The 71534-nt window shown below is 47.5% G+C and overlaps 2 protein-coding genes across 2 annotated transcripts; one reads left to right on the forward strand and one right to left on the reverse strand.

Moving 5' to 3' along the window:
• Positions 1 to 3541: 3541 nt before the first annotated feature.
• On the reverse strand, positions 3542 to 14364 carry LOC128838736 (uncharacterized). The gene is made up of 6 exons (XM_054031175.1): positions 14288 to 14364; positions 9052 to 9472; positions 8200 to 8346; positions 5921 to 6050; positions 4639 to 4827; positions 3542 to 3626 (listed from the first exon to the last, which is right to left on the reverse strand). Exons 1-5 carry the CDS (start codon positions 14360 to 14362, stop codon positions 4659 to 4661), a joined length of 942 nt encoding a protein of 313 aa, XP_053887150.1. The 5' UTR covers positions 14363 to 14364; the 3' UTR covers positions 3542 to 3626; positions 4639 to 4658.
• A 31713-nt stretch (positions 14365 to 46077) lies between these two features.
• On the forward strand, positions 46078 to 50740 carry FOXI3 (forkhead box I3). Its single transcript, XM_054030429.1, has 2 exons — positions 46078 to 46699; positions 49236 to 50740. Exons 1-2 carry the CDS (start codon positions 46078 to 46080, stop codon positions 49814 to 49816), a joined length of 1203 nt encoding a protein of 400 aa, XP_053886404.1. The 3' UTR covers positions 49817 to 50740.
• The last annotated feature ends 20794 nt before the right edge of the window (positions 50741 to 71534 follow it).

Below are 71534 nucleotides of genomic sequence, written 5' to 3' on the forward strand. Positions count from 1 at the left end.
AGATCGATTTATCGCATCTAGACAAGATGCGATAAATCGATCCCAGAAGATCGATTGCTTACCGCCAAACCCGGAGGTAAGTATAGACGTACCCTTAGTTAGCAAACAGGGCCAGCACTAGCACCGGGACCCACTAGGGTTGCTTGACCCTAATTAGCACCTTTCATAATGAGAAGGCAGTTCTGGCTTCATGGCTTGTTGCTCTTGCTGACGAGCCTGTCATGTGAGATGCCTGGGTCAGTTGCGGTCATTCGGGGTAGTATGTCCATCTGTTTGCTGGAATTAGACTGAGATTCCAACACAAACCATAATAGCACAGGGAAAATAAATATCATTAAAGAAGTGATGAACCGGGATGGATTTAAACTCGTGACAATGAGGAGCAAAGATTTGTGTCCCATTAACAAGCTAGCTACTTACATGGTCCCATTGCCTGTGAAATGTAAATGCCTCATGTTCATTAACAGATGTAGCCTTACAGGACCCAGCAAAATGGGGATGTATTTTTTTTTTCCATTTTAATGATGGGGATCTGAGGTGCAGATTCACTGCATCTGTCCTCCAATTTCTACAGGGTTTGCCACCCGCTTGTCTTCAGATTATGTCCTCATTTGACACCTCTGTACCCCTCTTGTCTTCCCCATATGCTCACAGTGACTCCTATGTAAGCCCGCTGTTTTCAGCTGTGGTGAAAATATATCAAAACCCAAAAAATAGTTGGTAGCTAGAGTTATGTACTTGACCCCTGCACCGATTACCCTTTAGTAATGCCCCATGGGGGTGGGGGGGAAGCGAGAGGGGCTTCCTGAAATGCTTGCAGTGGCTTGAGTCAAGATCCTCTTATTTCCTAGTCTGACTCCTTTCTGCTAATAGCTGTTCCAACCTCTATTGCCTTTCCATGGGCCCTGCCATCAGGAATTTACAGATGTCCATTCCCCACAGCCACTGTGCAGCATGCATGGGGAGACTTAGCCCAGTTCTGCAGCTGAAGGAGCTGGAATTTGTGCCTCACCCAAGGTCACATAGCAAGTTAATATCAAATCTGTGTCTAGCTGCCAGACTTCCACAGTCCAGCTTTTGAGCTCTAACCAGTAGGCCCCACCACTTCCCAAGGTAAAACCGGGCAGACACACAATAGGGCTGAATAACGAGCGGCTGTATCCATTTCAGGAGGAGCGCTTTATGAATCCTTTTCACTTTAGTGATGAACAGGTAGAAAAGACACAGTAAAAGGGTCACGCTCTGTTTTCAAGCTGGAAGGAAACAGGAAAAGTAGCTGCCCTACTTATCTTGGCAGCTCTTTGGGGTAGGGATAATCTGGTTGTGCTGTGTTGGTATAGCAACTAGTACATTGGAGTCTTGGTCCACAACACAGGCTTCTGGGCACTACTGCAATACTAATCAATACCCTCTGTACATTTGTTAGTGCCCATTAAAAAGCCTTTGTTTACACCTGATGCCGCTAGAGGTGTTTCAGTGGGAGCTTTGTGGGTAATCTGTTTCACACACATGTCCTTTGACTCCATCTGCTTTGGAGGTACCATTTATTTGGCATCCTTTATAGTCTCATTGAGCAGTTTCTCTGAACTCCAACTCCACAGTTGGAAGGAATCAACAGCTATGCAGTGCCCTCTGGAGGCAGGAAGAAGTGTTGCTGTCTGATTCCCAAGAAATCCCTCTAAAAATAACTGCATCCTGAAATAGATACTGGCTTAGCAGCTATTAGCTGGACCCTTATGACCAAATACAAAGCATTAGATAGACGCACAAGTCCAGTGCTTGATTACCATGGTGAAGAATGCAGTCTAAATACCTAGATAGAGCCAACTGCAGAGAAACAGTATATTAAGATTCTTCTTATGGCTACTCTGTCCTTTGTTACACATGCTACAAAGCTATACAACTCCCAGAAAACACTCCGTTCATAATAAATAACATAATAGTAGACTATGGTGAGGTAGAGATGCTGGAGGGTAGGGATAGGGTCCAGCGTACCTAGACAAATTGGAGGATTGGGTCAAAAGAAATCTGATGAGGTTCAACAAGGACAAGTGCAGAGTCCTGCACTTAGGAGGGAAGAATCCCATGCAGTGCTACAGATTAGGGACCGACTGGCTAAGCAGCAGTTCTGTAGAAAAGTACCTGGGGATTACAGTGATTGAGAAACTGGATATGAGTCAGCAGTGTGCCCTTGTTGCCAAGAAGGCTAACGGCTTATTGGGCTGCATCAGTAGGAACGTTGCCAGCAGATCAAGGGAAGTGATTATTCCCCTCTATTCAGCACTGGTTGAGGCCACATCTGGAGTATTGCATCCAGTTTTGGGCCCCCCCACCTACAGAAAGGACGTGGCCAGATTGGAGAGAGTCCAGTGGAGGGCAACAAAACTGATTAGGGGGGTTAGGACACATGACTTACAAGGAGAGGCTGAGGGAACTGCGCTTATTTAGTCTGCAGAAGAGAAGAGTGAGGGGGGCTTTGATAGCAGCCTTCAACTACCTGAAGGGGGGTTCCAAAGAGGATGGAGCTTGGCTGTTCTCAGTGGTGGCAGATGACCAAACAAGGAGCAATGGTCTCAAGTTGCACTGAGGGAGGTCTAGGTTGGATATTAGGAAACACTCTTTCACTAGGAGGATGGTGAAGCACTGGAATGGGTTACCTAGGGAGGTGGTGGAATCTCCTTCCTTACAGGTTTTTGAGGCCAGGCTTGATGAAGCCCTGGCTGGGATAATTTAGTTGGTGTTGGTCCTGATTTGAGCAGGGGGTTGGACTAGATGACCTCCTGAGGTCTCTTCCAACCCTAATCTTCTATGATTCTATAATCCTGGCATCACTTTCTGTTTAAAGGTCGACTATTTGAAGTTCTCTAAAATCTGCATGCTTATTCTGAAATTTCCTTTGTCTCATGGGCATGTTGGGTAGTATCAGTGGCCCAAATCCGGAGTCATTTTAGCAAAGTGTTCCAGAGATACAGCCCGCCCCCACCAGAAAAACAGTACTATCAGTTTGAGCCTACCTTTGGCATTTTACAGATAATGTCCTTTACCTTCCATTGAGGCTCATTTTTGGAAGTTGTGGCTTGAGGCCAACATTTCTGTGTTAAGAGCAATAGTCTAAAGGGCTCTAAAATCCATATTTCAACAAACCTATTTCCTAGTTTTCAGAGGCGTGAGTGTAGCTGATCTTAATGTTCAGGAAGGACACCATGTATCACCCAGCAACCTAAACTATGAATAAACAAAGTCAGTGACTACAGGTGTAAATTTCACTGAATGAGAATACAAGCCATTTAAGAGACAGTAGGTTAAATCAACACAATTTAAACACCATCTACTGCTTGTTGGAAAATAAAAATTTATTACCAAATTTTATTTATAAACAACTAATTGAAGCATCTTGGATATTTCTTTAGCTAACATACTGCACTATACTAAAGAGCATTCTTCATATACAATGAAACCAGTGTTCTAGTTTTCTTTTAATAAAAATCTGTTAAAAAAAAAAACCCTTAATTACTTCAAAAATATTCTATAAACACACCAGAAAATATAGAACAGAAAGGGTCTTCCAGGTCTCTATGGTCTTGCTCAGATGTGATCATGGCTGGCATCTTGGAGAGATCCCAGAGCTGCAATCACAAAAAGAGAGGCATGGGTGACACATGCTAAAGAAATCGAGAACCTTAGATGTTAGGATGAAAGCTCTTAGTATAGAAAATTATAGACAAATTACTTAAGGCCCCATTTGAGAAAAGCATCCCCATTTGGGACAACATTTAAACAGTGGTCCCAGCTCCTGCAGTTTTATCACAAATCACATGCTATTTGGTGTCTTTTCTAAAGCTCCAGCTCCTGGAGTCAAGTGATTATATGGGAATCCCAGCTTTTGTTTGTTTGTTTTTTAAATGAAGATTTTAGTCCATGTTTGTGGATAAAAGCTTGAAAATGTGAATCCGAAAAGCTCAAAAACCCAAAGACAAATAGAACCAAAAGTTTATTATTTTTTAAATCTCATGATTTTATGGGGCCTGACTTGGGATTTTTGAATGCTTGGGGTTGGCTGTTTAAGTGCATGCTCCGCTTTAAGCACATGCTTTGGACCCAGTGCTTATATACTGTCCTGACTGAAGCTGGATTTACAGCACATGCTTAAGAACTTTTCTGAATACGGACCTCACTCAAGGCACAAGCCCCGTTCATTCACAACAGAGAGGCAGGGTCAAAAGTTTACAGATTCGGAGCAGAGTACCTGAAAAACGAAGAACAGCTCAGAAGCCACAGTAATAGCTATTCCTGATGATATTTGACCTCTCTGGCAGGTCTTTCCCATCTCTGTGGATTTCTATGATCCCAAATGCTTGTAAGACAGCCAGACACCTCTAATCTCTTCCCTTTTGTGCATCAAAGAGGAGCCCTAACCCAAACTCTAGGGACAAGTTGCATGAATTAAGAGACCAGGTCTTGGTTCTGCATGGACTATTTCATTATCATGGGAGAGGAGGGGAAACCCTATTAAATGTCAAGTTTGGGATTTTTTTTATTTTTATTTATTTATTTTTTAAAAGAAAGTCCATTTCTCATGACAATGTCAAAATGTGACCTGGCTTCAGTGATAATGTTGTGGGTGAACCTGGCACCTACCACGGTCTTTATGGCAACGCTCAGAAGACTGTATTCACTGGAATGGGCTTGTGAGAAGCCAGCCCATGGGACAGATGTGTGATGGGCTTTACGGCAGAGCATAGAGCTGACATGGCGCTGTGAGACGGCCAGTTCAGCTTCTGCAAGAAAATACTGTAGCTGTCCTTGTATTCTGAAACCCAGGGGCTCCTGTGGAGCACAAGAATAATGGGTGAGAAGGTAACATCAAAGCCAAGCTCTACCATATCAGACCACATGCATTAAGACCCTGTTTAGACCAGGGATTTGCCCCAATTTCAGCAGTGGCTGGCCAGCCACCTGTGCATTGGTGCAAACCCCAGGTGCAGAGGAGGAAAAATGCAATTTGTACCTGCTTGAAATTGGGATACATTCCGCTGGTGCAAATAGTGACTCTGCCTCTCTGTACTAGGAGTTGCACAGTTACTGCTACACCAAAGGCCATAAATCGGGGAAAATCCTCTGCTTTAGATAAGGCATTATGAGAATTTCTAATTCCAGTAGTAAGGGTCCCTGGCGGCCACATGACGGAGGTCATAGATCAAAATTAAGACTTCTGTGCAAATCTAATTGGGGGAGGGGGGGAGAGAGGGCAGGAAATCACCCTTCCACTAAGATAGAAATGGCAGATCATGTCATAAGAGCTCAGGAGTCATTTGTGCCTGGCTGTTTGGCCTGTACAAAGGAGTCATACATACAGCTCCAGGGCCCCAAACGCCTTTCTTGAGGGGATGTTTGGTAGGAAGCTCCAATGGGGGAACCCATTGGCATAGGCTCCATGGGTGCTCTGTGGCAGGAGCACCCACAGAAAAAAAAATTAGTGGGTGCTCAGCACCCACCTACAGCCAGCTCCTCCCCCTCCCCCCAGTGCCTCCTGCCCACTGATGGCCCCACCGATCAACTCCTCCCCCTCCCCTCCCTCCCAGTGCCTCCCACAATCAGCTGTTCAGCGGCATGCAAGAGGGCTGGGAGGGGCGGGGAGTGGGGATGTGGTATGCTCAGGGGAGGGGGCGGAACTGGGCATTAAGAGACAGAGCAGGGGTGGGGCAGAGTGGGGACAGGGTCTGGGACAGAGTGGGGGTTATTTTTATTTTTTCAGTTACTTGCACGGTGCATAATATGCGCAAGAAAAGAGAAAATATCACCACCTGAGAAAATATCATCATGTAATCTTACTCTATGGTTCTAAAAACATCAGATAACTATCCCCAGGCGTGTGCGCTCTCTCTCTCCGCCCCCCCCCGCATGCCCAAATATCACTTACTGGTTAAAGTGGCCATCTTCCAAGACAATTTTAGAGAAATTCCTCTGTGCTTTGCAACGTCCATTGTGGACTCCAGACCAGCATTTGTAATCTGTGCTGTAGGTGCTTGCCCCCTCTGTATTGCTGCAATCTGTTAAAAGATCAGAGAGATCAAATAACTAAAAGGTCTGTCCACACCGCCTCTCCTGTTACCATTAGGAGTCTCACCAGCCTTTTTTGGGGTACATGTACATAGCAGCTGGAAGGCCGATTTCTCGGCTCAAGCAGATGTAAAGCATCAGCTTGAATAGCAGAGTGGCCATGGTGGCATGGGCAGCGGCTCCAGGTGCAACCCCATCTGAGACCCTGGGTACATAGTCAGCAAGCCCATCCCGCCTCCGGCTGCAGCCACAGTGATATTTTTAGTGCACTAGCTTGAGCAGAGCGAGCACGTGTATGTTTGCCTGAGCTGGGAACCACACCTCCCAGCTGCTCCATAGACATGTCCTTTAGCTCTTTAGGGTCTCTGCATTAGGCTTTTATGCCAAAAATATCCCACCGCTATTGCCAGCGATGGCAGCCCTAGTATAGACAAGGCTTCTTGAGCACACTGTGGTGGATTCCTGCTTAGACACAAGACTTAAAACATCAGCAGCCACTAGGGCTTCCACTGCTGCAACCCACAAGTGGAGCGGAACCAGAGATAGCAACAGTGAGAACCATTTTAGCAACGTCTCCATAGGGTCGGCAAGGCCTTTAAGATTAAAGTTATTCACTCCACTCCGGATCTTATATGGACTTTAGGAGATCGGAGCTAAAAAGGCAAAGAAAGCAGACATAGAAATGATCTCTTTGGTCACCCAGTCCCTCTCCAGGCCCAGGCAGGATTATATTTCCCCCTCATATGATCTGTCCTACTCACTGAGCTTCTAATAAGCAACACAATGTGCACGGGGATATAGGACAGATATTGTTAGTAAGCTGACACCGATAAGAGGCCCAAAGGCTGACAAAGAAAAGCAGCGACTCAGTCCCAGTATTAGAAGTGTAGGGTGACCTCTCAACAGGCGGAGAGGACAAATACCTGGCAGATCCAGGCTAGGGGAGGGCATAGTGAGGATTGCCAGCCCTGCTGCACTGGTTCTTCTCCCGACCATCCCCACCCCAATAGAAGTGCTTCTGTTCTCGCTCTGTAGGAGACTGGATCTATAGAGCTGGAAGGAGCTGGTTTAGGGGAGTGGCCACTTTCTAGGCTGTCATCCCTTGCTCAATCCTGTAGGGATTCCTTAAATCAGTGTTTCTCAACCTTCAGCGCCTGCCCAGGTTGTGGGGCTTGGGTGGCTTCAGCCTTCTACCTTTTAAAGTCTTAATAGGGGGATCATTTTTTTTTTAGTCCAAAGGGGATCACCAGCACAAACAGGTTGAGAAACACTGCCCTAAAATAACGATGATTGGGTTAATGCTAAGTTAACACTAATGGTAAAAAGAGCTTTAGCAATTATTTTTGTGCTGTAACATGATTCAGGGTGGTACGGAACCATATTGTAACTAGCATTAAAGCAACATTTACAATGTTCAAAAATATTTTTTTAAATGCAGAACTATGTTGGTCAGAATGCAACGTGCTGCTTAAAGTTTGTGCCTTACTGCCCCCTGCTGGACAGAATCAAGGTTGTTCAAGCATCTGTGATTACGTGGCGCTCCAGCGGCTGGCTCCAAAAGAGAACATGGAGCCCAATCCAAACCCCAGCAAAGTCAATGGAAAATTGACTTCATTGGGCTTTGGATTAGGCCCATTTACCTTAATGCTACTGACAGTTACCTCAGACAATGGGGAATGTCTGTTAAGTAGAGACTGGTATATTTTCAGCCAAAGGTCTCATGCCAGATTCCACATGTGTGGTTAAGCAGATGGACCATGGGATCTATATGGATAGGGCCAATCACAGAGTTCTGTAGAAACTGGCAAAAGCAAATTTTCAAGGGACTGGGCCCCAGCCTCCTTTGACATGAGTGAAATTTACACCTGAAAAATGTTGCACCCACAAAAAATTAATTGTGGGTGAAAATCTGAGCACTTGCCCTTCTGACATGCCCCTGCACTTGAATTGTGGGTGCCAAATGAGAGCCCCCTTCCACTCTGCCCTGAAGTGCATCTAATGTTCTCACTCTTTATTCAATTCCCATTTTTCTCCCTAGTATCTTTTCATGGGCTTGAACGCCAAAACCCAACCTGGGCCAGCAGCTCCTCTGTAAGGACCTCACGGTTAGACTGTTGCCATGCAGCTAAATCAACCAACCTTTCCCAAACACAGAAGACCCCAAGACCATGCTCCTGTTCTGCTGAGCTTTTGTTTGCCTCGCTCTGCACGTCTCCAGGATAAATTGCTGGTAGCTGTCCCAGGTCTGACTTTGTCTTCGCTTGTAAAATACTGGCCCTTCCTGATCTAGGAGGAGAAGACGACACATTGTGATAGAAGGAAAGTCACCGTCATATTTAATTACTCTCTTGGCTTCCATCCTGCTAAAGACGATGGAACAGAGCCTCAGCCGGTATCAATTGGCATAGCCCCACTGACTTCAGTAGAGCTTCGCTGAGTCCTACCAGCTGGGATCCGGATCACAGTTCATGTCATGAGTGGAGTGAAGGAGAAAGAGGAAGGACGATGTTAAGCAAGCAGATATTAATGTCTTTGTGAAATGGTGCGGTCTACTATTTGTGAGGTACCACAGCACGTCAGGCTGCTGAAAGAAGAGATGGCTCCGAGGTTAACGGTGCCAGCCTGGGGATCAGAACAATGGGCTCAATTTTCTATTCCACCGCAGACTTCCTGTGTGACCTTGGGCAAGTCACTTCGGCTCAGAGCCAAAAGATATTTAGGCTCCTAACGTCCATTGATTTCCATGGACGTTAGGAGTCTAAATACCTTTGTGGATCTGGGCTTAGCCTCTCGGTGCCTCAGTTCCCAGTCTGTAAAATGGGGCTAATAGCACTGCCCGAGCTCACAGAGGTGCGGTGAGGAGAAATATGTTAAAGATTGTGAGGTGCTGAAACACTACGGTAATGGGGGCCACCCAAGTACCTTTGATAGAACCAGCTATTCAGCCCTGCATTTGCAAACAACCCTCAGCTGAAGTACAATGAGAATTACCGTCTTTTCCTGGACACTGCTCAGTGGTTGCAGAAGGCTGGGGATAAAATGGTGAAGGAGAAGAAGCCCCTCTTTCTGGCATGGCGGGCATTTGTGTGCTCTCCGTTTTGTCCTCCTGGGCTGCAGTTTGCTCAAGGCGGGGATAACATTTAGAGAGGTAGGATTCAGCATTTGGAAGGACTGTATTAAAATACTTCCTCTGCTCTTCCTGGACCTCTTGGAATGATTCAGGACCAAATGAGCAGCCTGTGTGACCCATCTCCAATTTGTCATCAGTGCTAACAGCTGCTGGACTGTGTGGTCCTTCAGCGGTTTCTTTTCTCTGGCTGACGGGATCTTCCCTATACATCACTGGAGGCTGGGACTTGGATGGCTGTGCAAACTCTTTGGCCTTCAGCTGGGCTTCTGCTAACGTAATCTTCTGCAGAAACAAGTCACAGGGGAATGGAGGTGAGGTGGGTACACTGGAAACATGGTTCAGTGACTTCCAAATGTGAGGTTACCTGCCTACTGCAAAGAATAGAGCCCTTTGGATCAGTGTCTCCAAATATATTAAAAGCAGCCATAAGATCACCTGTAATAAGATACTTTGTTAAACCAGAGCCACTGGGGGAACTGTAGCATTAGAAAATATGCTTTAGTCAAACATATTGGGCTCAATAAAGGGGGTGAAATTCCGTGGCTTGTTTGCAATGCAGGAAATCAGACTACTACATGGATCTATGAAACATACAATATTAAAAATGTACGGAAAGTCACAGGTCAGCCTCCTCCTCCTCCTGCCATTTTCATTGCTCTGGTTGTGGGGGTTATTTTGTGTGACACTAATAGGCTTCCACATGGACATTGGGGAAGACTGGACCCACACCAGACCTAATAGGACTCCATCGAGAAAGCATGTTGTTGAGAAATAAAACCAGCCCACCTCCCTTACATTGCTACAGAGCGCCCTGGAACCCAGTTCATCAGACTCTGAGCAAACAGCAACCTACTTATACCTGTCAAATAAAATAGAATAATAATTCACAGCATCAAAAGCTTTAGCCAAGCCAACAAAGGGGGATACCCAGCTTGCCGCTTACTGGCAGCATGGATAATCCCGTCAAGAAAAGCTGAAACAGAGCCATGGTGCCTGGAATCATGGCTGATGGACAGCAAGAAGAGCAGCCTAAGAAGCCATTGTGCCTGTTATTGACTAATCTTTCCAGAATACAGGAACAGGCGGATAGAACATATTGGAATCTGAAGCATTCCCACTTCAGCACAATGCTACATAATGCTGCAATAGCCTGGTTTCCACTCTAAAATGGCAAAGTAACCAATGAAGTGGAGCAAAAATCATGTATATGCTCCTCATTTTATAAAAAGCCTAAGGGTGGACAGTGGAAGGGGAAGGAGTAAGTTGAATCACATCCAGGTGATTTTCCTGAAGCCAAACAAAAAAACAATCAAGATGAAATTCAATAAAGACAACTGCAAAGTACTATACTTAGGAAGGAAAAAATCAAATGGGGTATAACTGGCTAGGCAGGAGTACTAATGAAAAGGATCTAGGGCTTACAGTGGATCCCAAACTGAATATAAAACACAACTGCATCATCTTGTTGACAAAAAAGCTGACAACATTCTGGGGTATATTAATGAAAGTGTATGTAAGACACGGGAGCTAACTGTCCTTCTCTACTCGGCACTGGTGAAGCCTCAGCTGGCGTACTGGGTCGCATCCCGGGCACCACACTTTAAGAAAGATGTGGACAAATTGGAGAGAGTCCAGAGGAGAGCAACAAAAAAGGGTTTAGAAAACCTGACGTATGAGGAAAGATTTAAAAGAAACAGGGTATTGTTAGTCTGGAGAAAAGAAGATGGGGGGGGGGGCCGGGGAGGAACCTGATGATAGTCTTCAAATATGTTAGGGCTTCAGAGAGAGGACAGTGATCAATTGTTCTCTGTGTTCACTGAAGAAGGACAAACAGTCATAGGTATAATCTGCAGCAAGGAAGATTTAGGTTAGATATAGTTAGAAAGTTTTTCCTAATAAGATAATTAAGGTCTGGAACAGGCTTCCAAAGGAGGTTCTGGAATCCCCATCACTGGAAGTTTTTTTTTTTTTTTTTTTTTTTTTAATTATTCATTTATTTAGGAAGTTTCAACAAGTTTACAAATCCTTGCCATGTAAATAACAGAAACAAAACAATCATTACAACAGTTCTTTTGTGTAAAGAGACATTAAACAGAAAGATCTGATGACTATATTTGTGTGTAACAGGGTGTTACCATATTATAGAGTGACTAGCATTACAATACATGTCATTTCTAGTGCTTTTATTAAAGTAAGTGACATCTCTATATACACATATTTAGCAGAGCCAGGCATGTCTATCAAATGTCCAAAATCATTGGACAAGTGTGCTGGTTTTATTGCAGGTTAATGCACTTTGAGTACTGAATAAAAGGTAACCAGATCCCCAAGTATCTGTCTGTTTTGATGTGTGGTGTGGGAAGAGTGGGATTCAGCTGCAAATACCAAGGAACTGTCGCATGCACATGCTATTTATTATAGGAGGCACAGGTTATGATGCCTATAGTTAAGGTCACCTGACACTTTCCATTAATAGACCCTGTTTTCACTTACTTACAACTTTGCCAAAATTTAACCATTTCAGCTGAAATTTTCCATGCTGGGTGGCTGTTAGAGGCTTATTTTATTTAACTGTTTTCCCTGAAATTTTAATTTGTTTTTTTTACAATGAGGGTGGGGAAAAGTATGAATTTCTTAAAATGGGCAAAGCAACATGTAACTGTTCTGTTGAGAAGCTCTAGTGCCTTCATGCTTGGAAGCAGCGGGTTGCCTTTTTATCAGCTTTATTATTAATTATAATAATATTATATAAACAATTACAATTGGTGTGTTTCCTTTTCCAAAACCACAACCTCCCATATTTTTTTGGAACCATTCTTCTGTGGTTAAGGAATTCCCTGGCTTCGCCACACACAACATGGATTGTGGCTCATTTAAACTTAACATTTCATCAAGGAAAATGACCAGGTAAACCCCTTCTTTTAAAAACCTCTGGAACCTAATACCCAAAGATAAATCTCTCTGGAGTTCTTTGAAATGGAAAGGAAATAGAATTAAACTGGGCAACTCTCTCTCTCTTCTCAGCCTTTGGACTTAATACAGGGACAAGAGGCAACAGCCAGCATGAGCTGTAACCTAACTTCCTTCTAAGCTGCATGGCCGTGCAGCAGCCTATCAAGGGCCACGCAGCCCAGGGAGAGGCGCCCTTTCCCGGCTCAGCCCCGTCAGAGCTGTCGCAGCCCGGGGAGAGACACCCTTCCACAGCCCCAAACTGCTGTGGCAAACCCTTCATCTCTGGCCCCACCAGAGAGCCTGTACCCCCATACAGAGCCCTCACCCCCCCCCACACACACACACCCCCAACCCTCTCCCACCTCCTGCACCCCAAACTCCTCATCCCCAACCCCATCACAGAGCCTTCATTCCTAGCTGGAGCCCTCACCCCCTTACACCCCAACCCTCTGCCCCAAACCTGAGCCATCTCCTGCACCCCAAACCCCTCATCCCTAGCCCCACCTCAGAGATTGCACCCCCAGCCAGAGCCCTCACCCCCCACCCCAACCTTCTGACCTAGCCCTCAGCCCTCTCCTGTACCCAATCCCCTTGGCCCCACCCCCGCCACACATCACCTCCATGTTGGTGCACGTAACAAAATGCATTCTGCACATGGGCGTAAAAAATTAGAGGGAACACTGGAGCCTGGAGCCCATTGAAGTTCCCCAGTTCTCAGACATTTCCTCCATTGTAATCATCCAAAGCAGCCCATCACATGTCAAGACATTCACACAGAGCACGTTGCCTTCTAAAGGCTCTTTACAGAATAAAAACTGCAGTGTTGGTTGGTGACACAGAAAACAACACTCCTCTCTCGGGGTGGATGAGCAGAGGGTTAAAGCTGGGATCTTGGAGGGGGAACAGCCACCTGAGACTTGGGCTTCCTGCAAAACCAGTAGCCAGCCTAAGACAACAGCGGGAGTTTAGTGCGGGGAATGTTAATGAGCCGAACTGGCAGCGAATAACTGTACCTGGTTCCCAGAGGGCAGGAGGAGCTAAGTTGGCAATGGGGGGGGGGGGAAGCAGGATGGGGAAGGGAGAAGAGGAGCGGAGTGTGGAACCTAATGTGAGCCTTTGTTTTCAGGCTGCTTTAGACAGAGAAAGCACTGGTGGCCGTGGCATGAGCCTTTGCTCTCAAACGCTGTCATGCCAGGTTAACACTGCATGTCAATGTCCCCCACCCCCTTGCCAGGTGGTGACACCGCTCAGAACCACCGAGCAACAGCAACACAAGCAATTTCTCTGTCTTTTCCCCCCCAAGCCTGGACTCTTTCTATTTTGGGCACAGGGCCGGGCGGAAAGAACAGCCCCCATGGGGCAGGCTCCTCTCCCACTGCAAATAAGCTGCTGTCCCGACCTGACTGTCACAGTCAATTAGGACAGGCCAGTCAAAAGGAGGCAAATCAGATTAAATAGTTCAGGGGTTCACTCCTACTGCAAGGCAACTTTAAAAGAAACACAAATTACTTCCCTTCAGAAATCTGCTGTGAGGCGCCACTCCCGGCTCCTTCCTCCTGCGATGGAGAGAGGTTTCGGGATGATTACGACCTCGTGACATTAGCAGGTCTGATGTCCTGACTCACCCGCTTACACCAATTGGGCTCGTCACATGCCATAACTCAGTAAGAAACCGGAGTGTCCTGATTAGGGGGGTTATGTATGACCACCCCCTGGTGACTGACCATATAGGGGGATTTAGAAGCGCAGTGAACGAACATGGGATCAGTGCTCTTAAATGATCCCTTTGGCACTTCTGAATTCCCCCGAACGGCCAGTCGTGAGGAGACAATTCCTATTGTAACAGGACCCCCCTTGATAGATCAGGATGCGAGGACTTCTGTATCTAAAAGCATTAATCTCACTGTTTACCTTTACTAGAAGGCCCACCTGTTAGCTCAAAGTCAGGAGCCAACTCACAAACTTCTCTACACAGGTCCAGCCACTAGACAGGAACAGAACCACACTGTGGGAGTGGGAGTTACGCTATGGGCTCATGGACTGTAGTTGACGATGTGATGCCTGGATAGAAGCCACGCTGTGCTGCAAGTGGCCTCTGTAGGTCATGGAGGATTGATGAACTAAACAAGGAAAAACCTGGTGTACCTGTGTATGATTCTCAATGGGTGGATTGTAGTCATTGTACGGTCTGTAGTCCATCATGTACGAGCTCTTGTACATGTCCAAAGACGCAGGTGGCTGAACAGAGAGAAGAAAACACAATCGGTTACTCACTCCAAGAGTATAGCATCATATCACCCAGTCACCCGGCTGAATTATGTGGAGGGGGAAGCGCTTTGGAAAGGATCAGCTGCCATTACACAAAAGTTGCTAAACGCTTTATCAAACCCAATTTCAGGCAACCACATAAGAGCGGAGCTCCTCTTCTAGGCCCTGTCTCCCTGGGTTGCTGTGTGTTCAGCCCACAAAAGGTAGCAGCTTTTGATGCTGGGAATATCCCTGAGATAGCTGGACAGTCCCCGAGCCTCTGTGCCAGCCTCGGTGTGGAGCAGTGTACATCAGGCCATTGACAATGGAGCTTCTTCCATTCTAATTCTGGGGGTTTCCTTTAAACAGCTTCCTCGTTGTGTCAAACCTGTTCTGAGTAGGGATGAAATTCACCCCAGTGCAGAGGGCCAGTACCAGGCCCATGCACCACAAGGTCCCACTTGAGCCTTCAAAATATAATGCAAGTGGTTCATCAGCCTTGGCTCTCTGAATTTCACTCTATGGGCAGATCTTCAGCCGGCAGTTCTACTGATTTCAACCGAGCTATGCCAATTACACCAGCTGAGGATCTGGGAGGTACTTAAAACATCATTCATATGGGTTTGACCAGTGTAGGATGACTGATTAAGATGGATTTAAACATGAAATCCATATCCAGTTGGAAACGTGGCTGCTCCTAGACACCAAAGCCGGTGGGAGTGACATTCTGCTGCAGAAGAAAGCAGCTGTTGGCCCCAGACTAGACCCGCTCTGGACAAGATGCTAGATTTTGTATGTCCGTTTTCCAGGATTATGTGACCAGGTGGCCTGCAATAACCAGGAACTGGACTTGATGACCCAGGAGTTACCTTCCAGGCCTATGTCCTATTTTTTAATGACAGTTTTTCCATTAGCAAAACACAAGGTGACCTTCCATTTAAAATTACCATTGTCAAGCAATGTGGATCTCAGATCAGATAGATTGTCACTTTCCCACTGCTTCGTCATTGAACCACTGTGGCCAGCTCCTGCAGACATTACTCATGCAAGCTTCCTGTGGGAGCCAGGAGGGCCTGTGTGTGAATAAGGTCAGTTTGTTCAGGCCCTATGTGGATATAGGCCCAGATTACGCAATGCACTTAGGCACATGCTAAAATCCATCCCTCCTCAGCAAAGCATTTAAACACATACTTAACTTCAAGCATTGCCAGTCCCACACTTCAATGAGATTTAACATGTGCTTAAAATTAAGCATGTGTGTACCTGGATTCATCAAAGTCCTTAAAATGTACATAAATGTAAGCATGTGCTTAAGTCTCTTTGAGGTCAGTGGGAGTTAAGCACATGCTTAAGTGCTTTTAATTATTCAACGGCATTTTAAGAAGAAATGGGTAGAGCTTAACTATTTCAAACTGTTTTGTTTTTCCTTAACAATTCCATTAAAAGAAGCCAGTAACTATATCATCACATAGGAACATACAAAACATTGCTTGTGGTACAAGGATAGTTTTTGTTATGGCAAGAATATATTTAATACATCTCATTGGCTTGTCCCAAGATTTCACTTATTTCCCTGACTGCCTTACAGAGGACTGGTTTAGACATGAAAGAAAACTAGGAATCTTGTTGTCCTTAGATGCGCGTTTTTTCTCAGTTTGACGACCAACAGAAGCTCATGATTCACTTTCACCGTCATGCAGTGGGCAAATGTCAATGAGATAAAGATCCCAGTATGTGCTTCACCTTGGAAATGGATAGTTTCCGTATCACATCCACCATGGTGCACCAAGAGCCTGGAATGAGGGAAGAGAGTAATGGGTTAGTAAAACAAACAAACCACAGCCCTTTGCTTTCTCCATGCCTGCTTACCCTACTCTGGATCAAGGGCTCTCATGGTCTTCAGTGGGGCTGTTCCTCCTGGTGAATAAGTGGGGCAGGATTGTGGGCCCGATCCTATGGGGTGCTTGGCACTGAGCATATTGGGTCATTCGCCCATTAGTTCCATCAGGCAGGAGGAGACTGCCCAGTCTTTTGAGGGCAACTGTACTAATATACCAGATTAAGTCCTCAGCTGTGCCAGCCCCCATCCGCTCCCTCCCACTGAATGACCCAAGCAAGTGTAGTGCTCTACACCCCATGGGATGGCAGCAGGTGGGATACAACGGTGCCCTGTGGCACAGCAGAGAGGCTCATTCATGTGGGATGTCTGGGTACCAAGAACAGCCCAAAGCTCTGTGGTGACATAGATGGGCCACTGTGCACCAAAGGTGGCCACAGGAGGCGGGACTGGGGCACAGGCAGGTGTGGGGTGTGTATGCCTTGGCATCCTGCTATTATCCCCGCACCCTGGTACCTGTTAGGCTAGGTCTGCAGGTAAGAGAAGCTGCTGCGTGGTTCTGGCCCCGAGGTGCTGCCTGGCTGAGCTGGGTGGTAGGTGTGGGGCTGGAGCAGTTTCCAGGGCAGGCAGCAGAACATTCCGCCCTTTGTGAGGCGCTTGGCTCCAGAACCCAGGGGCAGAGGGGGCCTTCTTCTGCAGGGAGATGGGGGTGGGGTCCAGACCCATGTGCCCCCTTGGATAACCCACCACGCAACAGGCACAGCTGCTGCTGGGAAGCCTGCAGTCCTGATCCCCTCCAACCCTGCCAAGCGATATACGTGGTGGAGAGAGGTGCCAAGTCTGCCCAACATGCCAACAACTGTTCTTCACCCCCCCCCCCCAATATCACCATGCCGAATACCCCTACTGCCCTTCACCTCATACCCTCCTAACTGCCCCCACCCCCGATACCTCCACTGCCCTACACCCCATACCCCCCTCAGTGCCCCCACCCCAATATCCCTACTGCCCCTCTCCCTATGCCCCCCTGAGTGCCCCCACCCCAATACCCCTCCCTGTCCCTCCCCATACCCCCACTACCCTTCCCCATACTCACCTCATTACCCCCACCCTCAATACCCCCACTGACCTCTCCCCATATCCCCTCACTGCCCCCACCCCAGTACCCTCCACTGCCCTTCAGCCCACACCTTGTCACTGCCTGTCACCCTCAAAACTTCCCATTGTCTCCTCACTCAGTGGAGCACAGGGGACAGAAGCCAGGATGGAGGGGCATCCATGAGGCAGATCAAGGCAGCCTTTGTAAACAGCCCCTTCAAGGAGCTCAGGGGTGACAGAGAGAAGGGACATGGGGTGGTGGTGGCTGGAGCTGTGAGCTGGGTTTTGAAGAGAGGAAGTTACTTGAGCAGTGAGGAGAGGGAAGCAGAGGGAGAGGAGGGGATGAAAACAGGATCAAAGTGAGGGGAACAATCTTCAGGAAGACGCAGGGTGATGTGGACAGGTGGAAGGGTTGGAGTGAGAGTATAAGAGATACCTCACAGTCAGAATCTAGAGTAGAGGAGAACAGGGTATGGGAGGGGGAAGAATGCAGGGGAGAGGAAGGGGACAGATTGGAGGAATCTCATACTAGATTTTGTCCATCAGCTCCTAGAAGAAGTCAGTGAGGCCCAGGGCAGAGTGGGAGTGGGCAACAGTGAGTCTCATGCATTATGCCAGGCCGGGAGTACATTACATAGGCTTGCACCAGGGAGAAAGGACTGGTGGAGGAGTCCAGGATGGGTTAAAATAATTGGGCCTACAAATTTACTCCAGGTGTGAGCTCAAGTGTGGGAAAGCCAATGAAAGTTTCTGAAATGTTCCAATTACGTAGAACAACAAACGCTGATGGGAAAAGGTGCAAAAGGGAGACAAAAAGATTGAATTGGTTCAAACAAAGCTATATATCAGCTTCCTGATATAATCCAAAGGACTGTGTTTAAGGCCTATCTGGTGAACAAAACAAGTGTGGGACCAGAAATTAATGATCCAAAATTGGTGTGGTGGAAATTAGGCCTAATTCATGGACACAGTCATGAGAGGATGGACTACTCCATCCATCTCTCCCTTTTGGGGTCCTTAAAAGAAAAGATTTGGGGGAGAAAATTAGTGAAGTGTGAGTGTAATAACTGCTGACTGAAAGAAGGGAAAGGAGCTTCGTCTCCTCCTGGGACCCTGGGATCCACCATGACATCATTGGGTCTTGGTCACCCTGATCCTGAGAGATTCCGTGACCAGACCAGGCCAAGAGAGGGACACAGATGACATCAGCACCTCCCTCTGGCTCTGACTAAACCCCAAAACCACCTGGGATGGAAGACTGTCTCCCACCCTATTCCTCCATGTGTCCTTTTCCTTCCCTACCTTATTTCTCTCTTTCCTATCTCTCTCCCTTACTCTGCTTTTTAATAAGAGTCCTGGCCAGCCAAGAAAGTATATTTAGTCATAGGCTCACAGCATTATTGCTAAAGAGGCAGCTAAAGTCAATGTCCTAAACAGCCCATTGCTGGTACAAGTTTGTCAAATCTCAGAGCAGCTAATAAAACCACGGCCCATGCCTGTGTTGTTCCAGCAGTGAGGTTGCAACTGAAAGTCAACACCAAAGACAGAAGCTGCATTTTCTATCTTTGCTGTTCTCTGCTTTCCCCTTTTGTGTATTGGTCTTAAAAAATAAAATGGGATCCAATTTTGACAGCAACAATGATGGCTTCAGCACATCTCAACTAACCTTTTTCTCCCATCCCTCCACCCCTCAAAAAACCCCAAAACAATTATTACCATCTGAAAGACTGTCAAACAAAGGGATTTTTCCTCTAAAAAACTCTCTCCAGCTAAAGGGAAAGGGAACAAAGGATGTTGTTAAAATAGAAGCCTTATTTAACACCCTGCCTTTCAAATGCTTTTACTAGGTTTCCTTCTTTTTCTGTATCTGTAATAAAAAGTTAAAAGGATGTTTAATAGCGTGTTTGCCATGGAACTAAGCAGGCTGAGATCTCTGTATACCAAATCCCACACCTTGTTTAAAACTGTTAAATGTTGGACAGTTACAGGGTCGTATAAACAGCTTTAACTCTTTGGGCCCATGCATCCAAGTTAATGCAACAGATGGTGTGGTGATGGACCATTAGCATGGGACGGTATGAGAGAAGGGCAAAAGAGCTGTTTGACGAGAAAGATGGCAGAACTAAAGACAATGACGACCTATTTGTAGTAGAATTGCATGTTCTCTGGATTTTCTCCAGAGCTTCCAACAGGGCAGGGCAGAAATAGAAGTGGAGGAAGCAGGTGTGAGGTATTAGGCAGGCCTGTGGCTGACTAGAATGAGTAGAGCATTTAGAAGAACAGTGAAGTCCAGAATGGAGAAGAGAGCGGATCGAAACATCTCATCACAGGTCATGACGTCACACTTAGAGCCAGTATATATCACTTGTTTTAAAACCACTCCTCCCACCATATTAGCTCCAATGGTGGTTCTAGGAAGTCAGTTGGTTTGATGACCACAGCCTTCAGTGTATATATTCCTTATGAGACCAGCTCATGTTTAAATGCTCCTAAAAGAGCCAGGTTTTGTGGTAGGGTTTTCTATGCCCCTGCATTGAACTGCTCAACTTTAGTAATCTGTCTGAAGAACAAAGACAGAAGTGCACTCCAGATAAAATGTATGAAAAAGACAGGAAGTGACTGCTCATTACAGAGAGTTTCAAGTATTATGTTAGGTGGCTAGTTTTTGTGGCTACCTAGGTGGCCTGGCTTGTGGTTCAGAAGTTAGAGCTTTAGTGCAGAAACCCCTTGTTGTTAGTGGAATGTCCAACATCTGCCCATGGGAGGGTGGGGCAACCCCTGCCACTTCCACAGATATGACCACCAAGGACAGGGCTGTATGGGGCACTTAGAACATAAGCTTCTTTGGGCAAGGACTTTTTTTTTTTTTTTTTTAAATCCAAGAGTGCAAAGGGTCTACACAGGCTATGTACCATTAGAATTCTCCAAAAACATTATTTTATTCCTGTTGCTGTTACTGAGTCAATAAAGAGGGGAGAGTGAGTTGGAAGATATTCTCTCCTTCCAAATAGAGGTGGTTAAAAAATAAACAAATACAAAGTTTTGCAAAGATTTTTTTTTAAATGATTTTTTGAAATTTCAACTTTTCTAAAAGTATTTAAAAATTAATAATTTTGCAGGTGGGATTAGAAAGTAAAGCAGCTTCATTGACATTAGAATTTTCTAAAAAAATTGTCACCCAAAAGTCAACATTTATAAAAAGAAAGGAAAAGAAAAAACACCCAAACCTCCCCCCCCCCCCCCAAAAAAAACCACTCAATCAGCTCTAAATCTCCTCAAGAAAAGTATCCTCTGAGTTCCAGGACCTTTATTATTGGCACATGAGCTAGAAAGAAGCCAGCTTGACTTTCTGATCCTGGGCTGAGTTTGCAGAACCAACAAGGAGAAAAACCCATCTGTTTGTCTTGGTCACTGCACCACTGCCTGTTGCTGAGTGGAAATCAGTATAGGACCCTGCCAGGCCATTTGTAGGGAGGAACTTTTCTGGCTATAACTGGATGGCAGGGATTGTCTTTTTGTTCTATGTGCAGCACCTAGCACAATAGGGTCCTGGTCCATGACTGGGGTTCCTCGGCACCACAGAAATATAAATAAATAATATAATTGCAGTTTAACAGGTGCACTTTTGTAATACACTGCTAAAACTCCAGCATAAATGGAGTCATGTACTGCTAATACACCAGTACTCAAATTAGGTACAATTAGGACTGCCTGGTCTCCAGTCATATTTTATGCAAGTTACCATTAGAGTAGATATTGCACTCAGGAAGGAAATTCTTCCCAGAATTGTGAAACTATCATGTTCTCCTGTGCTTAGATTAAAGGGATTACAATCCATTTCCTTCTTAATACAGCTAATACTCTATGGGAAACCCTCAGGCCAGGGATTAAAGTACTTATTCAATTAATTAGGACCAAACCCCTGCCTTAAAGTCATACACAGAAGCATCAGGTAAACATTACAAAGGTCTCTTCCTTCCAAGGCTGGGAATATTGAACGCATTCCCAGTGCAAATAAAACACAGGCTGCTCTCTAAAATTACCTGGAATAATATAAATTAAAGTCATTCCATTTCTAAAACACCGCACCTTGAAGCTCTGTGTCATTAAGGGAACAATCCTGCTCCATTGAAATCAACAGCAAAACTCCCATCAATGGCTAGAGGAGTGGGATCTAATAAGCAATAGAGACAGCCTTAAGCCATAAAATTAGCCTCCAAATCTGAATTTCAAGCACACCAAAGTTTGGTATGTTTGTACCTGGGGGTAAAATCCTTGCTCTGTTAAAGTCAATAGCAAAACTCTCATGGACTTCAATGGGGTTAGGATTCCACCTGAGTGTTTACTTCAGTCCATTATAAAGATAAGAGCTATGTGCAAAAATTTGGACCCAAATCCAGGTCTTCCTTCATTATGGAATACTTCAGTCTTTTCACAGGCAACACTCACATTAACAGCAATATGAGTTTCTGTGTGTTGCCCCCAGTGCTTTTCTGCTCTCTATAAAAACATATCTCCCTAAAGAATAAATGATGGGGGAGGTAATTAATATTACTCAAATTAGACATGGGCCACAACCCCAATTCTAGTTTAGATCATTCCCTAACTCTGGGAGCCTTTACCTCCAGACCCATTTCTGATTCAAATACAGAAAAGAGCACAAAACATCGTGTATTTTATGTATAGGCATTTCCTTAGCCACTATCACCATAGCATTTGAGCACCTCTGATCCTGTCTGGTGCTATTAGTTTTCATTCATTGAATTCACAAATCTCACCAACCTGTCTGTGCATGGAAGGCTCCGCAGGAGACACGGCTGTGCACTGGAGCTTGACCCTAATTACACACAAGAAAAGACAACAACAGAGCAAGAGTTCTGACAACTGCTGCTCCAAGCAGCTCTCAAACTGCTTTTCTGTGCACCTTTTTCTCCAGACAACCATCGTTAATGGCGCACAGCTGAAGGTTTCCACATCAGTTGCAACAACCTATCACCTTCTACTATTCCCACACAATACTGGTCAGCAGGACCACAGCAACTCAGTTAGGGCCTGATTCAAACTTACTGAAGTCAATAGAAAGACTCCCAACAAATTCAGCTCAGCTCCCAGATACCATCTTGTCCCCTGTGCATCATACGCTGCGAGACAATTCATACTTTAGTTATTGGTCTAAAATCACACACTGTGCAGAGCAATTTGTGCAACAGTCCCCTCAGGTGTGGCTTGTGAATGATCCTGCTGTGGTTTGTTTCTCCAGCTTCTGTTGGATCTGATCAGAATACACAACTGAACAATTCCCTCAGCATACTGGGAGCTTTTCCTATGCTCCACCTTCTCCTTTCCCTTCCCCAGCTGTCTTTACACTGAAACATCTATATCCTGGCCTAACGTTTCCCTGGTCTTTTATTTAAATAAGTCCCCTGAAGAGAATTCCTTGTGAATATTGTCGGTTCAGAGCTCTGGGAGAAGTGCACATTTTATTCGCAATGCTAATATCTCTTCGTACTTTTCACCTCCAAGGTTTTCACCAACATTATCAGCTAATCAATCTTCATGACATCTTGGCAGGCAACTGTTAGCATCCCCATTTAAACCCAGCAGAGAGGCTCAGGCTGAAATTTTCACACTTGGGAGCCTAAAGTTAGACACCTAAATAAAAGCACTCCAGAGTTCTCTAATGTGCTGATCCATCCCCCAACTCCCATTGTCATCAAAGACGGAGCTGTGAAAATCAGGCCACTGATTTAGGTGTCTTAATATGGCTGCAAGGGGGCCAGAACAAGTCTATGTATCACTCAGAGATTAAGTGGGATTTATATCGCATGTCAACCTTGTGCTGACACTCAGCATGGGCATGAATTTCACCCTTAGGTGCCTAAATCTGGCTTTACATCCCTGCCTCAATTTCCCCTACTTGTAAATTGGAGACCATATTCTCCTTGCAGGGTTTGAAATTCATAGAGCACTATGGAAGTTTCATTTATTACCAAACTGATGACAATTTATTACAGTAAAATGTCGGCAGTGTTTATAATACCTCCCTGGTGACCCAACTCTTTACAAGTGCCCTTTGGGATGGCCACAGGGGTCATTGCCCTGCTGGCCTATTTGAATGATGAAAGAGAATAGTGATCAATAAGTAACACTCCTATTCTGTGTCTGAGCGATGGGGCGTAATCTGTGAGAGGATCTGCATTCATGTTATCACCAAAAGAATAAAGAGCAAAGGGGGGAATCTTCTTCCAGGAATAAGTGCTGACAGGTTATTTAGTCAGTGCAGGGTCAGCCACCTATTAGGATCTAACAACGGACACTTTCAAGGAGGTGCTGCAGCAGGGTGGCTTCTGGATAAACACTTTTGATGGAGCTTATTTCATGTTTCTGTCTATTTTTCTTTGGGAGGGAGCACTTATGGAGGCAGATTGTCAGAAATGGTCAGCACTCGGCAGCTTCCATTGTCCTCGCTTTGGAAAATCTGACCACTTACCTTGATGACTAAATTGTTGCTACTGGGTTCTGAGCTCGTTTGAAACCCTGGCCCTTAATCTTAACTTCGCAGGCAACTTCATCAAACTAATGAACATCTGTATCCCTTAACACCATTTTTAGCAGATGTTCAGCAAACTGCTCCAAACTACATTTATGAGCAATTGGATGCCAGGAATCTTTTTTTACAGATTTAAAAATTTTATTAAGATGATGTTAAAAAAAAAGTGAAAGGTACAGCGTTTGAGCATAGAAGTTTCTGGTTATCAGGGAATAACATACAGATTATCGAGGGTGCAAAGTCTGGTTTAAGATCGGGTGGCATAAGGAATACATAATCTGCAATATCCCTGATTGGGGGTAAAAGGTTGATGGGTCAAAGTACAGGCATTGAGATATGAGGGTATGAAGTTCATAAAGTGGCTATGTTCAGGTGTGGAGTATAATGAGTGGATATGATGAGGAGGATGGATTGACCCTCATTTGGTGAGTTTTAATGTTCAGGGAGTTTATGGTTCCAGTTCATATGATCCAACGGAGAAAGTCTCTTGGTCCCTTTCTCGTAGTCGAAGAACGATGTCACTCTGGCTCACGCCTCCTGGTACTGTTGGTGGCAGGTGATGTGCTCGATGTAGATGTCCCTGGACCATTGGATGGTGTCTGAAACCATGAGGCGCCGCATGAGCCATGCGTAGAATAACAATTCTCTTCTACATTTATATCCATCTTTCAACCCCCAGGATCCCAAAGCACTTGATACTGGGCCAGTCCCTGCCTTTCTTGCATAGTCCAAACACCAATGGAAGTCAACAGGAGTTGTGATGCACGCAGAATTCAGATTCTATGTCTTTATATACCACTTCAGTGCACACCCTTCTGGGTAGAAGCCAGCATCCTGGGAGACAGAAAACTGCACAAAAGAGCAAGTGAGACAGGGAAATTTTGGCCAGCTACCCCTGCTTTTGTAAATAGTGCCTTTTGATTGTGCCTGTGCTGTTCAGATATGCAAATAGGGGAAAGGCCACAAGCAGCCTTCCTTCCTACATGCACCCCTGCACATGGGCTGGGCACTGTCATGGATCTGGCCATGAGAGACCACAGTGGAGTTACACCAGGGACGTATTTTTACGAGAGCCAGTCAGAAAATGGAGAGTATTTTCAGTGAAAAATGCTCAGTTATTTGTAAATTTGTCACTACATTTTCGTTCACGGTGGTTTCAGTTTTTGAAAAACACATTTTAGGGTTTTGGGTTTTTTTCATTCTAAAACCCCAGAAAATTTGGAAAGAAATGAACATTTTCATTTTGAAAAAAGCCCATTTTCCATACAAATGTACAAATAAATTAAATTGACCAGCTCTCACTTTTACTATTACATTTAAAAGAAAAAAAGACAAACAAAAAAATGTTTTATTTCTTCAAAACAGAACACAGCATTCCATTATCAGTATTTCAAGACCCATAATCCTCTCTGCTCCAGAGAACAATTATTGACCTAGTGTAAGTGACTGAGGCCCCTCCGATCCTCAAAGGTATTTAGTTGCCTTTAGGCACCTAAATATCTCTGAAGATCTATGCCTGGGAGAAAGACACTTGACTTCTGTTACAATCTCTGCTGCTGACTCACTGTGCAAACTTGGAGGAGTTATTTAACTTCTCTGTGACTCACCTTCCCTAATTGTAAAGTGGCTATACAAATATCCAAAGAGCCACTTGCGTATTTTTTTGCACGCCTTTCAAATACCAGAATAGTAGTGTGGGACAGGCAGATACATGGCTCATCTATCTCATAGGGATGTTCAAAGGTAGCCCAATTAATTAATAACTGAAGGCACTAAACCATTGCAGTATTTTATTATTGTTATTAAAATTAAAGGCAAATAAACTGTAACTAGCCTAGGGAAGGATGGCATTGCAGTTAAGGCACTGGGCTGGGCTCAGGAGATCTTGGTTTGATTCCTGGTTCTGCCACAGACTTGGGGTATGACCTTGGACAAGTCACTTTAGGGTCAGAGTCTCTTCTGCAACAAAGCTCTGCTCTGCATAGTAGAGACATGGGCTGTTGAAATGAATATGACTCCCTGATTCTATGGTAGTTCCGCCCCCCCACCAGGAGTCTTTTCTAAACTGCCAGCTGCTAACGGTTACCAAGAGACTATCTGCCAGCCAATAACTGCCCTACTGCAGCAATGCTACACCCGAGCCAGTCCTATGCTGGCTGGGGGAATTCCCAGCTGGGAAGGCAAAGCCAGTCTCTGCTCACTGTGCCCTGCCAGGGAGGAGTGGGAACAAATTGTACATGTGTGTCTGTTCCCCATCTGGAAAATGGAGATCGTAATACTTCTCTCCTCCACATGAGGATAAATTCATTCACGTTTCTGAGGTTCCCAGATACAATATGCCTGGGAGACAGGGGGGGATGGAAACCTAGACAGACATAAACTTTAGGTACAGAAATGCATTTTTCACAGCTTTCTTCCTTAGTAGTTGTACCTCTTACCAGACTGTAGAGTTGGCATTTTAATATATTAGTATTGAATATATTGTATTAACAGTAGGTGGCTTTGCTATGCCAACATATCATTTGGGAATTTGGGAAGCAAATGCATATGCTTAGATTCCATGAAACTGTTGTTTAAATGGTCCATTAACCACATCACTTTTCTCCTCATTAGGCTAAATTGCTTGAGGTGAAAAAGCCCTTCTAAAATGGATTTCACTCACTCAATCCAAGGTAAACATGCCTCTGGGACCATTACCTCTTGTATCAAATATCCAAGGCTTTGTTAAGAGCCTGAGGGTTTGATAAATTGTACCATTCTTCTTCTTGGGAAGATGAAGGTTATAATTAGAGGTGGGCCCACACTGGAACAGCAGACCTGAGCCTGGTGTCACAGGCCTGTCTGTATAACAAGGCAAACCAGAACTCCAAATCCAAACACCCTGAACCTTGGGGAAGCTCCTGTTCTGATCATTCCAGAGACAAAAGTTGTGACTCGGGTTTGTCTCTAGTGGCGATGAGGCATAAGGCCGACTCCGCAACATGGACTTCAGCCCAACGCCCGAATCCAAGGGGGTCCAGGTTCTGCCATCCTAACTCATGTTGAGTGGAGCCAATATACATCAGCTGAGTGTCTGGCCCAACAAGGGCTAAGCAATACTAGCAATAAAGATACCAGGATTTTACTCTCACTAAATACAACATAAAATCCCAACCATTTGGCTAACATCTCTACATGGGGCAATGGGCCAGAACTTGCTGCACTTTCCTGGGACAATTCCTTTGTGGCATCTAGTCCTTAAAAGCAACCTGGGCTGAGCAATCATCATTCAGAATTGACTCAAGAAGGATCCAAAACCCAGTCAGGTCAGTGTGAGTCTTTCCCTTGATTTTAATGGGCTTTAGACCAGGCCTACAGCAAGGAGATTTCCTAGTTTTAGCCAGTTAGCTGTTTGGCTGATGTAAACTTGTCAAGGAGAATAAAGCAAGCTTAAAACAACCACCTGTTTACAGTGACAGGAAAAGTAAAGTGAGATCCAGCCCTTGCAGGAGGAGAGAATTTAAACAACGCAAGAGGTGGTTGCATGTCATTTCAGCAGTCGCCCTTTCTCTTTGATCTGCGCTTAAGAACTTGGAACATCACGGATCGTATGGTCATTAGAGAAGTGTGCCACTGAATTTATTCCACCTTGAAGTCTGAAGTGTTTGCCTTTCCCTAGAAGTCTCCTCCTACCTCCTTCTCGGTGTAAACCCGCCCTCTGGATTCCTTTAGCAGAATCAGTTCCTACGGATCGCAGGATAGGAACCATTTGCATTTCTGAGCAGTAGCCTTCTCTGAGTTGGGAACAATTTATTGCAAGAAAGTTCAGGCTGCTTCTTTACTATTTGTATTTCAGTAGAGCGTCGAGGCTCCTACTTCTAAGCCTCATTGCATTTGGTGTGGTACAAACACGTACTAAGAGCCAGCTCCTGCCCTGAAGAACTTACACTCTGAATAGACAAGATGGGTAAAGGAAATGTAGAGATGGGGAACTGAGGCACAGAGAGAGCAAGTGACTTGCCCCAGGTCACACAGAAAGTCTGTGGAAAAATCAAGTTTGAAACCAGCTTTCCTGAATCCCAGCTCTGTGCCTGAGCCACAACTCCGTCCTTCCTGGAGCAGTGTCTGTTTACACCAATGAAGAATTTGGCACAGGAATAAGTACCGGGGAAGCAAAATATCATATTGGTTCAATGTGGGGAATGTGTGTCCTTTAAAAGCAGAGTCCTTGTCCCCTGTCTGATTTTAAAGCAGGTGTGGGCAGAAAAATTGCCAAACCTCTCTGGCCATTTCAATAAAACCAACTCTTTTCATTTCTTTGAATTTAGAAAGGTGCTTCCACACTGTTACATTGAGCTCTAGTTTGTTGATACCTTCAGCAAGTATTAACAAGAGGTAACGTCATGGGGAAGTGAGACCCATATCTCAGGTTACCCTATAAATTGATGAAGGCTTCCGAAAGGATTACAGGCCCAGAGCCGTCCTAAGTACAGGGATGCCATTACAGCTAAATCAAAGGTAACCATGGCGCTTGGCAGGTAACTGTCAACATCTAAGGGAAGGAGCAGGCCCGTGAAGGAGTTCTGTGTCAGGATTAAATTCGGCCAGCTTTATTTTTATTTCGGGTGAAGGGTCAGGCAGAAAAGCTATCCCTAGTGGCCTTTATTTACAGTTAGCAGGGGACAGCTGATGAAGCATTTAGAGGAAGAAGGATGAGCCAGTCACTCCTGAGTCAGATCATCCTGATGACAGACTGAGGATGTCGAACTGACATAAAAGCTAGGAAGGTACACTGACTGTGGAGCCTTTTATGAATGAAATGTAGGGTGAAATCCTGGTCCTAAAAAAGTCAGACAGTGGGGAAACTCCCATTGATTTCAATAGGGACAGGACTTTACAGGTGCAACTCTTTGTACTTTTAATAGCGGAATCAGCCCCAACCTGCATTAAGTAAAAGTATATTGCCTTTCTTCTCCCTGCAGCTCCTTTAAAGCTCCTATATTGATAATACTTATCTCTTATGGAGCAGTTTCCACCTGTAGATCTCCAAGCAATTTACAGAGAAAGTAACTATAATTATTCCCACTTTACAGCTGGAAAAACGGAGGCATGGAGCAGATCTCCTGATTGCCACTCTATTGCTTTATCCACTGCCTCCGCTATCTGGCTGCAACCCTTCTCCTAACAGGACACAAAAGTAACTTGCACACTATAGAAATAGATGTTGCATGTTCTCCCAACCTGTTTAGGTCTAGCCTGTTAAATGCTCACCTATGAAATCTGACACTTATTTTAAGATTCTGCTATTTTTTTGAAGTTATAAAAGAGTTACCCATGGTAGACTCTGGGTGCACACATGTGTGTCTGTTCTACAACATCACAATTTAAAGCTGACCTCCACTGGAAGGGGCCAAGGGGGAATACTGGATTTGTGGCCTAGTGGCTTGAGGACTGGACTGGGACTCAGGAGAGTTGGCTCTGTCCTAGCCTGTTGGGTAACCTTGGGCAAGTCATTTCATGTCTCTGTGCCTCAGTTTCCCCATCTGTAAAATGCAGATAATGATACTGACCTCCTTTGTAAAGCACTTTGAGATCTATGGATGAAAACTCTATACAAGAGATAGGTATTATTATTATTATTTGCTTCTTTTTTAGGTAAGATGTAAGAAAGGACTTTTTCCCTCCCCCAAACACACATTTTTTTCTGCTTGGTTTTTTTACATTAGAAGATATTTTCTGCCCTATTTTTTGCTGGAAGACTCTATGGGCAATTAGACAACTGATAGACTTATGATATTGAATATACCATAATGCAAGTAAAACCTGATCAGTTGAGATGGGAAGTGATTTTATTTTTGTATTCAAAGGTTTAAAACGCCCTGACTTTTGTGACTATCTATTTCATTCATACACCTGAGAATCATTTGAGAGAAAAGAGGTCTCTTTTAAAGATGCAACACCATTGTCTCCTACCATTAGGGGTTGAGAAAGAACCCTATCCATATCTGAGCCCCCCGTGGCTGAATTCATTCCACCACCTCATTCTCTCACATGTCCCCCTGCAAAACCAGGGAAGAGCAGACTAGACATTCCTAATACATCCAGGTGAAAAATAAGAAGAAAAACCCCTAACTTGCTATGCTCTCTTTATAAATCATAAAGAAACAAACAAGAAAAAACACATCCTCTGTGGTGACGACGCAGGAAAGGAAACAGAACGCCAGGTCTGTGGTAGCTAGAGAGCTTTACAAGCCTCTTGCAAAAAGCCTCCCAGGAAAACTTTTCCTGGGGTTTTTATTTCTCTCCTTACTTTGTTTACAACTCTTCTTAGTGGTTACATTCTTGCGCATAGAAGAGCCAGGCAGTATACATGCACATAAGATAACGAACCCATCTCTTGAGCGCGTGAACACCAGCTGCGAGGGTACAATCAAATCAGCCAAATAAGTTTCCCAAACACAAACGCTGGATTGAAGGTCACTCCTGCCTCGTAGCCATGGGAGCAGTTTGCCGCGCCTGTGGACTGGCGATTCGGGAGCTATGCATCTCTACATCTCCCCCTGTTTTATTTTATAAATGCGGTGTTTAAACAAAACACTCTCGCAGGGTAGCATACACAATGCCACTAGATTGGGTATACATTAAACAAAGCAGCAAAGTAAAACGTCAAACATCAAAACTAGGACCCCATACTATAAAAGGGTCTTCATCCACTCTAAGGGTGGCTATAACTAAATATAATCCTACCAAGGAAGAAAAACGTCTTGGCGGATGACTTAAGCATAGCATTTCAGCATATCAATTTGCTATTGCATACAAAACTATTATCAGCAAGCTTAAAACAGCACATTTCTTTCACTGTCTCACACCCCAGATGTTGCTGGGTGGTTTACAGACAGGAACAAGGCAGGTACTTAACAGACCTTGCATTTCCGGGGCAACGGCCAGGCAGAAATCAGATTGATTTAATACTTCTGCCAGGTGGACCCAGGTGTTAAACTGCAGCCGCTGCTCCATCTGGGGTTCGCCTTGGCAGCTAGGGGCCAACAGGAAACTCCCCAATACACACAAAATAAGGAGTGAATTAGCATTAAGGCAAGCTAACAATGTCACAAGGTAATTTTCTGCGGTAGGTTCTAGCTGCTGCTGCACTCGCAGCTGCTCGGCCTGCAATGAAAGGGCTTTAACCTGTCCCCAGGTTATGCGCTGCGGGGGCCCCCGCGGGGGGCGCTGGCGAGGACGCTCGGGATCCTGCAGATGTAGGTTGAACTGTGGAATGGGGTTCGATAGTCCCTGGTGCCAGGCCATCGCCGTGCCACGGGCGGACGTTACGCGCCGGGACCCACAACGGACCTGTAGGAAGAGAAACGGCAGCATGCCCTCGTCCCCACGTTATAAGGGGCACTGGGCCATGCCACTGAGGGTCTGGGGCCTTGCGATATTTAACAAAGGGGCGGGGCAAGGCCTGGTAGCTGCGAAAATGACATTCTGCTGCAGAGTAGTTGTCAGTCAAATTCAAATGATTCAGGGTAAAAAGCACTGCAGCCAGCCATTCCTGGCGGGGAGGAAGGCCTACGGGAATCCCCCCTTTCTGTTTTTGGCGGACCAGGGCTTGTTTGAGCGCACGATTGGCTCGTTCCACAATGGCCTGGCCTGTGGGGTTATACGGGATACCAAACGTGTGGACAATGTCCCACGTGGTACAGAAGGAGGCAAAGGCCGAGCTACAGTAGGCGGGGCCGTTGTCGGTCTTAAGATGGGATGGGTGACCCATGATTGCCATAGCGCGAATCATGTGATTAATAACATGACGAGAGGCCTCACCCTTCTGGGGGGTGACCCACACATAATGGGAAAAGGTATCTACACACACGTGAAGATACTGCCAGGGGGCAAAGGGAGGGAAATGTGTAACATCCATTTGCCAGAGCTGGTTGGCCGAGGTTCCACGAGGGTTAACCCCTACCTCCGGGCTATTGGAGAGAGAAGCGCAAAGGTCACACTGGCGAACAATGGCCTGCGCCTGATACAATGGGAGAGTGAACTGCTTGGCAAGGGCCTTGGCGGATTGATGAAAAAAGGCGTGGCTTTCGATTGGGGAGGAAAAAATTGAGGCCACCGATTTGACCGCCTGGTCGGCCACCGTGTTGCCTTCTGTTAATAGGCCCGGTAGTGTGGTGTGACTGCGAATGTGTGCCACAAACAGTGGGCTAGAGCGGGAGGAAAGGAGCTGTTGCAGGGTAAGAAAAAGGGCCAACAAATTGTCATCACAGGAGGGCGACACATAGGAACCTGGAAGAGACTTAAGAACATTAGTAACATAAAGACTGTCAGTAATCAAATTAAAAGGGTCATCCTGGAAGCATCGGCAGGCCAGGATGACAGCAGCCAACTCTGCGCGCTGTGGGGAGCGCTGAGGCAGGGTAAAGCGGACTTGCCAAGTGCCTTGCACCTGCCAGCTGACCGCACCTCGTGTTGGGCCGCCGTCCGTAAAAAGGGTAAGTGCATCCTTAATGGGGACGGTTGACAAGGACGGCCGGAGGTGAAGGCAACGTTGTTGTAGGAATGAAAGACGGGGGTCAGGGGGAATGTGATATTTAACTTCCCCAACATAGTCAGCAAGAGACAATTGGAGGGTGGCACTGCAAGAGACAGTGCGTTCCCAGTCTTTAGCCGGGATGGGGACAATAATGGCAACGGGGTCCCAACCCAAGAGGGTACGGGACCGTTCTCGCACTTTAAAAATCAGCTCTGCGGCCTGTTGAGGGAGTGTCTGAATAGTATGCGGAGGGGAGTGGGTCAAATAAATCCATTCAATTAAACGAAGACGCGCTGCCGCCCCCTCCTGGGCGAGGACAGCTGTCGGTTGTGAGAGTGTGGGAAGCAAAATGGCAAAAAGGGGCTGTTCCCTTTCTCGGCGGTCGACCCACACCTGGGCCAGGGTCTGGTTAATGAGGGTGACCGCTTGGCGCTGTTCCTGGGAAACGGGAATGATATCTCCGGGGAGACGGCCCTGCCGAAGGCCAGAAAAAAGAGGGGACAGCATGGAGGTAGTCAGAGGGCAAAAAGGACGAATCCAATTAAGGGACCCCAATAACTGTTGAAGCTGTACAAACGTAAGAGGGTTGGGCAATACCAACTCGGGACAAACTGGACGGGCATATGACTGGAGCATGCGGTGACCAAGATACAAAAAGGGTGGCTGACGCTGGATCTTGTCCGGTGCCACAACCAGGCCACACGCCGCAAGCTGGTGGCGCAGTTCGTCCAGCCAGTCATCAGGGAGGACGGGGTGAGCCACCAGGATGTCATCCATGTAGTGGTAAATTAAGGCATCTGGGTGTGCTGCGCGGAAGGGCCGTAGGGCCTGCGCAACAAAATGCTGACACAAGGTGGGGCTATTCAACATGCCTTGAGGGAGCACATTCCACTGATAGCGTGGAGTGGGCTGGGAGTGATTCAAAACCGGAACAGTGAAGGCAAAGTGCACCCGGTCCTCAGGGTGCAAGGGGATGGTAAAAAAACAATCCTTTAAATCTATTACAAATAACCGGTAATCACAGGGAATAAGGTTGGGATTAGGGGTACCACACTGCAGGGGACCCATAGGCTGTATAATTTTGTTAATGGCGCGAAGGTCCTGCAGGAGGCGCCACTTGCCAGATTTCTTTTTAATCACAAACACGGGGGTATTAAAGGGGCTAGTGGACTCCTCCAAACGTCCTGCCTTCAGCTGGTCATTAACCAAGTGCTGGAGGGCCTCCAGCTTTTCTAAGGTGGACGGGGAGAATGATAGGCCGGATACGGGCGCGGCGGATGCCTTGGGGCGCCCTAACCTCCAACCATCGGGCACTTCGTTGTGAGTCCTGTGCCCCGCCCACACCCCAAACTGCCGGAGCCTGCTCTGTGGGCCAATGGGCGGGCCACTGCGCAGCGGCAATGACGGTAATGTCTGCCCCAGAGTCGATAACACCCTCGAACGGCTGATCGTTGAGGCAGTAAATGCGTTTGGGTTGGGGTGCTCCAATGTCTTTAACAACTGCTGCCACTTGTGGGTGAATAGTGCGCTGGTCGGTGGACCCGAAGCCTCCGGTTCGGGGAACGTTTCTTCCCCCTGCCGGAAGGGAGTAGGGCACAAGTATGAGTTGCGCCCAGGCATCTCCCTGAAACAGCCGTTTCGGGAGATGACTCCACAGTTGAACATGGATAATTCCACCATAGTCCGAATCCACCACCCCAGGCACCACAAACAGGCCCTGCTTGCTGGCGGACGAGCGGGGTAGGACAAGGCCCACCATGCCCTCCGGCAGCGGGCCCTGAATCTGGGACGGCATGAGGAGGACCTCCCCGGGGAGAGTGATATCCATATTTTCCTGATTAACAAGGTCAATCCCCGCACTGCCCCTTGTGGCGGCGGGGGCGTCGTGCACGGAGAGGGGCGCGGCCTTGGGTCTCGGGCTGGTCGCAGGCCCGCCTACTAGTTTCCCGGGGGGTTGTCTCGGTTAGCAGCCAAGACCCGGCTGTCACCCCCGGCCAAGCGACACTGCGCAGCCCAATGGTAGCCCTTTTTGCATTTCGGACACAGCGTGCGGGGCCTCTGGTCTGTCCGGGGCTTGGGTTTGTTTTTACACATGCCCCCCGCAGGGGCCCGACACTCCCGCCAAAAATGTCCGGGCTTCTGGCAGTTAAAGCAGTTCCCCTGAGGCTTCTGCCCCTTGTGCAGGGCAGCTGCCAGCAGGGCCATCTGATGGGTCTGAGTGCCTACGTCAGCACACGCCTGCAGCAATTCTGCCAGGGTATACCCGGGGCGCCCGACCACTGCCTGCATGGCACGGCGGCAGTCTGCATTGGCATTTTCGTAAGCCAATTTTATCATTAGTTCAGTCTGGGCTTGCGGGTTATCAATCTGCCTCTGGACTGCCTCTTGGAGGCGGTCAATAAACTGGTGGAATGGTTCGGTGGCACCCTGCCGAGTAACCGCAAAGGACTTAGAGGACTCGCCTGCAGCGGGGACCCTGCGGAACGCGCGACGGACACACTGGCCAATGATGGGAAAAGCTACCCGGGGCGTGCCCGCCGCCTGCTCGGGGATGCTCGAAAACTGCCCTGTGCCATATAACTGCTCAGCAAGATAAGCCCCCCCACCTTGCGCTGCTGCTGCAAGCGCCTCTCGCTGGTACTCGCTATCCCACACAACGTATTGCGCGGGAGACAGCACCATGCGACACATGTCTTTCCAATCTTGGGGGAGCAAGAAGTAACCGTTTGACACACCTTCCAAGATCCCCAGGGTGAAAGTGGACCGCACCCCGGTCTCACGAACTGCCTTGCGGAGCTCGCGCAGAACTGAGTAGGGGAGAGCCTCCCAGTCCACTATCTGCCCCCCATTTCCATTATCCCGCCAAGAGACGGGAAACGCCTCGAACCCACACTTGGATTCCTCATCGGTCAAGAGACCGGCCTCACGCGCTTGCCGCACCGCCGCGGCGACAGCGCCCCCCTGCCCGACCGGTAGGCAGGGGGGCGCCGCCACGGGCGGCGGCGCAGGGAGGGTCAGCTGTGGGCAGGAGGGGGGTGGCCCATCACCTGGGGGCAAAAGGGGGACCGGCTTGGGGCTGTTGGGGCCGATCCCCTCCAGTGCCTCCTTACAACGCTGCCAGAGCAGCAGGCACTGAACTGGGGCACGGGGTTTACTATACAAGGTGATCCCAATCTGTATCCAATCAAAAAGCTGCAATGACCCGCAGTCTGGATACCAGGGGCACTGGCGATCTATTTCCCTTAGGAGGTCCTCAATATGAGCGACCGGGACAGCGACACATGATCGCTGTCGTATAATCTCTTGTAACTCTCTTGCGTGCTCCTTCTGGGCACTGGAAAGTTTCCCCCCCATACTCACGAATAAGGGGCGGCAAACAGCCGCGGGCGCGCTCGGCGTATCCAGCCGGTGAGTAGAGGGGTATCACGTCGGGGTCACCAGCTGTGGTGACGACGCAGGAAAGGAAACAGAACGCCAGGTCTGTGGTAGCTAGAGAGCTTTACAAGCCTCTTGCAAAAAGCCTCCCAGGAAAACTTTTCCTGGGGTTTTTATTTCTCTCCTTACTTTGTTTACAACTCTTCTTAGTGGTTACATTCTTGCGCATAGAAGAGCCAGGCAGTATACATGCACATAAGATAACGAACCCATCTCTTGAGCGCGTGAACACCAGCTGCGAGGGTACAATCAAATCAGCCAAATAAGTTTCCCAAACACAAACGCTGGATTGAAGGTCACTCCTGCCTCGTAGCCATGGGAGCAGTTTGCCGCGCCTGTGGACTGGCGATTCGGGAGCTATGCATCTCTACAATCCTCCTTTTTTAGTTCTTTGCAGGAAAGTTTTAAGGACAATTGGGCAGTTGATTCTACTCTCCATGACGCTGATGGGAATTTGGAGTAACTCAGTTGAAGTCAGCGGCATCTGGCTCTAACCAATTTGAGGCAAAGTCAACTGAAAAAACACCTTCCCAGACGGCAACAGATTCAGGCTCAAGCCCGAGAAAACAGATAGGCTTTGCCAGGTGCCCTGAAGAGCGACCCACTGCCTGCTGTGCGGTCCTGAGCATCCTTAGATGAGCACTTCACAAGGAAGACAGATACAAAATAAAAGTCCTGCTGCATTTGCCTCCCAGATGCAGGAAATCCTCACACACTCCTAGAACAGCGAGCCCTTCTGAAAACCCTGCAAGGAGCCAGATGTGTAAGGGTTAACCAGCACTGACTGAAATTGAAGAGACAGTCCTAGATCATATGCACTTATTATGTGTCAGACAATATGCTTTATCTCCTGCTAATCTCCTCATCTGCAGCTATGCTCACTTCAGACAGGAGTCAGATTATCTCTGATGATGAGGTGCTATGGACTACTGGCTGAAGGGATGGAGGTGAGACTCCGGAGAATACTTTAATTATGCCATGAACTGTGGTCCAGTAAGCTGAAAGGCCATTGTTTAATCTACTAGAAATCATCTATTTTAACAGATAAAGGGATTCAAGTTTAGATCCACCTCCCCCCCGAACAGTGTACTATTCCAGTTGCTAATGAATGAAACAGAAAACCCAGAGAGAAGCATCTGAGGCATCCACATCACTTCTTGGGAAATTCACATCGGTTGTCCCCCTTTGATGCTGTTTAATCATCTCCATCTCACTCCCCCTCCCAGAGCACAGCATAAATCACCTTGTTCCCTTTCACTTCCCACCTTTGATTTTTAGAGCTTCAGGCCAAGGATTTCAGAATAGGCAATGTGAATTCTTGACTCCACCAAAACCTGTTGACTTCCATGGGGGGAAGATTATCCCACATCTGCCTAATGCCGGGTATTTTGCAATTTCCTTTGAAGCATCTGGTGTTGGCCAGTGTCAGAGACAGTGTACTGGACTAAACGGACCACGAGTCAGATTCAAAGTATGACAGCTCCTATGTTGCTGAATTCAGAGTGGTTTGATCTCTCGGGCCTTGATCCTCTAGCCCTCACTCAGGCAAGACTCCCATTATCAAACCTTGACAACTAATTATCATAGAATCATAGAATCATAGACTTTAAGGTCAGAAGGGACCACTATGATCATCTAGTCTGACCTCCTGCACAATGCAGGCCACAGAATCTCACCCACCCACTCCTGTATCAAACCTATGTCTGAGCCATTGAAGTCCTCAAATCATGGTTTAAAGACTTCAAGGTGCAGAGAATCTTCTAGCAAGTGACCCATGCCCCATACTGCAGAGGAAGGCGAAAAACCCCCAGGGCCTCTGCCAATCTGCCCTGGAGGAAAATTCCTTCCTGACCCCAAATATGGCGATCAGCTAAACCCTGAGCATGTGGGCAAGACTCACCATCCAGACACCCAGGAAAGAATTCTCTGTAGTAACTCAGATCCCACCCCATCTAACATCTCATCACAGGCCATTGGGCATATTTACCGCTAGTAGTCAAAGATGAATTAAGTGCCCAAATTAGGCTATCCCATCATACCATCCCTTCCATAAACTTATCAGGCTTAGTCTTGAAGTCAGATATATCTTTTGCCCCCACTACTCCCTTTGGAAGGCTGTTCCAGAACTTCACTCTGATGGTTAGAAACCTTCGTCTATTTTCAAGCCTAAACTTCCATATTATTATTTGAATTATCATAGTGCCTGAGAGCCCCAGTCATGGACCAGGTACCCATTGTGTTAGGTGCTGTACAAATAGAGGACTAAAAGTCAGTCCTTTTGTCTTATCTCTTTGCAGTTGTTGGTTTTCAGTATGCATTAAAATTTGCCTGTAGCCACCCAAGGACCAGTCAAAGTCAGATGCAGACTCAATATGGTCTCCAACTAACAATCTAACAAAATTGTACTGCAGACCTCAGGGATGGTTAAAAGTGGTTGCCTATCTTGAGGATTGCCTTTAATCTGTCTACCATATCTAACTACTTATACTGAGAAATGGTAGACCTTAGACCCAATGAATCTGAGCATTTCTGAGGTGAGATCTTTAGTTCAGGTTCCAGTGCATTCCTTTGAATTATGTGTGTCAGAATTTTGGGAAGCGTCTTAATTATGAAATTACGGCACAAACCTTAATGGGTGCTATTGGGTGCTCAAGTGCATTTGAAAATCCGGCCATTTATTTCTATATGGATTTTTGAGCACCTCACTTAGGGCTCCAGTTTTTTAAGCATAGCCCACTAGTCAAGGATCTTTGGGGATTAAAAAGATGGGGCTTTTCTGAGACATCCTGGAGCTTTTAAAAGAGTTCAGCACCCATAACTGGAGCCAGAGTTTCAGAAGAGCTCAGTTCCCAAATAGGTGCCCAGAATTTCAAAATCCTCCGCACCTTGGAGACTGAAAACTTGTCCAGAAGTATCACGACGGGGGCTGCTGGGAGCGGAGCTCTTTTGACAATCTGGTGCCAGTTGTGTATGTTGAGCATTTGAAAATCTGTCCTTTGGTTATTGTTATTATTATTATTTATTTCTATTGCCATGGTCATGGACCTGGTGCTGTACAAACACAGAACAAACCATTCCTGCCCCAAAGAGCTTACAATCTAAGTATAAGACAAGAGATAACAGATGAATCCAGACAGACAGGGGAGTACTAGGACACAATGAGGCAATATTGATCAGCATAATGGGCCGTGGCCTCAGCACACCATCAGCCTAACCATTGTCAAGATGTTTGTAGCCACCCCAGCAAAGGGGAGTATTAAGCAGGGTTTTGCAAGAGGACAATGTATTCATTTTGCAGATATTTATGGGGAGCTTCTCCCAAGCGTGATGTAAAGTTCAGCAGTGTGATGCTTACACGTCAGGGCTACCAGCCCCAAACGCATGCAGGTATTTAAAACACCAGAGTCTATATTGTCCCCCCGCTTATGGGAGTGGAGGGGACCTAGCATGCACTGGCTTCCCCCTCTGAATATGGATGGGGGCAGTACCATTTCCACAGCACTGTCTCTTACTCAGACCCTGCACAAGTGCTCCATGCAGGAGGAGCCCGGTGGAGTGCTGGGGACAGCAGGACAGTTCCCTGCCAATGCTGGGTTGACCCCCTACTCTACATGTTCCAGGATTTGTGAAAGCTTTAAAATGGTCTTTTTGGTAAATAGATTTTTATCAGGAAAATAAATGTATTAACTTGGATTCAAATCCAGGAACCCCTAAAGAATCAGGCCCCAGGGTATCCCAAGTGTATACCCCAGGGCAGCAATTGCCCCTGTTGGCTTGCTCCCAGGAATGAAGACTGCAAGACTGAGCCCTTTTAACTTAAATCACAAAGGCGGTTATGATAGTTTGCTAGAAAGGACAGAACCAAATCCTTCCCATCCTTGAGCTACCAGCTCCATTTAAAATTCCACACGGTGCTTCCAAAAGACAGGAATCATCACAACGCTAACAGTAGCTTGGTTTGATCTTGCTCACACGTTTCCAGACTTGATTGGGAGAGAGAAAGCCCCCTGCTTAACATCACTCGCAGGAAAGGAGCCTTTGGGTACAGTGCTAGCCACACACATTCAGCAGATGGACTTTATTATTGTTACCAAACAAAACGAAGTGGGATTATGTTTATGGGCTCAGCGGTGGGGATTCTTTATATGAATCTGCTTAAGCCAGAAGTGACACTGTTTTTTGAGAGCTGCAGGAAGGAATGCAGAGAGCTGAGTGCTTCTGGAAACTTGTTTCCAAACATTTGGAGTGTGTGCTTAATCCATCCTCAAACAGCTGACTTCCTTCTGTTTCCTTAGAGCAGAATCTCCCCCCCACCCTTGCTAACTCCCCTGACACGCCAGGTTTCTCTTCCAGCTTGCTAAAATCTATTCCAAACTGTAAAGCCATTCAGAGCTATCCTGAAAAACCCAATTCTCCTGTGACACTTGCAACTGCTCACCCATGGCAGCTATTGCTGCCATCACCTGGTTTATTTTTAGTCACACTTTATGTACAGGGCACATTTAGTGGTAGTTTATAAAGGACTGATAAATAGTTAACCATTTATTAAAACATCTATTAATAGCCGGTTGTTAGGCTCCAATTCAGGAAGGTACTTAAGCATGTGCCCAACTTGCAGCATGTGAGCAGTCCCATTGATTTAAAAGGGCAGGAGGTAAGTCAGAGAGAGGCGTGTGTGTGTGTGTGTGTGTACACTGAAGAAGTTTATACAAGCCTGAGATGTATTATTATTATTTGTATTGCAGAAAGCATCTAGGGTCCCCAGTCATGGAAGTGCTATGCAAACACAGAACAAAATGATGGTCCCTGCCTGGAAGACCTTACAATCTAAGTACTGTAACATACGATAGGGAGGCAAAGTTAGGTGATCACACAGGACTAGTAGATACTGGGAGGAAGGGAAATGCACAATTTCTCCTTAGGTAAAGAGTAAAAACTTTTTCAACACAGACACACACGTACACGGTGCCTTCCCACATTCATGCCAATAAACCTTTGAGACCACACTATCAGATATTCTATTACCTATATACAGAACATACCATAGGGGGAGTGAAAAACAGCTCCCTAGAACAGATTAATGGGAACTTGGGCCCTGATCCAGAACAGCACATAAGCATATGCGCAACTTAAAGCATGGGAGTAGTCCCATACTCACGTGTTTAAAGTTTAACTTGGGACCCAAAGGTATGGCCCTGTTGCCCCCTCTTGTGCTGATTTTCCTGCAGCAAGAGGGGAGAGGAAACAAATCTGTGCTAGGTTATTCTTGCACGGTGGGATCTGTTCCCAATTGTTCTGTCCAGGGAATAGCAGAAGGGTGAGAGCTGCATGCAAAAGATCCTCCCCCTCCCTCACCCCCGATATGTGGATCATGAGGGGCCCCATCAGGCCATTATTGGCTTGCCTCTGTAGCCACTGGGGAAGAAAGGACGCTTATATCCACCAACCACAGCCAAAAGGAACCAAAACGCGATCGTGAAGTAATAAAGTGACATGCACGGTCATGGGTGATGGGATTTACTTACTGCCCGTTGCTTGAGAGCACCCACATTTTTTTGTCAGTATAGAGTCAGATCCAACTCCCACTGAAGTCAATGGTGTCTGAATCAGACCCTCTGACCCTGCAGTGTGATCCATGAAGCCAATAAGCCTCCCTGTGCAGTAGTCCACCCCAGTGCACCACATACAGGACTGAGATGTCTGATCCCAATCCTGAAAACACTTACTCACATGCTTAACTTTAGTTGTGTAAGGGTATGTCTACACTGCAATTAAAAACCCTTGGCTGGTGCATGCCAGCTGACTCAGCTCAGGCGAAGGGGCTGTTTAATTGCCATCTAGAGACGTTCAGGCTTGGGCAGTAGCCCAGGCTCCAGGACTCTGCAAGGTGGTAGGATCCCAGAGCTCAGGGTGCAGCCTGAGCCAAACGTCTAGATTGTAATTAATCAGCCCCTTCGCCTGAGCCCGAGTCAGCTGGCACAACCCAACCACGGATTTGTAATTGCAGTGTAGACATACCCCCAGTGACCTCAATGCACTGTTCACATATGTAAAATTAAGCATGTGTCCAAATGTTTGGAGGGGCAGGGCCTGAGATCATAAGCCCTTTGAAGCAGAGACATTGTCTTCCTACTAGTCAATACAGCACCTAGAGCTAGCAGTGTAAACAAATTTAAATCTGTGAACTACAAACAAGAATAAAAAAATACAGTGCCAAAAAATGAATGATACCATTAATACAATACAGTAATAATACTTAGCTCTTATATAGCACTTTTCATCTGCAGGGCTCAAAGGTCAATAGCATTATCCCCATTTTACAGAGGGGAAAACTGAGGCAAAGAACAGTGACGTGACTTGTGCAAAGTCACCCAGCGGGCCAGGAGCAGATCCAAAGGTGAAACCCAGATTTCCTGAGTCTCAGTTCAGTGCTCTAACCACAATTTATCATGGCCTCCATAACACAATTACTAATATTTAATGAGACTCCTCATGGGATAAACGTCATATAATGACAGGGGAGGGATAGCTCAGTGGTTTGAGCATTGGCCTGCTAGTTCAGTCCTTGAGGGGGCCACTTAGGGATCTGGGGCAAAATCAGTATTTGGTCCTGCTAGTGAAGGCAGGGAGCTGGACTCAATGACCTTTCAGGGTCCCTTCCAGTTCTATGAGATAGGTGTATATATATTTTGCTTTGGTGCAACACAGTGGCTTGTGAGTACTTTTCAAACCTTAACTCTGTATCTCCTCACTTTGGTGAATTTTATTCAGACCATTATGTTGAAGATGTTTTTATTTTTGTATTTCAATACCTCACTTCTCTCATTCCTTCATGTATTTCTATGGCATGAACTTCTCTCAGGCCAGTCTTAAAAATAGAAAGAATAAGGATGCTAATAAACGGGGATGAAAATTCTGGATCCTTTAATTTTTTATTCTAGATAAGAATTTGTTCTGGCAAAAATTAAAAGCAGTAAGATCTTTATCATATGGTGACAATCTACCTGTACAATATACTAATTTAGTACATTCTGTCTTAAAGCGGTAACAACAACAGATAAAATAAAAGTATTTTCAAGTCCACACACCATAAAGGTTTCAATCACCTCCACAATCTGTATGGAAAATAGGTGTTTAATTTAGGTGACACAAAAGCAATTTCATAATGTTATAAAGTTGTTTTTTAATTTGTTTTCCATTTCATATTGTTTAGTTAAACAAGGATGATTTTAAAACCTCATATTCTTTGCTAGATCTAAATCAGCACTAATTTTTAGCCCAGGTCCTTTGTTTGATCCAGAAATTAACTAAGGAAAACTTAAAAGAGATACATTCCTTTCAGATTTCAGAATACCCTTTCTCAGTCCTACGTTGTAATAGCCGGGATATTCCTGTAGGTGGCTCTGCAATTTTCCAAATAAAACAAAACCCCGAAGCAAAATTTGTAAAGCGATGTAATGATTCCACTTATAGATTTTCTTCCTAGCGGGATGATCACAGACTTTTTGAACTAGCGGATAAACACAGATTCACTGTAATTTTACAGAATACATATATCAACTGAGATCTTCAAACACAGAAGTAACTTTGCTTTTAAAATCCAGCCTCTTCTTGTTCTTCAGACGTCCCCATGATTGAGCAAGAAACTTGTCTGAATTCTTTTTAAATAATTTGCCTATCGCCTACTTAAACTTTTAATTTGTTATCGTCTAGCAAAATAGTTGTGGGACTGTTATAAATAACGAACGTTTAAGAGTAAGAATCAAAATAAGACAATGCAAAAACATTAAAAAAGTCAGCGTGTTTCGGCTGATGCTTGGACTAAAAAAATAAAGATAAGTAGCGAATTCTTTTCTACACGGAAAAATGCACAACACAAGGCATGATAAGAGAAGGAAACACAGGCTCCTATTTCACGACACCTACCCGGGAGAATATTATGTTCAAAGGGTTGTTTATGTTTTTTTAATAAATCGATAACTCTTTTGGAGTTGTTACATTCCCTGTTCGAAACACTGTGAAGAACAATTTGGGGATTTGCGCTAGAACAGTAAAGCGTGTCTGAAACTTTGCCTGGATGTTTTATAGAAATATTTTATCGACAGCAAAGAAGTGCAGGCATTTTATGAAAGATTTATTTTCTGATTTTTTTTCTCCTAGATGTCAATTTAAACTCTAACTGTACAGCCCTAATAACTTTGTAAAGTGTGCTTTCGATTTATGTCAATGTTTTTACACATTTTATCAACAGCAAACGTAATTAAATAACAAGAATTAGGCTTTAGAAAACGATTAACATCTTCAAAGCGATTAACAAGATTATCTACATTCGTCCAACAAACCCGATCTGATTGTATTCATCTTTATCACCGTATGAAAATGAAAGCATTTGATCCTAAAGAGTATGATTTCTCTGTGTTCATTTCCCGGCTACATTCCTGTTTACAAATGTTTATATCCAGGAGTGTCCATAAATTCAGAGAAGCTTTGATTTGTTTAATCGAAAACAAAAGGTTGCAAAGACAAATATTTGGCCTACATATTCGCCAAAATTAAACTTGTATTTGGAAATCAATTGTGTATGTCTAAGGAAAACTTGCAAGGTGTTGCCTGTTGAAATATAAATTAAAGCGGCGCATTTGCGTTTCTTTCATTTCAGGTAATTTCTTATCCAAAGTTATTTAAGTGTGATCTATCCCTGTATATTACCAGGGCCGTAAAAGACACTTGAAATTACACAAAATATGCAAGTCAACCACGTTGCTTTCAAATTCCAGTCCGTGGGATCCCCTGGATTTTAATAGGTTTGCACATAAATTAACGCAGAATTTGGAACTCCTATTATTCTACGTTGTTATTCATTTAAAACATTTTTAAACGATGTCCATTATTTGATGTTAACAAATCTGCTTTATTTATGTACTAAGATTAGGGGCCTAATTTGAACAGCTTTTAAAGTATTTTTATTATTGTATGTTTTGTTTTGTTTTTAGAAATGATGCATAGATACTAGTGAAAAAATATGCACACGGTATTGTACGAGTGAGCAAACAAGAAGGCATTTAATGCATGGAAAGGGAGTTAAAATATAACAAATTTGATCTTCACATGGGGATTTTTTACCATTATTATAATTATGATTTTTTTTAAAGATCTGAGTACCTGTCTCATAGTTTAAAATACAGTTGGTATAATCTGGGAAATTCCCTAAACCGAGATGGCTGTCAACTAAACGCAACGTTCATTTTAAAGTTTTAAAAGTTAGTTTAAAGTAGGATTTTTTTTTTTTTTGGCAGATGCAAATATCTGAAACGATCCTTTCCTTTGCGATTCCCAAAGCGAAGGAGAAAAACAAAACCTAACCCTGTTTAGAATTAATAAAAAAAAAAATAGGATCTTTTTCAAGTATCCTAAACTTTAAAAAAAATGGATTTCTCCCGCTGGCACCTACATAGAACCGGGTTAAAAATCGATGTCGATGAAGTTTTTTCGTTTGCACGCATGGGAGCAGCTCCCGATTCCCTTAATACGGGAGCTGTGGAAGTCTGAAGCCCGCGCATATTAATCACGGGCCTGATCTAAACCCAGTGAAGCCAACGGAGAAACTCGCGTCGACTTGTACCGGGGACTTCGGATCAGACTCTCAATGATGTGCCTCTCGGAGGTGCAGTGGGTTGCCGTGTGGTCTCTCCCGTCCCAATTCCCTTGCACTGGGGGAGGAGGGAGGGATGTGATTGCCGATAGACTCAACACCACTTCAGTCCCGGATCGCTCGAATCCTCCCCGTAGGGCGGGCTGAGCAATGGTCCCCAAAGTGGAGGGCCGATCAGGAGAAGTCCAGTATCCCCAGGCGAGCTTCTCTTCCTCCTCCAGGCTCCCCCCACCCCCAAACTCCTGTGTCTCGCCTGCAGTGGCAGACAGCTCGGGGTGGGGTGGGGGGCAGGGCAGGAGACAGACAGACAGATCGATCGCCTCCCGGTAGGGAGGGGGACAAGAGACAGACAGATCGCCTCCCGGTAGGGAGGGGCTGCCTCCTTTTCTTTCTTTCTTTCTGTTTTTGGGATCTACCCAGCCCCCGTTGCCTGCCTGCCGCCCGCCCCTCGAAGGGAGCCCTCCCACTGGCTGCGGCCCCTGCCCGCCCAGCCCTGGCCCCGGGCGGGGAGGCTGGGCAGAGATGAAGGCGCTATAAGGAGCTTGTCGGCACGGGGGGAGGGGGCAGCGCAGCCGGCCGCCCCGCATGGCCCGGGACCATGAGCGCCGGTGACTTGCAGCCCAGCTCCCCCGCCAGCCCGCAGCCCCGCCGGGCCCGGGAGGCGCCCGAGATGGCCGTGTACTGCGGCGAGCCCTTCAGCGTGTACCCGCAGCCCGGCCTGCCCCCGCCCGGCGCCGCGGCCGCCTCCTCCACGCAGCGGCCGGCCGCCTACGCCCTGGGCGACTACGGGGCGCCGGCCAACGCCGGCTACCTGTGGGGCGTGAGCGGCCCGGCCCCGTACCTGCAGGGCGGCCCCGGGCCGGCCGCCCCCTTCCTGCCGCCCGCCTCCTACGGCTGCTCGCGGGGCGGCCAGCTGGGGGGTGCCCCCTCCGCGCCCGGCTCGCCCTCGCCCGCGGCGGCCGAGCTGAGCTGGCTGAGCCTGGCCGGGCAGGAGGAGCTGCTGCGGCTGGTGCGGCCGCCCTACTCCTACTCGGCGCTGATCGCCATGGCCATCCAGAGCGCGCCCGGCCGCAAGCTCACGCTGAGCCACATCTACCAGTACGTGGCCGAGAACTTCCCCTTCTACAAGCGCAGCAAGGCCGGCTGGCAGAACAGCATCCGCCACAACCTCAGCCTCAACGACTGCTTCCGCAAGGTGCCCCGCGACGAGGACGACCCGGGTGAGCGCCGGGGGGTGGCCAGGGAGTTGGGGGGGGGATCCCCAGGGCCTGGGGGGTGGGGGTGCTCGGTGGCTGTGGTCCCAGCGGAAGGGAAGGGAGGGGAGGGGAGTGCGGCTGGCGTGGTGCCCGGGAGCAGAGGGATTGGGGATGCCAGGCAGGGGGCTGGAGGGCGGTTGAGTGCACCGGGAAACGAGTGCGACTGGACGGGTGCCCGGAGGCAGAGGGATAGGGGTGCCCAGGAGGCCGGGGGGTGGGTGGGGTGGATGAGGAGCTGCCCAGGAGGCTGGTGGCAGGAGGTTGTGCCCAGGAGGCTGGGGAGTGTTGAATGGGGGGTGCCCAGGAGGCTGGTGGCAGAGGGGGATGCCCAGGAGGATGGGGGGTGCCCAGAAGCCCGGTGGCAGAGGGATTGGGGATGCCAGGCAGGGGGCTGGAGGGCGGTTGAGTGCACCGGGAAACGAGTGCGACTGGACGGATGCCCGGAGGCAGGGGGATGGGGGTGCCCAGGAGGCCGGCGGCGTGTTGGATGGGGAGGTGCCCAGGAGCCCGGGGGGGTGTTGGATGGGGAGGTGCCCAGAAGCCCGGTGGCAGAGGGATTGGGGATGCCCAGGAACCTGGAGCGGGGGGCGGTTAAACGGACCGAGGGGCTGGGATGGGGAGAGGGACCCAGGGGGACCCGAGGGGAGCGCCATACCGGACAGGATCTGCCCGACCAGGGAGGGGAGCGCGGGGCTGAGCAGCCCCCGCCCCTTGCACGGCTCTGTGCCGGGACACCCGAGGCGTAGGGCGGGGAGCCGGCGGGACCCTGCGCAGTAACCCCCGGAGCTGGGGACATCGGGAGCGGTGCGAGCCCCGCGCCGATCCCGGGGAACTCGAGCAGGGAGACGGGACCCCGGGATGTGGATCCCGGTCGCTCCCCCTGAGCCGGGCGCGGGGGGGGGGGGCGGTCACGCGGGGCAAGGGGCACCTGCACCCAGCGTACCGGCAGGTGGGGCGGGCGGCCAGAGAGGGGGTGCGATGGACAGTGTAACCCGGGGTGTCGGACCGCCCCCACCCCGGCTGCTCCGCCCAGCTGGGGACACTCTCTGCTGTCACCAGGGTGGGAGGGACAGCGAGGGGCAGATCCTGTGATGGGGGCCGGGGGGTGGGATATTGTCCCAATGGGAGCAGCTGTATCCAGGGCCCCAGGTTCACTTCCCAGCAGGGCAGGGCCCTTCTGGGGTTGGATGCCCACTATGAGGTTCCTGCCCCCTGGGGCAAGGGGTGGGGCCTTTAGCACCGATCTGTCCCAGCCCCACGGTGTAAATCCAATCTGCTCTCTGGGTGTGGGGGGTATTTCAGAGATGCAGGGTCCCGCCTACCCTGAAGGATGGTGTGGCTCAGACATATGCATCAGGGTTGCCCAGAGGATTCAGGGGGCCTGGGGCAAAGCAATTTTGGGGGCCCCTTCCATAAAAAAAAGTTGCAATACTATAGAATACTATATTCTCATGTGGGGCCTGGGGACTGGGGCAAATTGCCCCACTCTCTCCCCCCCCCCCCACGGCCCTGATGTGCATTGGGTGCAGAGGCCCATGGGAGAGGGGGATATTAGGGTTGTAGCCAGGTGGAGTGGGGGGTGCATGTCCTGCTCAGTAGGGAAAGGGTTTAATGCAAGTGTACACGGGCCCCCTGGGTGCAAAGGGATTCAGGGCCTTCCCTGCACAGAGATCTGAGGCATGGTGTGTGCATGACTGTGACCAGGCGGCAAGGGGGCCGCCGTGGGTGTGCTGTATTTATATGCACACCAATCCCATTGGCACATGTGCAGCACTGAGAAAGACCCCACCAGTAGATGCTCCCTCCCCCATAATCTGCCCTGAACCACAACGTGGGCAAGATGGCCCCACACATGCCAGCATTGCTAATGTACCCCTCTATTTTACCCTACCCCAGCTGAGCGGTATCAGGATGAAAGAGTAAGTGCAGGCCTACAGTGCAGTGCAGGTCTCCCTGGGACGGGGGAGCCAGCGGGTGCGTGTGGGTTACAGGTCCCTCTGTGCCAGATCCACAGAGGAGATGGGGCTGTTACAGCCCCAGCTATCTTAAGATGGAGCAGTTTGTGCTTTTAGCGCTTGAGGTCCCCCCGTTCAATCCCTGGTGCGTTGGCCAAGATGGCAGCCGTCAAACACCCTTAAATGACAAGGGTGTAGTTGGGGAAGCATTAGGAGTTCTGTCTGCAGGGCCCTTTTACTCTGTTTGGGGTGGGACTGTAGGCTCGGAGGGGAAGTTCTGATCCTGCTAAGTGGCTGCAAAATTCATTCCGGATGTGTGGTCGGTTGGGCAGATTCTGAATTCCTGAACTTAAGTCAGTGAAATTGCAACAGTGCGAGAGGAGAATCAGGCTCTGGTCAGCAAGTCTGGAGTGGGTGTTTGGCGGGTGCAGATTGTGCAAATGCAGGGGAGGAGGGGGGTAGAAGGAGGGAGCAGATCCTGCTCAGCGGGTGCAGGGCATCTCTTGGAGGAGCTCCCTGTCTGACTCTTTCTCTGTCTCCTTCAGGGAAGGGGAACTACTGGACCTTAGACCCAAACTGTGAGAAGATGTTTGACAATGGGAATTTCCGGCGCAAGCGCAAACGGCGCTCTGAGCCTAACACCCACACTGTGGTGTCCTCTGGCGGAGACCTGAAGGCTGAGGAAGGGCGTCCCATCCCGGCTGCTGCAGGCAAGCCCTGTGCAAACAGCCCCTCCCCAGAGCTGGACTTATCACCTGCCAGGGACCATCCCAAAAGCTCCTCTTCTCCAGGCATCATCTCAGCCACCCCGGGCTGCCTGAGCACCTTCTTCAGTGGCATGAGCTCACTGAGTAGTGGAGGGAGTCGCCTGGCGGGAGGCTTCAGCAGGGAGCTGCACCACCGGAACTTCCCCGCTGGGCAGATGAGTGGTGGCACCTTCGCTGCCTCCTCCAGCAGCTCCTCCCAAGAGGTGCTCCCACCAGACCAGCTGCAGCGAGTTCCGGGGCCCACTGCTGCCTATTACAGCTCCTTCCATCCCAGCAGCAGCCAGGGCACCCAGTACAACCATTACTACAACTTCACAGTCAACAGCCTCATCTACGCCCGGGATGGCACTGAGGTGTAGGGCCTGGATTGCAACTCAACAGAACAAGAAAGGCCGGTTCATTCAGCCCCAAGGAAGACCCCATGCTTTTGCAAACTGCATTTGAAGCAGGACACTTGCCGTAGGTTTTCTGTTTTCCCAGGAAGAAAAACTTACCATCTATTAAATATATACGTACACACACACTGTGGAGTATTTTCCCTACTCATCCCTGCAAAATCACTGATCCACACAGGATGCCTGTTTGCCACTAAATTCTGCAAATGAGAACCAGAACTGGATTAGTGACTTCAGAGGTTTTTAATCTTGAATGTAGAGTTAAAAAAATAACTACAAAGAGAAATCAGCAAGGACCAAATACAGACACATAGCAGGGGAGTGTTGCCTGTTGGTCATTTATTTGTGAACCTCTGTTTACAAGTGCTTTGGTCTTGGAAGAGAAAAAAAAAATGAAGAGATTTCTAATGAAGTGCCTTGTAAAAATCCCTATGTCAGTGATTGCCTGTTTAGGTAATTGTGTTAGGCCTTGATCATGCAGTGTACAATCCCCGGGCAGATTCTGTGCCCACACAGATCCCCTTTAGATACAAAGCAGCTCCAGGCAGGTTCGCCAGCTGCCTGTGCTTTGTATATTGAAGACTCGGGGCCTTATTTTGTAAAATAATCGTTTTACTTAAGCTTAGTACCAAAGACACACAATTTAGCCATCCAGCTTTTAGCAAGAGAATAAACACAGTGAATATTTTTATACATATTTGTATGTAATGTACTACTCTGTAAATACATTTCTATGGGATTTTATATTTGTAAATTATGCTCTGGAGTTGTACTTATTTATAATGTGTTTGAAATTTGGGAAAGTTTATTTTGCCCATCCTTTTCCTCACCCCCATTCCCCTCCTTTTTTTTTTTTTTTTATTGTAGTGTATGAATGAAACTTTTCAAACTGAACAAAATTTTGGGGAATAAAATATTTACAGTTAGATTTTTTTGCTTGTTTGTTCATCAACAGATTTTATTTTACTTTTTTAGATGGTTAGGGACACGGGTTGGGACGAAAGATACAGGGACTCAACACTTTCCTCTGTGCCAAGAGAAAAATGTTGCTTTCAGCTCAAAGGAGAAGTGTGTGGTTTGGTTTACAACCTCCTGATGGGTAACTGTGAAAGGTGGACTGAAGCTTTTGCTGGTTTTAGACAGTAAATTGCCCATTTTCAGCTTAGGTTGGTTAATATATAGTAATTGACATGAGTCAGTCCTGCTCCAATTAACTTTGCAAGCAATCTCACATGTACAATGCAACGGAAGTAGGATCAAACCCATGCAGCCCAATTCAGACCCTGGAGTCAAAGGAGTTGCACCCATTTAAGGTTCCTCAGCAGAGTAATGCAGTGGAGGTGAGTGGGCCAAAATATGCTCTTATACATTGGTTTAAATCTGGAGAAACCCCATTCACTTAAGTGAAGTTTCTTCTGATTTACAGTTGTGAAAGAATCCGTCCCATAGTACATAATATCCATGATGTAAAAAATCCTCAATTTCTGAGGTTTACAGCAGTTGTTGGCAGGGATTTGATGTAATCAGCCAGCTGGTATAAAGGCATGTAACATATACAGTGAAAACAAAAGAAAGCATGACACTGAAATGGCAGTACAATTGCCGTACTGTATTTAACAACGAATCGCGTGCATCCCAACTTTTTAGAATGCCACACAAGCGGGTAACATTTTTGTCTCTAAAACTCCAAACAATATTTCATCCAATGCAATCCAGCACCTATAGGGGCAACCTAGCACTGCTATAACCATTGCAAGACCGATCTAGAGCCTGATACTACTCCCCTCACTTAGGGCCTGATCCAAACTGCATTGAAGCCATGGAAAAACTACTGACTTCAATAGGCATTGGATCAGGCCCGTAGGCACAGCGCAGGAAGACTGTGTCTGCACAAGCCTTTTTCCTCTAAAGTCTCTCGCTCCTGCTAACATGGGTTCAGCTCCATTGGTTGAAGCTGGGGGTGGAGCACTGGTGTAGATAGCTCCATGTGGCTGTTAACATTTTAACCCTCCTGCTCAGAGCAGATCCACACAAGATGGTGCTTAAAATGCAATCCGTCCCCTGAAGGCGCAGGTGCTGAACACCCTCATCTGCCATTGAGGTCTCAGTGGCTTCCAAGGGACAGAATCTGTGGGAGATGGTGAGAATTTGGGGACTGCTGTCAGCAGGGCATAGAGGGGGTGCTGGCTTTGGTGTTTCCCTGCTTAATGCTTCTTCCTTCCCAAGAAAGAGAGACATCTGAATTCACCCTCAACAATCTCAGCTACTCAATGGAGGCATGTGAGTTTCGCAAGCGGTAACTTGAAATCAATTCCTTTCAACGTTTTGTTTCTAAATATCCTGAGTGAAAGTGGTTCCTGTATTTTTTTAAAAATGCATGAAGAGAAGAAAACTTGATCAAAAAGTGCAAGCGCATTTCTTTGGCAAACGTATGGGCCTTCAGAAAGGCCCACCCATCATTTGCTACCTGCAAGTTGTAGCTGTGTTGATCCCAGGAAATTAGGGAGACAAGGTGGGTGAGGTAATATCTTTTATTGGACCAACTTCTGTTGGTGAGAGAGACAAGGTTTGGAGCCATTCAGCTTTTAAGGTTTGGGAAAGGTACTCCCAGCATTACAGCTAATGCAAGGTCGCTCTGTGTAGCTTGAAAGCTTGTCTCACTCATCAACAGAAATTGATCCAATAAAAGATATTACCTCACCCACCTTGTCTCCCTAACAGCCTGTGCTCACAGTTCTGATTAATTCTCATCAGCTATACCCCAGAGAAGAGGCGATGGCCGTGATTTACCATAGGGAATGAATCAGACTTTTTGTTCAAGAATCAGAGTAGCAGCCGTGTTAGTCTGTATCCGCGAAAAGAACAGGAGTACTTGTGGCACCTTAGAGACTAACAAATTTATTAGAGCATAAGCTTTCGTGGACTACAGCCCACTTCTTCGGATGCATACGAATGTATTGTACAATTTGTACAAGAATAAGCTGATCCCATAGGCTTGATTCTGATTTCACACCAGTTTAACTCCACTGACTTCAGTTGAGTTATTTGTAATTTACACTGCTGTCACTTGGAGCGTAATCAGGCATTTTTGTGTAGGGAATTTTTGTTTTCATTTGGTAGAGGGCCACGATGAAAGAAAGATGCCTCTGTGTTTGGAAAAATCCCCTTTTTTTGAGTAGTTTGAGAATCTGAGAAGGAGCAAGCTTCTAGAACTTGCTTAATTCTTTATTTGATTATTGGTGGATGGGTGAGGGAATGAAGGAAAGCCATCAAATTACTCTAGTAGGGGTTGCATCATCAGGACCAGGAACATCTCTGAAATTCCTTTGTTTAATCGGCTTGTGGAGTTAAATTTAAATAAAGCTCACTCATGTGAGTCAGGGCCATAGGATTGGGTCCACAACGTAGAGCTTTATTAAGGTCCTGATCCTGCAAGTCTTTATTCAGTGAAACTCCCGGTGGTACCTTTGAAACATGAATGCACCCCTTTAGTACAGGCCTGACCTTGCAATGTGCCAAAAGCCCCAGTGAAGTCAATGAAGGATGACTGCGACCCAAACCTTGCTGGATCAGGGCGTATCATTACATTGCACAGCTCTGCAACCCTTGCAAGTCAATGGGACAATTCTCATGAGCAAGGTTTCAGGATTGGGCTGTTAATAGGCTCAAATATTCTAACCACATTTGCCATTTTTCTCCTCTTGGTGTTAAGGTTAAATTCTGCTCCTCCTCCTATGGCACGGATGGAAGCCCTTGCCTGAGGTAGGTAAGCACAGGTTTTGTCCTGAGCCTGAGTATGTGAATATAAATGTTTGTGTGTTCATGATAAAGCAACCTGCCCAAGGGGCCCTTGATACTGGCATTCCGACTAATAGACACCTCGATGTCTGTGCTGAGGGGGAGTTGAGTGAATGAGTCTTAATGGCAGCCTTTAGCTTTTCCCTTTGTTATTAAAAATGACTCCTCATTTAAAACCATTTAGCAACGCCCAAGTCATGGGAGAATGAGGGCAGCAGGATTGGGCTTAATGAAAGACACTCAAAAAAACAACAGTGCTATTGTTATGGGCTGCCTTCATTTAAAATGAGCGCCCCAAGAGCAGGGGGAAAAGGACAACAGGGAAATAAGAGGAGTCCTATCCCTGAATCCCTCTGCCTCCCCCTCCCCTCAAGCCCCAAGAAGCCAGCAAGGCCAGGCTTTTTGGTCTGTGTTTGTACAGTACCTAGATCAGTGGGGTCCTGGTCCATGACAGGCTTTAGCACTATGATAATACAAATAATAATACTAACAATGGGACCAGCAGCGCAGCGCCACAGTAGTCATGCTCCCAGTCTGGGTACGTCTACATGGGTGCCAGGTTTGTATAATTTTTGGTGGTGCCCAGAATGGGTCCAAGCAGAGCAATCCTGTCCATAGGCTGGACCGGGGCAACCACCCCGGGCTTTGGGGGGCCCCGCACTTCAGGGGTACATGGGGTCTAGCCAGGGCTGGTGCAAGGATATTTTGCGCCCTAGGCGAAACTTCCACCTTGTGCCCGCCCTCCCTACCCCCGGTAACATTGGTTCATTGAGGGGCAAATCCCAACGAGCCTTTATAGACCCCAGGGGCCAGCCATGCCCAGGGGCTGCTCCCCAGACCAGGTTCCCCCCTCCCTGCCCCCTGAACTCCCCTGGAGGGTGCACAGCCCTCCCCGTGAGCCCTCCCCGGCCCCCACCCTGAGTCCACTCACTGGCTTTGCTGGACTTGGGCCGCTGCAGCAGCTTGGTAGGGAGGAGCCGCCTTCTGGGGGCTCCTGCAGCAGATGCATGCGGGCAGAGGTCCTGTGCACCCCCCCACCCCAGTTCCCCTCTCGCCATGCTCGCACTCTGCGGCTCCCGGGAGTGTGAACCGCTGCCGCCGCTGCCCCTCCCGGAGCAGACTCAGGGCCCCGCGCCCCGGCAGCAGCTCACATGCCCAGAAGCCGCAGAGCCCGAGCGTGGCGAGGGGGAAGCTGGGGGGCGCACGGGGGCCTCTGCCCGCATGCATCAGCTACAGCCTGTAGGAGCCCCCGGGGAGGCGCCAGGCCGCAGCCTGGGCAGGAGGGTTGGGGGGTGCGGCTGCTCCCTGCTAGCGGCGCCGCTGCCTTTGCAGGCCTCCTGCCCCCCTGCGCCACGCCGGCTCCTCCATGGCTGGGGCTCACCGCCCCCGCAAGCCGACGCTCTGGCTCTCCGGTGCCTCCGGAAGGCGGCTCCTCCCTGCCGAGCCAGGGAACCGCTTTTTGGCGCCCCCAGAGCCGTCCTTAGGATTTATGGGGCCCTATGCAGTATTATTAAACTGGTGCCCCTATGCCTGAGGGCAGCCTGAGCTTGCAGCCCGGTGGGGGCGGAGGACAAAGGCAGAAAGAATAACAAGATGCCCGGCCCGCCTCACAGTGGCGGAGAGTCACAGTTCCCCACAGAGACCCCTGTACCCTCTCCCTCACGCAGAATGGACATGCAGAAAGTACCTAATTAAAAGCACTAAACTTGGGAATAAAAAATGTCAGTCACAGGTTTTTTGATATGCCCTGAAGTTTGTCAGACATTTATTTGCAAAAACTTTGTCGTAAGGGTGAGTCAGCTGTCTTGCTGAATACAACATTAAATATTATGGAATACATGATGCAGCTTTTCTCTGTTTCACATTTTCTTAATCAGTATTTCTAAGCTGATTTTATATTTTAAATGTACTCTTAAATGTACTCATTCCAGATTACTACATATTTAACTCACTGAAACAGACATTATTTTAAATTAATCAGTCACAGAGGTTTAGTGTGTTCATAACAATCTTCATTGCTTTTAGAAAAAGGGAACACTAATTTACTGTGTGTGATCTCCATAACAATACACATGTTTATGAAATTTCACCAACTTTAAAAAATATGTTTCCAAAGATTTTAGGCATAACAAAGGATTTTATATCTTACTAAGGTACTGATTTTGCTTAAAACTAGTTCATCAGATAGTCAGACGTAAAGAAAGGGAAACTCTTTGTCCAGAGACAAGACAAAGGGGTGGGGAGAGGGTGAAGGGAGAAATGGATGGACAGAAAGGACAGGAAGACTTTGGAAGTAAGTTTTTTTACTATAGTAATTAAAATGTGTATTTTAGATAAGGATGGTCTTTTGAAGAATTTATTTAAAAAACCATGTCTGAAGATCCAAGCATTTAAGGCTAAAGATGATTGTACATCTAAAAGTCTATGCAAGGATTTCTTAGAGATGTGATTTTATAATCTTCACCAACTCACTAATGAAATATTTTTAAAGCAAATTTTAAACGAAGGTCCTGTAGACTGACATATTCTGAGTAATTATTACAGTCATACACAACTGTTTTTGTCAGTACATTCAGAAAATGACAGTAGATACCTGGGGGTTGGCAAATGCCTGTTAAATGTCTTCATTACCCCTTGAATGGCTCTTTGACAGTTCTGGTGTTGTGCTAATAGGTCTGGCAGGCTGGAGACTTTTCTCTTTTAACTGCTAGATCCCCTTCTCAGGAAGACTCAGAGCTGGCAGGAAGGGTCAGAACAGGGATAGGAAAACCAGTAGGATGGACACTAAGACCCAGTGGTGCCCCAAATTTTCAGGTGCCCTACCCAGCTGCCTATGCTTAAAGACAGCCCTGGGCGCCCCCAACCACTTGCCGCCCTAGGCCACTGCCTAGTTCGCCTAGAGGTTGCACTGGCCCTGGGTCTACTGACCCGGGCCCAGACCGCCCCGCCGGCTCCCGGCATCGCTGGGAGAAGGGGGCAGAAGCCTGAAAGAGGTGGGCGGAGATTTGGGGGAAGGGGTGGAATGGGGGCAGGGCAGGGAGGGGATGGAGCCAGATCCCCTGCTAACCCCCCAGGTCACCCTGGACCCAGAGCCATCCCGTCCATAGGACGGACCAGGGCAACCGCCCCAGGCCCCGCACTTTGGGGATCCTGCGCTTCAGGGGGACACAGGGTCCAGGGCAGCCTGGAGGGTTAGTGGGGTGCCTGGCACTGGCAGCAGTGAGCAACCCGGCTGCCAGCCCACTCCTGCTCTGAAGTTGGTTGTTCCTGCACTGAGCTAGTTAGTGATTTATTTTTATTTCTGAACTTTCTGGGAGTTGGGGTGAAGTGGAAGCCACAAAAACTCTTGTATTTGCAGACTCAGCTAAATAGAACATCTGATATTTGTGCTGCTAATTTGTTGTTTCTTTTATGATAGCCCCCAGAACCTCCATCATGGACCAGGGCTCCATTTTGCCTGGCACTATATGCATATATAATAAATAAACATACTGCCTACCCTAAGGAACTTATAGTCTAAACACATGGCGAGAGGCAATGCTGGGAAAGGTAGTGTAGATGGCCATTGATTGCCACCAGCATTTTTCCAACACTGTGTCATTTAATCCTGCTCTGAGCAGGCCTTATTAATATAATAATAAAAATACTGGCAGCCCCCATCTGCAGGTCTGTACTGGGCCTCCCAGTGTTGCTAGCATGGATGAAGGGAAACCAACATTAGCAAATCTTTAGAAAATGTCCCTAGTGGAGATCAGGCCTAAACATCTATCATATATGTTATCTCACACTGCCTTAAATCAGGGGGATTTATTATGCGCCAGGGGCTGGATCCTGCTTGATTTATTCATCTGAGTAGCTCCATTGGGCCTGATTCTGATGTTACAGGAGTTTAAAAGTGGTGTAATTCCATCAGTGGAGTTACACCAATCGGCAAGATCAGATTCAGGCAGTGATGAGCTCCCAAAATCCTAAGAACCGGTTCCCTACCGGGTCCTCGGCGGCATTTCGGTGGCAGGGGAGTCTTCACTCGCTCCGGGTTTTCAGCGGCATTTCGACTGTGGGTCCTTCACCCGGAGTAAGTGAAGACCCCCCCGCCGCCGAAGTGCCACAGAAGACCTGGTAGGGAACCGCGCGGTGAGTACAAGCCCCATGTGCCTGTCTCCCCTCCCCCCCCCATCCAACCCCAACCCATGTCCTGCCCCCGACTGCCCCCCTCAGAACCCGCAACCCATCAACCCCCCTCCGCTCCTTGTCCCCTGACCACCCCCTCCCAATACCCCCACCCTAACTGCCCCCAGGACCTCACCCCCCACCCCCTACCCAACTCACCCCACTCCCTGTCCCCTGACTGCCCCAACCCCATCCACCACCACCCCGAAAGACCCCCGGAATTCCCACGCCTTCAACCCCCCCATTCCCCGTCCCCTGACTGCCCCCCCGCAGAACCTCCGCCTCCTCCAACCGCTCCCTGCCCTTTATCCAACCCCTCCTCCCAGCCCCGGCCCAGCCCCCTTACCATGCATGCTGGGACTCTGCGAGAGGGGGGAGGAAGCGGGGGAGGGGCCGGGGGACCCTCCCCAGCTGGGAGCTCAGGCAGGCCGGACAGGACGGTCCGGCGGGCCAGATGTGGCCTGCGGACTGGAGTTTGCCCACCCGCCGGCCCCTTTATAACCGGTTCTACACCGGCTTCTAAATTTAACAACCAGTTCTTGCGAACCGGTGCAAACCGGCTCCAGCTCACCCTGGATTCAGATCCATTCACTATAACTGGTGACTTATGGGGATGAGCCAACTAAACATACAGTACCTCCTAGCCTAATTGATAGAGTGGGGCTGGTTGGGAAATGACTTTTTTTCCTACCTGAAAAGTTTTGACAAAAATGAATTTTGTTTTTATCCAAAAAGCCGCCTAAGTTTTCATCACAAAACCCGAATCCCTTCAAACGGAATATTTTTCAGCTTTTGGCCACACTCTTTTTTTTTTTCAGTTTTCAGCCGATCAAAACAAAAATAATTGGGTTTTCAGGTTGTGGTTTTTTTCTTCCAAAAATTTCATTTAGTTGAAAAACCATTTTTTGTGTGTGGGGGGAGGGGGAATGATTGGATTTTTGTTTTTGTGTTTTTGACCAAATATAATAGATTGATGCTCCCATGGGTAAACGAAGTATGATTTGCCTCTGCAGGAATAACAGGACTGTAATGTAAAACATCAAAGATATTCTTTCATATTATACGTTCCCTATCGCTGAATCGTATCAAATAATCTTACCACTTCGTCACACAATACAAGGTGTGATAAAAGTGCATGTGATCTTCATATACTGCTGAATAGACTATTAGAACATGTATCCTAAAGGATAATATATGGAGATATACCTATCTCATAGAACTGGAAGGGACCCTGAAGGGTCATCGAGTCCAGCCCCCTGCCTTCACTAGCAGGACCAAGTACTGATTTTGCCCCAGATCCCTAAGTGGCCCCCCTCAAGGATTGAACTCACAACCCTGGGTTTAGCAGGCCAATAGGGCCTGATCTGAGCACAATGGAGTTAATGGAAAGACTCCCATTGGCTCCAGTGGGCTTATCAGGCCGGTAGTCAGCCTGTCTCTAGCATATTTTGAATGGTCTAATCTAGTGCCCCAGGGAGAGCAGAAAGAAGTCAAAAAATGACACATTTGTGAGCTGCACCTCATGGGCCCGATCCTGGAAAAACTCCCATTGGCTGCTGTGTATAAGGAGAAGCAGGCCCCATGTGATCATTTTTCTCTTTCCTGCAGTCCATTGTGTCAGGGTTTATTGACAAAGCAAATATCTCACCGTGTAGCCAATCTATGGTAGCAATAAACAATGACAGATCAGCTCCGGATTGAGGGTTAACCTGCCCTTAGCCCCCTTGGGCACCACTGATTTTATGTCTAATTAAAGTAAATAGTGGAAATGTGCTGTCTTCCTCCTGGATGGTGGCAGAGGTCAAGCTCTGACTTGCCTGCCGCGTTTACAAGCAGTGAGGTACCACCAAAAGGCTCTTTAAAACATATAAGGTTAGAACCTCAGCTAGTATAAATTAGTGCAGCTGACTCATAATTGTTACCCACCCAATGGAGCCTGATTCTGACCTCACTTCCCCCGGCTTTGCAGTGGGGTATGATTAAGGCTACGTTTTAGTCATGGGTATTTTTAGTAAAAGTCATGGACAGGTCACGAGCAGTAAACAAAAATTCACAGCCCGAGACCTACCCATAACTTGTACTATATACCCCTGACTAAATCTTGGGTGCTGGGGAGGGGGAGGAGTCCCGGGGGCACTGCGGGTTCTCTGGGGCGGCCTGGGGAGCGCCACGGGTGCTTGGGGGAGGCAGCACGCAGCCCAGGGCACTATAGGTGCTTGGAGGGGTGGGAGGGGGGGCAGCTCATTCCCCGGGACCCCTGCCAATACCTGGGATAGGGGGGCCGGGTGGCAGTGCGTGGCCTGGGCCCTCCACCGGTGCTTGGGGGACAGCAGTGGCCAGGACCCCCGCTGCTGCTGCTGGGGGAGGGTGGCGGCTGGCCCAGGGGCTGCTGGAGCTGTTCCGGCAGTCCTGGAGCCAGCTGCACCAGCCCGCTGCAGAAGTCATAGAATCATCGGAAGAGACCTCAGGAGGTCATCTAGTCCAACCTCCTGCTCAAAGCAGGACCAACCCCAACTTAATCATCCCAGCCAGGGCTTTGTCAAGCCGGGCCTTAAAAACCTTTAAGGATGGAGATTCCACCATCTAGGTAACCCATTCCAGTGCTTCACCACCCTCCTAGTGAAATAATTTTTCTTAATATCCAACCTAGACCTCCCCAACTGCAACTTGAGATCCTTGCTCCTTGTTCGGTCATCTGCCACCACTGAGAACAGCCTAGCTCCATCCTCTTTGGAATCCCCCTTCAGATAGTTGGAGGATGCTATCAAATCCCCCCTCACTCTTCTCTTCTGCAAACTAAATAAGCCCAGTTCTCTCAGCCTCTCCTCATAAGTCATGTGCCCCAACTCCCTAATAATTTCCGTTGCCCTCTGCTGGACACTCTCCAATTTGTCCACATCCTTTCTGTAGTGGGAGGCCCAAAACTGGACGCAATACTCCAGATATGGCTTCACTAGTGCCGAATAGAGGGGAATAATCACTTCCCTCAATCTGCTGGCAATGCTCCTACTAATGCAATTAGTCCTAATATGTTGTTAGCCTTTTTGGCAACAAGGGCACACTGTTGACTCATATCCAGCTTCTCGTCCACTGTAATCCCCAGGTTCTTTTCTGTAGAACTGCTGCTTAGCCAGTCGGTCCCCAGCCTGTAGCAGTGCATTGGATTATTCCTGTAGCAGTGCATTTATTCCTCCTAAATGCAGGACTCTGCACTTGTCCTTGCTGAACCTCATCAGATTTCTTTTAGCCCAATCCTCCAATTTGTCTAGGTCACTCTGGACCCTATCCCTACTCTTTGGTGTATCTACCTCTCCCCCCAGGTTAGTGTCATCTACAAACTTGCTGAGGGTGCAATCCATCCCATCATCCAGATCATTAATGAAGATGTTGATCAAAACCAACCCCTGAGGCCCTCCTCTTGAAACCGGCTGCCAACTAGACATTGAGCCGTTGATCACTACCCGTTGAGCCTGATGATCTAGCCAGCTTTCTATCCACCTTATAGTCCATTCATCCAGCCCATACTTTTTAAATCTGTGACTTCCGTGATCTCCGTGACAGACTCGCAGCCTTAGGTATGATTGCACTGCCTGCAGTGGAGTCACTCCTGATTAACACCCATTATTCAAACTGGGCCAAATACTACTCTCATTTGCATCTCTGTAAATCTGGAATAACTCCACTAACTTCAGCGTCGTTGCTCTGAATTTATACTAGTGTAAGTGAAAGCAGAATTTTGGCTCATTTTGATCCTGGTCCTTCAGTCCCATTGACTTAAATGGGCATTGAGGATGCTCATCACCTTGTAGGATCTGGCCCTGTTATTGCAGATGTGGGAGTCTGGGGGCCACTAGGAATGTGGGGGAATGCCTATAATATGTGCACATCCCTGTCTGTAAAATGGGGATACTTATTCCTCTAAGGGTGGGGAATTGTGCGGAGTAATGAATGGACTCAAATCTGCATCCCTTATCTTCCACCATCTCCCATTGACTCTGGAAGGACTTTTGAATACGCAAGAAATGCAGTAATCAGATTAGTGTTTGACAAAAGGATTGCATACATGCTAAATATTATTATGATAATGTTAGTATATACCTGAACCTCCCCCTGCCTGGGAAGCATCTTGATTTCTCATCATAAAATTGAAGGGTTTGAATCTACTTAGCTCTTTAACTGGCCCATTCAGCGTAATATCTAAGCACATCCCAATATCTCAAAATATAATCCATCTGGCTCTCTTCCTTTTTAGCCTTTGGGAGACGTGGCTTGGTTAGTTGTGTGTGTACTTGAGGGAATGTTAAGTTGAAGAGATAAGGTTTGTACTCTTTCTGAATGCAGTCGTAGTCATCCTTATCTCCTCTGGTTCTTTCTGTTGCAGTCATAAGCTTCCCCCACATTAGTCAATAATTTCATTGTTCTGGTGGAATGTAGCGGTCATGAGAGGTCATGGTCATGGAGGGGGAGATGATCTCCCCAGTAACTACAGTCAACTCCATGGAGGGCTTTGAATACCAGGACAGAGACTTAGCTTTGGACCAGCAGAGAGAGTGGAGCACTGGGTTGATGTGCTCATGATGACCTGTGTTGTTAAGCAGACAGACTGCTGTGTTTGTACCAGCCGTAGCTCTTTCTGCGTGTGTGCTGTTAGTCCTAAACAAATGGAGTTGCAGCAACCAAAGCAGGAGGTTGGGAATGTGTAGATCACTGCAGCAAGGTCTGTATCCCAGAGGATGGGGCTCAGTCTTCTAGCCAGTCATAGATGGAACTGGGCATTTTTACCGCTTTGACTGTTGGGCATCCACTGGTATTGAAGAGTCCAGAAAACCGGAATGCTGCAGACTAACTTAATCTGTAAGCAGACACTCTGGACAATGGGAGGGGTCACAGAGCAGACAAGTTCTCCAATGCTTCCTACCAGCATCCCCCTAGTCTTGCGTGGGTTCCTCTTTATCCAGCTGCTCTTCATTTTGGCTACCCATCGAGAGCAGTGGCGTTGGAACAATTTGTATCATGGGGATGCTGAAAGCCATTGAACAAAATGGTAAACCCTATATATGATGTAAACCATGTCAAGCCAGGGGGTGCTGCTGCTCCGCCAGCACCTCTAGTCCAGCAGCCCTGCTTGAGAGAGATGGTGTGGTTTATGTTTGATTCAAAGGAGATACAGAACTGAGTGTTTTCTGTGTCCTGTTGGCTCTTTAGCTTGTTTAGCTTTGTTAGCGTCTCAGCCAGCATTCTCAAAAGGAGGTTAGGCGTTGGGCAGTTAGAGCTGAGCGATGGTTTCTTTAATACTGGTCAGAGTGCTGCACATTTTAGGGTAGGTGCTAGATTCTCCTTTTCAAAGGAAGTGTTGACAGTACCTGTTAGCAGGGTTCCCAGGTGGTGTTACCTGTTTGCTCTTCCCACCTGAGCAGGGCAAGGGTCAGAGTCTCACATGTGCAGGTGATAGCTCCGGTTGCTTCCACCTCAATTTCTTATGTAAACAGAGGCGGGCTGGCTTTCTGCAGCAGGCTGAACTTTTGCTGGAGTGAGTTAAGTTGTCATGTCCAATATGGACATGACAACTGTTTTCTAGAGCTTGTTAGCCTGGGGGGCCATAGATATTTTCTGCATTCTAGCCCTACATCGATTTTAAACTTTTTGTTATACATTTCAAAGAACACTGTCAGGTCGAAGTTGCCCCCTTCCCAAACTGAACATTTTCTGTCAAAACAAACTTTGACAAAACCTAAGTCCAACAGAAGTATTCCCGGGACATTGTGAATCTCGAATAGAAAACAAACAAACATTCTCCTGCAGCATTTGCAATATCAGCTTTGCTGCTTGGTGCTAGCTAGTGCATGGGAAGTCAAACAGATTAGACGCCGGAATGAACTAGCTGGTGTATTTTCATTGTCCCAGCTGAGGAAAATATGAAAAAGTCAATAACAGGAATAGTAAAATGACAACTAGATTGTAAATGATGTTAAAATAATTCATAATTTGTAAGAACCTGAGTTGTGATTTCTCTCTCCCAAGAGCAGCTTTTTTCACAACACTGCGTGCCATTCCCTGCCCTGAAGAGTTTCCAGTCGAAATAGAGAAGAATGCCAAAGGAAGTATTATAACCCCTGTTTTACAGATGTGGAGCTGAAGCACAGAGAGATTAAGGGTATATTTACCTGGCAATCGGGAGGTGCATTTGCAGCACATGGAGGCATACCCCCGCTAGCTTACTAGAAAACAGCACTTTTACCACAGGGCCCTGGGGTAGCTTTCCAAGCTCCGGGGTTTGTACTCACACCTCTCAGGTGCAGTGTGGACATACCCTAAGTGGCTTGCCAAAGGACACCCAGGAAGTCCTGTTGCAGAGTCAGGAACTGAACGTATATTGTCTCAGCACTGTTCTGGTGCCTTAACCACAAGGCGGTCCTTCCTCACCATGCCCCTTAAAATGGTTTCTACCATGGGTCTGGCCAGCCAGCTAGCCAGACTAAACCATATTTGAAAAATGTACACTAGATGAGGCTCCTTGTTTTACAGCTCCTTGGTCTCAGTGGGGGTATCCACACTGCAGCTGGGCCCAAGCCTCCCAGCGCAAGTAGACAGGTTTGCATTGCAGGGCCAGGGCTTGAGCTAGCATGCTAAAAATACCAGTGGCGACATTGCAGTTCAGGCCGTCAAGCCCAGGGCGGCCTGAGAGCCCAAATTCCAGCCCGAGCCGCAGCAGCCACTCTCCTATTTTTGACACCAGCTAGTGCAAGTCTGTCTACCTGAGCTGCAGTGTAGACATGCCCATGGAGAAGGACTGCACCAGAGACAAAGGACTAGGAACCCCAGTGCAGCTTCCTTCGGCTTCCTTTCTGAACACCCCAGGGGGGAACTGGACAGTCAGAAGCTGGTTCCACACCAAGGAATGTTTATAATCTTTCGAGGGGATTAACTGCAGGACAACTAGAAATGTGTTAAACTTGCCAGAAATAATCCTGGCAGTTGGAAATTACAGAGCCTGCTGATGAACCGAGCCATGTGACCAGCCTCCATTTGTTAGAATCAGTTCAGGTTTTGATTGATTATTTATTATTTTGGTTGCACCCAAGAGTGTAACGAGGTGGTTTAAAAATGGGTTCCTGCTCCAAAGAGCTAATTAAGGGCAACTGAGGTCTCGGCTATACTATAAGTGCAACCTTGTCTTTGTGTCCAGGTCATGTTACTGTGATCTGACTCAATTATAACAAACGCAGTTTGAGTTCTCACTTTGCAGCAGCTTTTTTCTCTCAACACAATATGTGCCAATCCCGTTTGTGCATCTGCACCTAGCCTGCTGCCAAACCTTGTTTGTATCGGTGCATTCTGGGAAAATCTGGGCAGCTATTTCCCCAAGTCCTGTGTACAATAGAAAACCAAACCCTCACTGAAAACATGTGTGCAGCTTGGTTCTCCGTGATCTAATAGCGAAGATGGCACTCTCTCCCCTTCTAATGGCAGCTGGGTCACAGATCAAGACTGATGAGGCTGCTACAGACTTGGCTAGAAGAGGTGGGTCATGCGTTTAGATTCAGGGGTCTCAAATTTGATCCCTGCCACTAACAGCCCATGCAGCGGTGCAGCATTATGTGAGTATGGGCAAGTTTGCTGCAAGCATCAAGGACGCGTTCTGAAACGACATTGAAAATGGTATGTTTGTTCTACACTACTAGGACGAGACCCTCCACTGGTGTAACTCAGAATAGCTCCCCAGAAGTCACAGCGCAATTCCACTGAAATGGATGGCGCTACGCCCACTTACACCAGCTGAGGATCTGGCCTTGCTACTTTAAACCATTTTCAGTACTGGTTCAAGGGGACCTACCAGGGTCAAATGTAGGGGGAAAATTTGGTGGTGCTCTTCCAAGCTCCACCCACAAAATAAACTCCACCTACTTGAAATGCTGATTACAGCAGATGGTGCAGATTTTCCAAGTATGATCATGTGTGCTCTCTGGGCTCCTTCAGTGTAGTTCCCCAACTCCCAGCGGGGTTCAAATGCATCCATTGTCTCTGCTGGGCCCCTCATACTTGGCTTCCCTTCTGTGAGGTCTGTATGCACCACTAGGCTTCTGGAGCTCAGCTGCCACTTGGCAGAGGGACTCAGGTGCCTTTTCTGAACTCCTTGGGTTTGGTTGCATCTTGATTGTGACTGAAAAGAAGAGATGGTAACTCCAGTGCTCCCATGGTGCTAAAGTCAGTGGTCACTCAGAAGATTGTGGAGATCTTCATCCTGTGATCCTCCATCCCCTTTCCTACATGCTTTGATGAGCAGTGGAGTTATGAACAATGTTGAATTTGAGGATCTGAGTTAGCCCCCACGGAGGTGCACTTCTCAGAGCTAATTGTCTCCGGTGCTGCAAATTCATGCAGATACCATTGTATCCGTTACAGCTGGGTCACTTTTCTGAGGCTCGCTCAGCAACCCTGAAAATGAGAGACTTCCTTTTTATTTTAAAATGGAAGCTTGGATTCAGCAGAACAAGCGGCAGCATGAACAAAGTGCTGGTACGCCACAACGTTATGTGCCAGCTTAACTCAGGCCCTGTCTGCAACAGTTCCCTCTCCTAGTGTAGACAAGGTGATAATGCCTCAGGAGAGGATGCGCTCAGAGCAGCGCCAGCAGCAATGCACTATGGTATGTCCTACCACACCGTGAGTTGGGATGAGGGAAGACTGGCCAATGTCATTCGATTGGCATGGTGAGGGGGTCCTGTCCACATTATTAAAGCGTGTGGCCAATCTGTACAGAAAGACAAATGTACTCCAGTCTAGGCCACTTGAAAAAGCAATCATAATTAGCTCCCATGGTAATTAGATGAGTTGCTACTAGAGCTGGGTGACATTTTTTCAGAGAATAGTAAATTCACTGAAATATGCAGTTTCGGGTGACAGAAACGATTTGTGAATTTGGGTCACATGTTATGAAAAGTTTTGGCCAAAGGAAAAAAATGAAGACAAAGTTTCAAAAAAGTGGAAATGGCTCTTTGGGCATTTTTGAAACTTTTTCTTTTTGGTTTGTTTTGGCAAGAAAAAATGAAGAAAATTCAGTTTTGGTTCTAAACAAACCATCTCCACCCCCCCCCCACCCCCCGATTTTTCAGTTCAGCCACAAAAGTGTAAAATCAATTAGCTCTAGCGGTTAACCCTGTTGGGTGTGGACACAATCCACGTTTAGAGGCATAACGCTAACCAGTGACAAACTCAGTGCCAGATTTTGTGCTGAATCTCCTGAGACACACACAGGATCCGGCCCAGGTGGCAAAGGTGGGTTTATACCAAATCCCAGGCTGCTGTGGGGCCTGAAACTGTCCCGGGCATAAGACAACCTGAGGAGCGGGCTCTAATCTACGGCAGGCTCTCCAGGGTGGTCCCGGGGCAGCACGGCAGCCAAGAGTCCTCCACAGCTCTGAGGGCAATAGCTGCTCCCTCTCTCACCCTGTCACTGTGGCCCAGAGCCCTCCATAGCACTGAGGGTTATGACTAGTCCCAGTGCCACCTCACAACACCTCTTCCTTCCCTCAGCATACCCTCCACCATGGCTTATGAGGGGGACAGTGTAGGGCCATTTAGGGTGCCTGAACACATCTCCTGAGCTGAGGGAATTCTCCTCTAGCTCCATGCAGCTTACTTATGGCCTGTACGCACTGACAGAGTGGTTTACAGAGACAGGGAGCAGAATTAGCCCCTCCTTGGACTGTTATAGTGTAAACAGTGCAATGGCGTGTTCACCACCTTGCAGGTTTGGATCCCTAGGAAGCAAACCCCCGAGGATTGCTTAGCTGGGTCTGGTGGGTTGTGTACCCCACACAGGTAATGTTAATGAAAGAGTGACCTGGAGCGGAAGAGCTCAATTAAGGCACCAGGTTGCACCTGGAGGGTGGGCCAGGCCTAATTAAAGATGGAGACAACTGGGGAGGAGCTGGGTGGTGTTATAAAGAGAGAGAGCCCTGGAGCAGAAGGGAGAGAAGGAAGAACTCTTCAGTCACTGTCTTGGTGCCTGAGAGGAACAAGAAAACTCCTGCAGTGCCAAGAGGAAGCCTAGGGGAGAGGAAAGACCCAGGATTGGCGCAAGCAGCTGAAACAAGGCTAGGAACTGGACCTCTGGGGAGAAGTCCAGAAGAAAGGTAAATGGCAGGGTGGGGTCCAGAGAGGCAGTGTCTGGACGAGCAGACTGTGGCTGGTCGCTTGGGGTCCTTGGATTGGAACCAGTGTAGAGGGTGGGCCTGGGCTCCCTTGCCAGCCACTGTAAGGTGGTGTGAAGCCCCTAACATAAGGGCAGAAGGATGATTCAAAAGCCCGAGTAAGAGCTGTAAGGATCAAGACTAGGGGAGGACTCCAGTGAGGTGCCCCCAAGAGTCAGCATTTTGCAGAAGAATGGAGAGTTGTGGGTGGATTACGGGTTCAAGTCTGGGGGAGAGGCAGAAGTTACTTTTGTGGTGTGTTGTTATGCTTTCAAATTTGGTTGAGAGACTCCAAAGAGATACCCCAGAAGGGGCGGGAATAAAATGTGACCTGCCTGGAGGCGCGACTCCTGAGAGGAGGCAGGGCTGGAGCAGTTGCTGCCGACAGGGGGCGCTAGAGCGGAAAGAGCCATGCCATGCCCCGCCCTGAGGGGGCATGTCAGCGGTGAATTCACTCTTGAACCCTGGGTTATCCCAGGAGCAGTTCCATTACTGTTCTTTGGTTTTTCAATAAGGGTGTTTGTTGAAACTTGAGCAGCCTGGAAAACTGACTGTGTTTCACTAGCTAATTGTTCAAGCTGAGAAGAGCTGGTGCCAGATCCTTCAGCTGTGTAGGTTGCCCAGGCTCCATCTGGCATTTATGTTTATGTGCCGGTCCATCTGTTTAAAAACAGAGAGGGCGCTGCTGTGTGTTGTCCTGATTTTATACGGCGCTCCCAAGTTATCAGACTGATGAGGAAATATCATTCAAAGGGTCTGATTGCTAACTGGAGCAACAACACTTATGGACATATTTCAGTAGTTTGTTCCTAAGGCTAATCTACACTACTCTGGCAAAGTAGGGAATAGAAGTCATGTCTCCCAAGTCCTGTGCTAGCACCTAGCCACAGGACCAATGGAGCAGAGTCATTCTGATCACTTCTGCTTTATGCTTGAATGACACTGTTAATGCTACTAACTTCTGTGCAGGGGAAGCAAGGGAACCAATGCTGGTACAACCTCTGTTACTGTAGGAGGTGGGAAGAAGGCTGGGGTACATCATGTGGAACAAGCCTGGTCTGTGATGTCCCAAGATCCACAGGACCAGTAGCAGGATTTCATATGGATCCCTATTCTCCAAGCAATTTGAAGGTCTCGCCTCACCCTTTCCATGTGGCTGTGTACTCCACACCCTTGAAGGAGACAAGAAGGTGGAACAGCCTCTGCATTTTCCCAACTCCCTCAGGGTTTCCCTGAGAATGGGATGATTTGGCCTCAAATCAGTCCTTTAACCTTACCTCGTACTTCATGTTTCCAGCACCTGGATCGGCTAGAAAGATCAGGGCTGGACGCAATGCACCAGCGATGATGGCTCACACCAAATCTCTTTTAGACTTAAATCCCCTCCAGGTTTACAAAGATTTTCCAGAGCTTAACTATGTTTCTAATTGTTCCGCCACCTGTATTGAATGTACCGTCTGTGTTAATCTCAAATTATTTTCTGTGTCCATAATCTTGTCAAGTTTTCCTGCACTCAGGCAGTAAATCCAATTAGGTTCGTGGGTGTTAAAGTGGAGCCAACTTTACGTTTTTCAGTTCCAGAGACCAGTATAACTGCTGGGAAGTGCTTGGTTTATTTATTTATTTGATTTTGGGGCAGGCAAATGGTTGTGTACAGTTCCCTCCTCGCAACCCATGAGTTAAATGCTCCCAACAGTTATGGGAGTGTTGAAATTTTGATTGTTCCCTTTTACTGTGTAGGTTGGAATTGCTACGGGAAGTGGAGGAGCTGCTGTTCGATCTTATTGCATGTTGAGACTCTGCTCAACAAGGGATAAATTCTGACCCCCCCTCACTTATCTTGGCTAGATCCTCACTCCAGTCGCGGTCCCACTGGAATGAATGGGATTGCTTGCGCAGTAAGGGGTGCAACAGGACCCCTAGAGGAGTAAAGTGTTACTCATTATAAATTGGGATGGCAGAATCCGGACGCAATTGTTTTGTGTGATGCAAGATATTGGCTTCCTCTGGTCCCCATAAAGCATGGGGCCACCTCAAAGATAAAGCTGGACCTCAAGAAGTTGCTTTCAGAGGCTGGATGTGTCAGTCACTTTGTTGATATTCCTTCCATTAAACCCCTCAGAGCAGACTTTGGGTGAAATCCTAGCCCCAATCAAAGGCAAAACTCCAGAATTTTATTCTTTGTCTCCGTAGGCATTGACTCTGTGGATGCTCCAGGTCTGGGGCACCCATGGGGAAAAATTGGTGGGTGCTCTGCACCCACCGGCAGTTCTCCAACCCACCCCACCCCCTGCTCCAGCTCACCTCCATCTCCGCTCCACCTCCACCTCCTCCCCTGAGCATGCCGCCGAGTTCTGCTTCTTCCCCCTCCCTCCCAGCACTCACGCCGCGAAACAGCTGTTTCACACGGCAAGTGCTGGGAGGGAGGGGGAAGGCGGAGGAACCGGCGTGCTCGGGGAAGAGGCGGGGCCAGGATTTGGGGAGGGATCCAATAGGGGCAGGGAGGGGGTGGAGTAGGGGCAGGGCTGGGATGGGGGGGCTTGTGCGAGTCCCCACTGGCGCCAAGGAAAGTTGGCGCCTGTGTTTGTCTCTATGAGTAAAATTTTCAGAAATTCTATGTGCTCCCACTGAAATCAGTTACCATGAGAGCAGAATTAGGCCATTGCTGTGCACCTTTGCAAATCTCTCCCCCCTCCTCCCCCCGTGTGTTTTGTACAGGAAATACAAAATACATCTCTACCCCGATATAACGCTGTCCTCGGGAGCCAAAAAATCTTACCACGTTATAGGTGAAACCGCGTTATATCAAACTTGCTTTGATCCACCAGAGTGTGCAGCCTCCCTCCCCCCCCCCCACCCCGGAGCACTGCTTTACCGTGTTATATCTTAATTTGTGTTATATCGGGTCGTGTTATATCGGGGTAGAGGTGTACTATACAATGTGTGCATTCACCTTCAATTAATATCATATAGACCATGATTCGGATCATAGGGATTTACATGGACATGAGGAGGAATAGGGCAGCCATGCATGACAAAAGATCGATTCTGTACTGCATTGGTAGAGAGATGGGTTGGTTGATCCCTCTCTCTGTGGTTTGTCTAAAGCACCACTCAGCATGGTTTCTAAACAGGTCTCTTTCTTTCTCTTATTGATTCTATTTTATGACAACATAATAGCTTTTCCCCACATTTTTCTCAATACCAATAAATATAAAACGTGATACATGGTGCGGTGTGTCTCCTCAGCAACACGTGAGCACATCACACCTGTCCTCTGATCTCTGTTGGCTTCCCAAAGAATAACTGGTCAAGTTCAAGGTCTAAATCCTTATTTTCAAGGTACTCAAGGGCCTGGGCTGAGATTATCAAAAACAATCCCTGAGGGAGAGGGATAGCTCAGTGGTTTGAGCATTGGCCTGCTAAACCCAGGGTTTGTGAGTTCAATCCTCAAGGGGGCTGTTTAGGGATCTGGGGCAAAAATCTGTCAGGGACAGTACTTGGTCCTGCTGTGAAGGCAA

Source organism: Malaclemys terrapin, chromosome 5 (assembly GCF_027887155.1).
Source record: "Malaclemys terrapin pileata isolate rMalTer1 chromosome 5, rMalTer1.hap1, whole genome shotgun sequence".
In the NCBI taxonomy this organism is placed as follows: domain Eukaryota; kingdom Metazoa; phylum Chordata; order Testudines; family Emydidae; genus Malaclemys; species Malaclemys terrapin.

What these genes read in the sequence shown, in the direction of transcription:
- LOC128838736 (XM_054031175.1), bottom strand. Translation starts at nt 14,362, where the DNA reads ATGTACAAGAGCTCGTACATGATGGACTACAGACCGTACAATGACTAC. An exon ending in CCATTGAGAATCATACACAG is followed by an intron (nt 9,473 to 14,287) that starts GTACACCAGGTT and finishes TTGTTTCTGCAG; the next exon opens with AAGATTACGTTAGCAGAAGC. An exon ending in GCAGTGTCCAGGAAAAGACG is followed by an intron (nt 8,347 to 9,051) that starts GTAATTCTCATT and finishes TTCTCCTCCTAG; the next exon opens with ATCAGGAAGGGCCAGTATTT.
- FOXI3 (XM_054030429.1), top strand. Translation starts at nt 46,078, where the DNA reads ATGAGCGCCGGTGACTTGCAGCCCAGCTCCCCCGCCAGCCCGCAGCCC. An exon ending in CCGCGACGAGGACGACCCGG is followed by an intron (nt 46,700 to 49,235) that starts GTGAGCGCCGGG and finishes TGTCTCCTTCAG; the next exon opens with GGAAGGGGAACTACTGGACC.